General features: G+C 41.4%; 1 protein-coding gene across 4 annotated transcripts; it reads right to left on the bottom strand.

Moving 5' to 3' along the window:
* Window positions 1–34,043: 34,043 nt before the first annotated feature.
* Window positions 34,044–66,521, bottom strand: slc26a2 (solute carrier family 26 member 2). Of its 4 annotated transcripts, none has more exons than XM_063053498.1 (3): window positions 66,368–66,521; window positions 46,540–47,157; window positions 34,044–39,965 (listed from the first exon to the last, which is right to left on the bottom strand). In XM_063053498.1, the coding sequence occupies exons 2-3, from the start codon at window positions 47,143–47,145 to the stop codon at window positions 38,454–38,456; spliced, it is 2,118 nt and encodes a 705-aa protein (XP_062909568.1). In that variant the 5' UTR covers window positions 47,146–47,157; window positions 66,368–66,521; the 3' UTR covers window positions 34,044–38,453. The 4 variants fall into 4 exon arrangements, with proteins under 4 accessions (XP_062909568.1, XP_062909571.1, XP_062909572.1 ...); XM_063053501.1 differs by lacking the exon at window positions 66,368–66,521 and adding an exon at window positions 58,242–58,573; XM_063053502.1 differs by lacking the exon at window positions 66,368–66,521 and adding an exon at window positions 58,138–58,243.
* Window positions 66,522–72,089: the final 5,568 nt, after the last annotated feature.

Raw genomic sequence — 72,089 nt, 5'->3', positions numbered from 1 at the left:
TCAAAAATTGCTGTGTCCAACTGGGCTGGACAGAAAAGCTGCGTAGTGGTGGTTGCCTGAAGTGTTCAGCATTTGATTCTGTTGAAATACTGAAGAATTGAAATAATTTAATTGCTTCTATTGATGCAAAGCTGAATTGAAACTGCCAATATTTCGTCATATTTGCCGAAATAGAAGACAAAATAATTTCAGATAGAAGCACTGACCTTGAAGCTAAGAGAGCAATTAAACAAACATACCATGAGTAAACAACAGGAATTCTGCAGATGCTGGAAATTCAAGCAACACACATCAAAGTTGCAGGTGAACGCAGCAGGCCAGGCAGCATCTCTAGGAAGAGGTACAGTCGACGTTTCAGGCCGAGACCCTTCGTCATACCGTGTGTAAGGTCATTTCCCCAGGGGAAATGAAAATATTTAGAAAGTCAAAGAACAAGCAGCGACAGCTGATAAAGGTGATGAGTTACGGAACTATGTACGAGGGGTGATTGATAAGTTTGTGGCCTAGGGTAGAAAGAGTCAATTTTAGAAAACCTAGCACATTTATTTTTCAACATAGTCCCCTCCTACATTTACACACTTTAGTCCAGCGGTCGTGGAGCATTCACATCTTGGACCTCCAGAAAGTGTCCACAGCAGGGGTGACTGATAAGTTCGTGGCCGAAGCTAGAAGGAGATGAGTTATTAACTTCAAACTTTCTGCATAATCACTGAAAGAGTTGAATTGCATTTGCATGTAACGAGAGCTGTATAACTCATCTCCTTCTACCTTAGGCCACAAACTTATCAATTACCCCTCATATGCACTGAAGATAGTGTGTCTAACGTATGTGGAACACGTTCTGTTGCCAGCAGATCAACATCCCGTGTGTCATTACGAAATAGAATGGAGGCTGATATAGTTTACTTACATGCAAGACCACAGATACTGAGAGATAAACACGCCTTAGAGGAACAGACAAACCAACTTCAAAGAAGCCAGGAAGAATAGACGGAACAACTTCGAAGAGACCAGAGACAACAGGAGGAACAGCTTCAGAGAAACTAGGAACAGCTTTGCAGAAAGAAAAAGCACACTTTGGAAGAACAGGTAGAGTAGCTTAACAGGTAGAGAAAGATGCAGGAGCTTAAGCTGCAGGAAGAAAATGCAGCTGAGCTGGCCAGAGTTAAAGTGCCAAGGGCTGTAGGGGCTGTGAGTGCAAAACTGCTGCTGCAGAGCAGTTCCGTGGTGAGAGTTCTATGTTTCCATGAAGCAGGGAAAATCCAACATAGTCTCAAAGTGGATACATTTGAGAATCAAAAGTCTACAAGTCATGAGTTTGAACTCCAAGGGGTAGTTCATTCTCGGCCTGCACCAAGGAGACATTCAGAACCTGGGTGATATACAATAACACAGGATGCTTCTGAGAACATTGATTTACAGTATGATCACACTCATGTTTTAGATGGTAACAGTCTAAATGCCACGCTGGAGGCCATAGGGACACGAATGGAAATAATAAGCATGGTGACGCAATAACAACCTATTGTATCGCTGCCTAAAATACAGATTTGAATTTTCAGTGGTGATCCCTTGCAGTATCATTCATTTCTGAGGGCTTTCAAGAATAGCATTGAAAATAAGACTGATAATTATGATGACCATCTCTATTTTCTTGACAGTACACTGCAGGTTACCCTAGACAGCATGTCAAAAGTTGCTAGTGGACTAGACTGGAACAGGGAGATCTAAAGGCACAAGATTTACTATAGGAAAGTTTTGGCTATAAGTATGCTGCGGGCTACATGGAAAACCATAGGACCATAGAACCATAGAAACTACAGCACAGAAACAGGCCTTTTGGCCCTTCTTGGCTGTGCCGAACCATTTTCTGCCTAGTCCCACTGACCTGCACACGGACCATATCCCTCCATACACCTCCCATCCATGTATCTGTCCAATTTATTCTTAAATGTTAAAGAAGAACCCGCATTTACCACCTCGTCTAGCAGCTCATTCCATACTCCCACCACTCTCTGTGTGAAGAAGCCCCCGCTAATGTTCCCTTTAAACTTTTCCCCCCTCACCCTTAACCCATGTCCTCTGGTTTCTTTCTCTCCTTGCCTCAGTGGAAAAAGCCTGCTTGCATTCACTCTATCTATACCCATCATAATTTTATATACCTCTATCAAATCTCCCCTCATTCTTCTACGCTCCAGGGAATAAAGTCCTAACCTATTCAACCTTTCTCTGTCACTGAGATTCTCATGTCCCGGCAACATCCTTGTAAACCTTCTCTGTACTCCTTCAAACTTATTTATATCCTTCCTGTAATTTGGTGACCAAAACTGAACACAATACTCCAGATTCGACCTCACCAATGCCTTATACAACCTAACCATAACATTCCAGCTCTTATACTCAATACTTCGAGTAATAAAGGCCAATGTACCTGTGACGCCACTTTTAGGGAATTTTGTATCTGTATTCCTAGATCCCTCTGTTCCACTGTACTCCTCAGTGCCGTAACATTAACCCTGTATGTTCTACCCTGGTTTGTCCTTCCAACGTGCAATACCTCACACTTGTCTGCATTAAACTCCATCTGCCATTTTTTAGCCCATTTTTCCAGCTGGTCCAAGTCCCTCTTCAGGCTCTGAAAACCTTCCTCGCTGTCTACTACACCTCCAATCTTTGTATCATCAGCAAATTTGCTGATCCAATTTACGACATTATCATCCAGATCATTGATATAGATGACAAATAACAATGGACCCAGCACTGATCCCTGTGGCACACCACTAGTCACAGGCCTCCACTCTGAGAAGCAATTCTCTACTACCACTCTTGGGCTTCTTCCATTGAGCCAATGTCTGATCCAATTTACCACCTCTCCATGTATACCTAGCGACTGAATTTTCCTAACTAACCTCCCATGTGGGACCTTGTCAAAGGCCTTACTGAAGTCCATGTAGACAATATCCACTGCCTTCCCTTCATCCACTTTCCTGGTAACCTCCTCGAAAAACTCCAATAGATTGGTCAAACATGACCTGCCACGCACAAAGCCATGTTGACTCTCTCTAATAAGTCTCTGTCTATCCAAATGCTTGTAGATTCTGTCTCTTAGTACTCCCTCCAATAACTTACCCACTACTGACGTTAAACTTACTGGCCTATAATTTCCCGGATTACTTTTCGATCCTTTTTTAAACAACGGAACAACATGAGCCACTCTCCAATCCTCCAGCACCTCACCTGTAGACAGCGACATTTTAAATATATCTGCCAGGGCCCCTGCAATTTCAACACTAGTCTCCTTCAAGGTCTGAGGGAACACCCTGTCAGGTCCCGGGGATTTATCCACTTTAATTTTCCTCAAGACAGCAAGGACCTCCTCCTTTTCGATCTGTACAGTTTCCATGATCTCACTATTTGTTTCCCCTTATTCCACAGACTTCATGCCAGTTTCCTTAGTAAATACAGACGCAAAAAACTTATTTAAGATCTCCCCCATTTCCTTTGGTTCCACACATAGGCGACCACTCTGATCTTCAAGAGGACCAATTTTATCCCTTACAATCCTTTTGCTCTTAATATACCTGTAAAAGCTCTTTGGATTATCCTTCACTTTGACTGCCAATGCAACCTCATGTCTTCTTTTAGCACTCCTGATTTCTTTCTTAAGTATTTTCTTGCACTTCTTATACTCCTCAAGCACCTTATTTACTCCCTGCTTCCTATACATGTCATACAACTCCCTCTTCTTCTTTATCAGAGTTGCAATATCCCTAGAGAACCAAGGTTCCTTATTCCTATTCACTTTGCCTTTAATCCTGACAGGAACATACAAATTCTGCACTCTCAAAATTTCTCCTTTGAAGGCTTCCCACCTACCAATCACATCCTTGCCAGAGAACAACCTGTCCCAATCCACGCTTTTTAGATCCTTTCTCATTTCTTCAAATTTGGCCTTCTTCCAGTTAAGAACCTCAACCCTAGGACCAGATCTATCCTTGTCCATGGTCAAGTTGAAACTAATGGTGTTATGATCACTGGAACCAAAGTGCTCCCCTACACAGACTTCCATCACTTGTCCTAACTCATTTCCTAACAGGAGATCCAATATTGCATCCCCTCTAGTTGGTCCCTCTATATATTGATTTAGAAAACTTTCCTGAACACATTTTACAAACTCTAAACCATCTAGACCCCTAACAGTATGGGAGTCCCAATCAATATATGGAAAATTAAAATCCCCTACCACCACAACTTTATGTTTCCTGCAGTTGCTTGCTATTTCCCTGCAGATTTGCTCTTCCAATTCTCGTTGACTATTGGGTGGTCTGTAATACAATCCCACTAATGTGGCCATACCTTTCCTGTTTCTCAGCTCCACCCATAAGGACTCAGTAGACAAGCCCTCTAATCTGTCCTGCCTGAGCACTGCTGTAATATTTTCCCTAACAAGCAATGCTACTCCCCCACCTTTCATTCCTCTGCCTCGATCACATCTGAAACATCGGAACCCTGGACTATTAAGCTGCCAGTCCTGCCCCTCCTGTTGCCAAGTTTCACTAATCGCTATAACGTCATAATTCCACGTGTCAATCCACGCCCTCAACTCATCCGCCTTCCCCGCAATACTCCTAGCATTGAAATATATACACCTCAGAAGATTTTTACCACCATTCACAACCTTTCTATTAGCGGATTTGCTTGAACTTCTAACATTTATTTTCACCCCAGCCACACTGTCAGCTCTGGCACTCTGGTTCCCATCCCCCTGCAAATCTAGTTTAAAGCCTCCACAATAGCACTAACAAACTTCCCTGAAAGGATATTGGTCCCCCTGTAGTTCAAGTGTAACCCGTCTCTCTTGTACAGGTCCCACCTGTCCCAGAAGAGGTCCCAATTATCCTGAAATCTGAAACCCTGCCCCCTACACCAGTTCCTCAGCCACTTGTTCATCCTCCAGAGAATCCTATTCCTACCCTCACTGGCACGTAGCACAGGTAGCAATCCTGAGATTACCACCCTCGAGGTCCTGCTTTTTCAACTTCCTACCAAGCTCTCTATACTCACTCTCCAGGACCTCCTCACTCTTCCTTGCTATGTCAATGGTACCGATGTGCACCACGACATCTGGCTGATCACCCTCCCACTTCAGAATGTCATGCAATCGATCAGAGACATCCTTGACCCTGGCACCCGGGAGGCAACAAACCATCCTGGATTCTCTGTCACGACCACAGAACCTCCTATCTGCACCTCTAACTATCGAGTCCCCTATCACTACCGCTCTCCTCTTTTCTCCCCCTCCCTTCTGCACTGCAGAGCCAGACTCAGTGCCAGAGATCCGGCTACTGCAGCTTGTCCCAGGTAAGTCATCCCTCCCAACAGTATCTAATGCGGTATACTTGTTGTTGAGGGGAATGGCCACAGGGGAACCCTGCTCTGCCTGCCCTTTCCTCTTCCCTCGCCTGACAGTGACCCAATTTCCTGTCCTCTGCTCCTTCAGCGTAACTACCTCCCTGTAGCTACTATCTATAATCTCCGCATTCTCCCGAATGATCCGGAGGTCATCAAGCTCCTGCTCCAGTTCCCTAACGCGGTTTGTCAGGAGCTGCAGCTGGCTGCACTTCTTGCAGGTGTTGTTGTCAGGGACACCGGAGGGCTCCCTGACTTCCCACATCCTGCAAGAGGAGCATTCCAACATCCTACCTGGCATTCTCTCTACTCTAAACTATCTGAAAAAAAAACTTACTGAAAAGGCTCTTTTTTGTCCACATATTAAATTGGAAGGTGCAAAAGCTCTGCAGGACGATGGTCTTTTTCTTAAAGTTTGTTGCGATGCCATGGAAGACATGCAGGTCATGCATGATTTGAATATGCCTGCTAATATGAAGATTGTTGTAAATAAATTGCCTGATGAGTTTAAAAAGAATGGAGATCGGCAGTGCACGAGCTGCAAGAAAACCACAACTGTAAGGTTACTTTCACTGATGTTGTTGACTTTATTGAAAAGCAAATCAATATAGTTACACACCCAGTATTTGTGAAGGTGTAAAAAGCTACATCGCCGGCAATACATAAGGGTGTGGACAAAACTGAATCACAAATTTATTCTCAAGCTAAAGGAAGCAGCTTTGCCATTACTTGGCTAATGTGGAAAGTGAAACTAAGCTCAGAGCTGAATAAAAAAATAGGTGCAGATTCAGAACAAGCCATGAATGAACCAAACACAGCAGTGAGTACCACCCTGGTATCTAATGGTTTTTACGGGGGCTGGTGGTCATGATTGTGAACTTCTTATAAATCCAGTTCAGGTGAAGACTATGAAGCATAACAAGACAGTGGTTACGCTTTCCTAGATCAAGGAAATGAGAGCCTCATGAACAAACTCAAGCCAACAGGAAAAGTAATACGCATTCTCTTACACACAATGGGTCAAGAGGAGGTCATGGGTAGCAATGTCATTTCAGGATTGGAAGTGGCTGGCTTGGATAGTGAAAACTATTGTGAATGCCTAACATCTGTACACTGAATAGTATGCTTTTTCACAAAGGGAAAATTCCTCGTCAGAGAGATCTTTGGGATCTCACACTTGAAGTGTGTTTATTTGTCCAAAATTGATGCAGAATTTGAGCTGTTGATAGGGGTTAATGTGCCTAGGGCATTTGAGCTGCTGCAAGTGATTTTCAGTGTTAGTGATGGACCCTATCCAATCAGAATATTGCTGGGTTGGACTGATAATGGACTGTTGCAAGGGTAAGAGACTAGGCTTGGCCAAAGCGAACAGTTAATGGGACTTCACTTTTGCCTATGGATGAGCTTTGGCAGCAGCAATTCAAGATAGATTTTCCTGAATGCAGTTAAGAGTGATAACCTGGTTTGACGGAAGAAGATCACAATCCAGGATACACAGCTTACGAAAAAAGGACATTTGTGTAAATGTTGAGATTTCATGTCTCCTGTATCTTGGTAGCATGTAACTAATGTAGGAACCATGCATCTGTTCTCTATTTGGATTTGTATTTTTTGTATCATGGTAACTAGTTACATTAGGAGGAGTGTTGTAAAAGCAAAGGGGATATAAGTTACGTATTTATGCTGATTTTGTAGCAGTTTATAGCTTGGAACTGTAGAGGTCATATCTTTGCTGACCACTGAGATAACACTCAATAATACTTCATAAGACCATAGGACATAGGAGCAGAACTAGGCCATGTGGCCCATCAAGTCTGCTCCATCATTCAATCATGGCTATTCCTTTTTATTTCTCCTCCTCAACCCCATGTCCATGTCCATGTCCAATTAAGAACCTATCAATCTCTGCCTTAAACACACCCAACGGTTTCCACAGTTGCATGTGGCAACAAATTCCACAAACTCACCACCCTCTGGCTAAAGAAGTTTCTCTGCATCTCCGTTTTGAATGGATGCCCCTCTATCCTGAGGCTGTGCCCTCTTGTCCTAGACTCTCCCACCATGGGAAAATGGCCTTTCAACATTCAAAAGGTTTCAATGAGATCCCTCCTCATCCTTCTAAATTCCAGCAAGTACAGACCCAGAGCCATCAAATGTATGGTAACTCTTTCATTCCTGGAATCATCCTTGTGACCCTCCTCTAGACTCTCTGCAATGCTAGCACATCTCTTCTAGGATGAGGAGCCCAAAACTATATATAATACTCAAGGTGAGGCCTCACCAGTGCGTTATAAAGCCTCAGCATCACATCCCCGCTCCTGTATTCTAGACCTCTTGAAATGAATGCTAACATTGCATTTGCCTTCCTCACCACCAACTCAACCTACAAGTTAACCTTTAGGGTGTTCTGCACAAGAACTCCCAAGTCCCTTTGCATCTCTGAGTTTTGGATTTTCTCCCCGTTTAGAAAATAGTCCGTACATTTATTTCTGCTACCAAAATGCATGACCATGCATTTTCCAACATTTGCCACTTTCTTACCCATTCTCCTAATCTGTCTAAGTTGTTCTGCATCCTATCTGTTTCCTCAACACTACCTGCCCCTCCACCAATCTTCGTATCATTTGCAAACTTGGCAACAAAGCCATCTATTCCATTATCTAAATCATTTCTATACAGCATAAAAAGAAGTGGTCCCAACACCAACCCCTGCAGAACACCACTAGTCACAGGCAGCCAACCAGACAAGGATCCTTTCATTCCCATTTGTTGCCTTCTTCCAATCAGCCAATGCTCTAACCATATTAGTAACTTTCCGGTAATACCATGGGCTCTTAACTTGGTAAGCAGCTTCATGTGTGGCCCCTTGTCAAAGGCCTTCTGAAAGTCCAAATATACAACATCCACTGCATCCACTTTATCTAGCCTACTTGTAATCTCCTCAAAGAATTCCAACAGGTTTGTCAGACAGGATTTTCCTTTAAGGAAATGATGCTGACTTTGTCCTATCTTGCCCTGTGTCACCAAGTACTCTATCACCTCATCCTTAACAATTGACTCTAACCATCTTCCCAACCACTGAGTTCAAGCTAACTGGTCTATAACTTCCTTTCTGCTGCCTTCTTCCTTTCTTAAAAATTAGAGTGACATTTCCAATTTTCCATTTCTCTGGCACAATGCCAGAGTCCAATGATCTTTGAAAGATTATTTCTAATGCCACCACAATCTCTAAAGCTACCTCTTTCAGAACCCTAGGGTGCAGTTCATCTGGTCCAGCTGACTTATGTATTTTTAGGTCTTTCAGCTTTTTGAGCACCTTCTCCCTTGTAATAGTAACTGCACCCACTTCTCTTCCTTTGCACACTACAACATCTGGCACACTGCTAGTGACTTCCACAGTGAAGACTAATGCAAAATACTCATTTAGTTCATCTACCATCTTCCTGTCCCCCATTATTATTTCTCCTGCCTCATTTTCTATCAGTTCTATATCCGCTCTCATTTCTCTTTTATTTTTTACCTACCTGAAAAAGTTTTTACTATCCACTTTGATATGATTTGCCAGCTTGCTTTCATATTTCATGCTTTCCTTTCTATTATTCTTTTAGTTGCTCTCTGTAGGTTTTTAAAAATTTCCCAATCCTCTAATTTCCCATTAATTTTTCCTTTGTTGCATGCCCTCTCTTTTGTTTTTACATTAGTTTTGGCTTCCCTTGTCAGTCACAATTGTACTATTTTCCCATTTGAGTATTTCTTCATTTTTGGAACACATATCCTGCAGCTTCCTCATTTTTCCCAGAAATGCACGCCGTTGCTGCTCTACTGACGTCCCTGCTAGCAGCTCCTTCCAATTTACCTTGGCCAACTCCTCTCTTATACCACTGTAATTTCCCTTACTCTATTGAAACACTGATACATCAAACTTTACTTTCTCCCTATCACATTTTAAGTTGAACACAATCATATTGTGATCACTGGTTCCTAAGGATTCTTTTATCTTAAGCTCCCTAATCACCTCCGGTTCATTACATCCAGTATTACACCCAATCCAGTATAGCTGATCCCCTAGTAGGCTCAATGACAAACTGCTCTAAGAAGCCATCTCTTAAGCATTCAACAAACTTACTCTCTTAAGATACATTACGAACCTGATTTTCCCAATCGGTCTGCATGCTCAAATCTCCCATGACTATCATAATATTGCCCTTTTGATATGCCTTTTCTATTTCCTATTTTCTATTGTAGAGCAGCAATAGGCGGGAGGAGAAGATGGTGGCACGCCGCGTGTGCGCAGCTCTCCGGTGAAAAATGATATTGTATCTGTTAAATAGGGGCCGTGGACAATTCTGATTTGATGGAGAACGGACGTGAAAGCACAGAAGAACATCTGGAGAAATTTCTGAAATGCCCGTTTGCTGCTGTCGTTACTGTGTGGTTGTGAATCTTTCGGAGGGTAGGCCTCAAAATCCCCGGCCTTGCCTGCTTTTGGCGACCGGGAAGAAGGTCGAATCGTTCGGACAGAGATGGTGCTCAGTACTCGGTGTCGGAGAGCTGATCAGAGCTCGAAGTTTTCGGATGACTCAGAGTCGGATTGTGGTCGGCATGGCAGGGAGAGTTTTTCTTCCTTCTCCCGTCTGCGTGAGATGTGGGACATTTGAGAAACTTTGAACTTTACTGTGCTCACAGACTTCCTCATCAAGTTATGGTATTGTTACACTGTTTGTAGCTATATGTTATAATTACATGGTTTTGTCAGTTTTTTCATTCTTGGTTTGTCCTGTGTTTTGTGATATCACACCGGAGGAAATAATGTATCATTTATTAATGCATGCATTACTAAATGACAATAAAAGAGGACTACGTGTCTTCATAATCATAATCTATGGTCCACCTCCCAGGCACTATTGGGAGGCTTGTATATAACTGCCATATAAGGTCCTTTTACCCTTGCAGTCTCTTTAGTCAACCCACAAGGATTCAACATCTTCCAATCCTATGTCTCATCTTTCTACGGATTTGATGCCATCCTTTACCAGTAGAGCCATGCCTCCTCCTCTGTCTACCTTCCTATCCCTCTGATACAACGTGTAACCTTGGACATTCAGCTCCCAACTACAGCCACGATTCAGTGATGGCTGCAATATCATACCTGACAATCTGTAATATTGCAACAAGATCATCCACCTTATTTCTTATACTCCACACATTGAGATACAACACCTTAAGTACTGTATTTGCTACCCTTTTTGAGTTTGCATTCCTAATGTACTGATACTCACCCTGTTGGCTGTGACTATGTCCCATCACCTGGCTCCCCTTCCTGACAATCTGACTGCACGCTATCTTTACTTTTTTACCATCCGTCCTTTCCTGAGTCCCATCTCTCCAGTTCCCACCCCCCTGCCAAATTAGTTTAAACCCTCCCCAACAGCTCTAACAAACCTGCCTGTGAGAATATTAGTCCCCCTCGGGTTCAGGTGCAACCCTTCACTTTAGAACAGATCATACCTCCCCCAGAAGAGATCCCAGTGATTCAAGAATCTGAAGCCCTGTCCCCTGCACCAGCTTCTCTGCCATGCATTTAACTAATTGTATGTTTACTAATTGTAATAAAGGGTCAAAATAGGGAATTTGACTTTTTGGAGAAATCATTGGAGCTGCAGGCATTCCACGCTTGTATAACAACTCCTTTTGACGCTACAGGCTGGCAGCAATTGTTTGGTTTTGATTTTGGATAATTTTGCCACTACAGACATTATAATGTGGAGCATCTGAAATACAGATTTATATCAGCACCAAGCAACCAACAGCAGTCGATGTGTCTGTTATAAAGTGACAAAATTCTTTGAAGACTCGAATGCTTCATTCAGTAATCAACTCACGCCATTGCTTATTTGTCAGAATTATTTGCAAAGTTTAATGAAATCAATCTTCAATTGCAAAGAAATGATGTGAAACGTATCAAAGTCAAATCAGTTGTCTCCACATTTCTGTCTGTTAACCCTATTTAAGTGCAACATTGACCATGACAAACTTCTCCAATTTCCAAGCCTCTCTCAGCTGGAAGAGAAGGAAGGAACACCAGATGATGATATTCAAGTATATTGTGCCCACCTGGGTGAGCTGCATAAATACATGTCATAAAGATTGCAAGATCTTCTCTCAATCCAATTCCAGATTGGGTAACAAATCAATTCCTGAACACATGTAATGAGGAACTAGCAAGAAGGATAGAGGAAGAACTGATTTCACTATAAAATGACTTTGAGCTGAAGCCGAGGTTCAAAAAAAACATATCAAGACTTTTGGTTGCAGAAAGAAATCTCTAACCACAATCCTGCACTGTAGAAAAAGGTCAAAATGTCCTTTATTACCTTTCCAATATCATATTTAGTGAAGCGTGGTTTCTGTGCAGTCGCTCAACATCTTTCAAACCAATGAAACAGGCTGCAAATTACTGAACATGGGGACCTGGGACACTTGCTGAATTTCATTTAACCTGATGTTGAGAAGCTAATATCACTGCACCAAGCCCATCCATCTCATTGAAAGGAGAAAAAGCAATAAAGTAGTGAATAGTTGGATGACTAATGTACGTTCTAAAATTGTTGAGGAAAATTGTCTTTTACTGTAATTAAATAAAGAAATTATTTATTTGTAGCCTTAAATTGAATTGAATAATATGTGCAATTATTTGTCACTGCTTTGAATTTTCACTTCCCATTTTCTCTTACTGTGCATTGTAAATTTTTTTTTATAGTTTTCATGTATAATGGCCGGAAAGGGGGAAGAGTGTTGGGTCTGGTCTGGAAACCAAGTAGGCTGTAACCCATAAAAGTTGGTGAACCACTGCTCTAGACTGCAACATCTACAGTCTTTTCTGTCTCTGTTTCTTTGTAGAAAGTAGTTGGGTTAAGTGTTTTTCATTCAGTACTTCAATGGGAAGCACTTCTTGAACAGCACTAGGATCATTGACAGAGCAAACACAGAAATCTTTCTAGAAGAACTCCAGGTTTCATCAATTAATCCATTAGCATACCTTTAAACTTTGCCTCAGGGCTTAGTATCAGCTAATACACAATGTAGACCACATCCTAAGAAATTATTTGCATTAACTATGGTCCCGTGTGAAGCCATCAGTGAACTTCATAGAATCAGTTTCAAAAGACCAGGTGCACTGACTCACATCAGCATTGCCTCGATCACTGGGATGTGCGGCAGATGGAATAGAGGGAAGATTCTGTTGAGAGTTTGTTTTGCAATGCAAATCCCTGTTAGTTCATCAGGAATCAATCAAGCACTTATGTGTCCGTAGGTCAGGGACCAACTGCTGGCTGTCATTGGATGATATGCCTTACTTACAGTTTACTTTCTTTTGCACATCCGCTGTCTCTGCTAATGTACAGAATTTGTAAAATTCTATTGTATTTCTTTTTTCCTACTAATCCCAGCAAGAAAGTGAATCTGAAGTGTATAATAACATATACTGTATGTAAGGTAACTGGAGAATGCACCCTAACAGGTGTATGTAACAAGTAATCTCTGGTTTGTATCAGTGGCTTCCAGGAAAGACTGGCACGGGCTCACAAGGCTAGCAACCTGGTGGGCAGCAGTCGCAAGAGGGCACCACTCAGGCTACGACTGAACACGAAGAGCAATACCCCCAGAGTCTCCCGAGAGTGGAGGAGGATAAGAGACTCAACAGGATGGTCATACCGGCAACGGTTAGGACAGGAAACACGACTATGAGGAAACTAAAGGAAACAACACCAACCAGAGAGGAATTCATGGTAAGGTGTCATTGCAGGAAAGTCTGCAAAAACATCAGAGGGCTCAAGATACACCACAGCAAGTCTAGATGTGGATCAATGGTGACCCAAGTGCAGCGCACAGACTTCGTGTCTGGTGAGATGGAGGGAGAATTCCAGCCAGGAAGCACCCCACTGAGCTGAAGATCTCTCCGCACTTGAGCTGCCTCAGCACCGAACAACAGACCTAGTGAGTTCCTCTTCGGCTACCTCAATCCATTCATCAAGGAAAGACAGGATCAAATGGCCTAGATCGTCAGACAACGTCGCCTGGATGTAGTTCGATGATGAGCTAGACGGCATCCTGGAAACTGCATTAGCAGGTCCAGTACACAGAAAGATCGACTCACTCACAGCCATAGCGTACAATCTAGCTAAGGAATGATTTGGCCCAAAGGAGTGGAGAAACCAGCCCGAGTTACTGCGGCAACCAAATAGGAGGGAAATGGAGATTCGTCGCTTGAGAGGCAAATTAAAGACACTCAACAAGAGGTTTAAAACCAGCTCACCGGCCAAAAAAAAAGGTATCAAGGACTTAACCAGTATGCTGCGGGAAAAGCTGTGCAAACTCCGGAGGGCGGAACATCTGCGACAGCAAAGAAGGAAGAAAGAGAAAAGGTGAGTGCAGCTTGTGAGAGATCCATTCAGCTTCACCAGGACTCTTCTCGGACAACAAAAATCTAGTATACTATCCAGCTCGAAGCCAGAGGTAGAGGAGTTCCTGCGGGAGGCACACAGCGACCCATGGAGGGGTCAGGGACTAGGAACCAATCGGGCTGGGCGTAGACTGGAAAAACCATCAATTGAGCTGAATGTGAAGGAGCCTACATGGCAGGAAATCCAGGACATCATCCGGAAAGCTAAAGCATCAGCTGTCCCAGGCCCAAGCGGCATACCTTATAAGGTGTATGAGAAATGCCCAAAACTTCTTCAGAGGCTATGGAAGGTCACGAGAAAGATCTGGGCCAAAGGTACTATTCCATCAAGTTGGAAATTGGCAGAGGGATGCTTTATTCCAAAGGAATAGGTTTCTTCCATAATTGCCCAGTTTAGGACAATTTCTCTCCTGGAAGGTGGAATGTAAGATTTTCTTTTCTGTGCTCGCAAGAAGTCTGACTTCTTACATGACGCAGAATCGCTATATCAACGCATCCATCCAGAAAGGCGGTATTCCAGGCTTTTCGGGTTGTCTGGAACACACCTCAATGATTAGCCATTTGAGCCTTGAGGCCAAGCTGAAAAAAGGCGACCTAACAGTTGTCTGGTTAGACCTCGCGAATGCCTACAGGTCTATTCCACATGAGATCATCCTAGAAGGACTCAACCACTACTACATCCCAGTGGCTATTCGAGACATGATCACCAGCTACCTAGGAGGATTCAAGCTCAGATTTACATCAGCCCATTTCACAACCAGTTGGCAGGACCTCCAGAAGGGGATTCCAACAGGGTGCACCATCTCCCCCATCCTATATATTATGGGAATGAACTTCCTATTATCAGCAGAAGGAGATGTAACCAGCGGCCCGACGCTGGAGTCGGGCATTGTTCAGCTGGCTCTACGAGGGTTCATGGACGACATCACTATAACAACTATGTCACATGTCCAAGCAAGATGGGTATTGGAAACTCTGGGTAATGTAGCCACTTGGGCGAGGATGTTCTTCAAGGCTAAGAAGTCCAGGTGTATGGTGACCAGAAAGGTCAAAATTACTAGCAAGTTTAGCCTCCAAGTTCAGGGTGAGGTCATCCCTTCCATTGAAGATAACCCGATAAAATGCTTGGGGCAGTGGTTTAATGTGTCACTGACAGATGGGGCCAATGTCACCAACACTGTGAAGCAGACAGACGAATGGCTGAAGAAGATCTACAAATCCGGACTTCCTGGTAAATTCAAGACCTGGCTGTACCAATACAGCATTCTGCCCAGGCTTCTCTGGCTCTTCACACTTTACGAGTTCCCCATGACTGCCGTACAGGGCATCGAGAGGAAAACCAACAAGCACCTGCGGAGATGGTTGGGAGTTCCCCCAAACTTCTTTTCAGTGGGCCTCTACATACGTTCTGGGCAAATGCAGCTTCCCCTGTCATCTGTTGTGGAGGAATTCAAGGTGGCAAAATGCAGAGCCTTATTAAGCTTGAGAGATTCCAGTGACGTCTTCATAAAGCGAGCAGGCATTACAACCAGATCTGGGCGCAAGCGGGCAGCCAACACAGCTGTGGAGCAGGCAGTGTGTTCTCCGAAGCTGCAAGATATCATCGGCAACCCTTGCGTCGGGCGGCAAGACCTCAGCTCAGTTCACTTCCAGCAGCGGGGAAATGCAAGCATAAAGAACAGGCGAGATATGGTACAGGCAGAAGTACAGATCCGTAAGGAAGAGAAGCGGATGTCAAAGGTATTGGAACAAGGGTCCCAGGGTGCCTGGACAAAATGGGATCTGCCTAAGCGCAAGATCTCATGGGGAGAGTTATGGAGACTGGAGCCCTTCTGTATTTCCTTCCTCCTTTCCTCTTCCTTCACCATTACATCTCTATACATGCGGGATGAGAGAGGACCCGAACTGTAAGCTCTGTGGTCAAAAGGGGACACTGGCTCATATACTGTCCGGATGTAAAACAGTTCTAACTCAAGGACGGTATAGGTGGCACCATGAAAAGGTGCTTCTGTCCCTTTCTGACACGGGAGAGATGCAAGAAGAGCACAGCTGGCACAGATGTGAGGAAGGCCATCACCTTCATCAAAGAGGGAGCCAGGCCTTTTGTAACCAAACAACCAAAGCCCAATCTGCTGCTAACGGCCAGGTCCTGGGAGATAAGGGTTGATTTGGGAAGGAGGTTGCAGTTTCCGGATGTGGTGCACACATCCCTACGCCCAGACATTGTACTGTTGTCAACTGAAGACAAGAAAATAATTCTGGTTGAGCTGACTGTGCTGTGGGAGGAGGGATAGGAAGAGGCCCACGAGAGAAAGGCCTTGAAGTACCAGCTGTGCAGGAGTGTAAAGACAAGGGATGGAAGGCATGGTTGTTCCCTGTGGAGATCGGCTGCAGAGGTTTCCCAGCCAAATCAGCATGGCGGTTATTGTCAGATCTGGGCCTGGACGAAAGGAGCAAAAAGCAAGCAGCTCATAGGATGGGGGAAGAGGCAGAATGAGCCTCTTGTTGGATTTGGAGTAGGCGAAAGGAGGGGAGCTGGAAGCCAGGAGCAGATGGGCAGTGATTTGGCCACCACTACCGGCCCACCAACTGGAGAGTATCGTGGTTAAGGGTCGAAACACTCTGTGAAGGTTGGGAACCACCTGATGACATCTGCTCCTGGCTGAAGGCTATGGTTACCTTATAAAATAACTGGAGAATGCACCCAAACAGGTGTATGTAACAAGTACAAGTGCATTGATAATAAATTTACTTTGAACTTATTTTACTCCTACAAAATCCAGACTGAGAAAGAATTTGCTTGGCTGCAGTCAGGGATTGGCCACTGGGTGGGGCTATGGACCATAGATAGTGACTGCAGATGTATTACCACTCATTGAAAATGTTGTTCAGAAGTCTTCACAGGCAAATCACACATGGCTGCAACTTCACCAAAAACATGCGTTAGATCATGTGTTCAATCTTTGCTTGATTTGATGAGATTCTCTCAACATTGATTTCTGTAGAAATTGCAGGTTGAGTAGATTGAATAGAGAAAAATAGTTTCGAAATATATAATATATATAAAACATTTCAAGAGCATCTAATTTGATTTTAAAAAGATTTTAAATTGTAAGTGCAAGTAAATTTAATAAAGTTACTCTTAAAGCTGATGCCTTTGCAGTCCACATATTGATGAGTTTAATAGTACTACTGTGTCTCTCAGGTTTAATTTCAACCTTTGTTACAAATCAAGCTTCCAATCATCTATATCGCAAGACCCTGTTAGACATTGGTAATGTAGAATACTGTTAAGTCCAGTTCACTGGTTTATTGGCGAAACTGCCAGAGGGGGACCCGTGTGGCTTTTGTTGTCATGTGGACTAGGTCGCATGCTGCAATGTCACCTGTTGCATCTGCCTAGGAGAGGTGACGCTGGGGGCTGGCCCCTCCCATCAGCGCCACACGCCAGTATTTGCTTGGTAGAAGGCAAGATAGATTGTGTTCATCTGTGGACTTGCTCTTGCTAACAACATCCATGGATTCAGGGACTTGGGCTATATTGTATAATTTTGTGTGATTGTATGTTTATGCTCTCCTATATATGCCATATTGCCTTGTGCTGTGTATGATTGTTAGTACTGTGTTTTGCACCTTGGCCCCTGAGGAACACTGTTTCATCTGGCTGTATTCATGAGTATTCACGTATGGTTAAATGATAATTAAACTTGAACTTGATAAGGAGTGCATTCTGACAAGGGCCCAATTTTTTTTTTAGGTAACCTTCATTTCTATTCTAAAGCTGTGGAAGGCTATGTTTGAGAAACAAAAATATTAACCAAGGAGGGTGTGTTAATTGTGAAAGGAGTAGGATGGCAGAGTGGCATAGTAAGCAGAGCCAGTACCTCACAGTGCTGCAGATTCTGGTTCAATCCTGACCTCAAATACTGTCTGCATCAAGTTTACATACTCTCCATGCGGAGGTGCGGATCCCTTGAGAGTCCTTTGCTTTCCTCCCACATCCTAAAGATGGTTGGCTGGCACTGTAAATTGAGCTATACAATTTGGGGTAAGTTGGGAGAATGTCAGGAAAATGAAAAGTTTTAATTAATGTTAATTAATTAACATTGATAGTGAGGCGGTTGATAGTGGGGTCTTAAAGCCCTTTGCTGCTCTCTACCTCTCTAAGACGCTAAGTAAGACACACAAAGGCATGAAGATTTTAAGGATTTTCTTTTGGGAAGCAGTTCTAGCCAGCTGGACATGCATTAGCAGAGGTGGACGGGTCCTTGTTCAGATCTCAATGTGTAATATCGTATAAAATTGAATATGAGAGTTGTTTGGTGAGTCTTAAAAATCAGGTAGCAATTATGGAAGTTTAAGTTGTAGAGCAGTGTGATGGTGATAGTGCCACCTTTCCCCACCCTCTGGGGCTTTCATTTTGTTCTGAACCACACAAGGGAATTGAGCATTGGTCAATCCCAGTTATCTGGTCTGCTGAAGTAAAGATCAAGCATGAGGCTCCTCTCTCACAACAGGGCTTGGTCAGTGACTTTATCAACATAGGAGACTTGGGAGGATTTCTTTGCTGAGTATTTCGGAATCTACTCTGTAAATTTAGGTGATACCTTAAAACAGCATTTGGTCAATACTGACAAATAAATGAGTGGAAATTGCCATTGAAGTTGTGTGTCAACCAGACCCTTATTATGGGACTATTGCTACTTCCTGATGACACTTTAATCTTTCTCAAGTGCGGAGGAATTTAGCAGGATGTTGCTTGGATTGCAGAGCATCTCATGAGGATAGGTTGAGGGGCTAGGGCATTTCTCTTTGGAGCAAAGGAGGATGAGAAGTGACCCGATAGAGGATCATAAAAGGATTACACTCAGTGGCTACTTTATTACACACAGGAGTGGAAGTCATTGTGGTCTTCTGCTGCCTAGCCTATCCACTTCAAGGGTCAATGTGCTATGCATTCACTGATGGCCTTCTACCAACCACTGTTGCAATGCGTGGTTATCTGAGTTACTGTTGCCTTCCTGTCAACTTGAACCAGTCTGGTCATTATCTTCTGACCTCTGCCATTAATAAAGTGTTTTTGCCCAGTGAACTACTGCCCTTTGTATGTTGTTTTTTTCCTTCGCTCCATTCTCCGTAAACTCTAGAGACTGTTGTAAGTAAAAATCCCAGGAGATCAGCACTTTTTAAGGTACTCAAACCAGTGTCTGGCACCAGCAATCATTCCATGGTCACAGTCATTTAGATCACATGTCTTTCCCATTTTGATGCCTGGTCTGAGCAACAACTGAACCTCTTGACTATGCCTGCATGCTTTGATACATTGAATTGCTGCCACATGATTGACTGATTAAATATTTGTATTAATGAGCAGGTGCACCTAATAAAGTGGCTTCTTCGTGTAGATCAAGTGGGCAGTCAACACCTTTAGCTCAGGGTGGAAATGGGTAATACAAGATGGCGTAAGATTGGAGGAACATATAGGAGAAATGTCAAAGTATTCTTTTCTTAAACACAGAGCGTGGCAAATGCATGGAACGTGTTGCCAGGGGTGATAGTAGAGGTAGATACGTTAGGGACGTTTAAGAGACTTTTGAAAAAGGCACATGACTGATAGAACTATGAGGGGCTATGTGAGTAGGGTTAGATTGATCTTAGAGTAGAATAAAAGGTTGCACAACATCATGAACTGAAGGGTCTGTGCTGTAAAGTTCTCTGTACAATCTTTTCCAACAAATTTCCCTCCAAGTAGAGATAATCCAAAATTAAGGTGATCTAAACAATACTAGAAGATGTAGATGATGCTTGCATTAGCACACTCTTGGAGATCAGGCTTCAAGATATTAGAAATATGTTCATAAAAGTACAAGGATAGGCCTTATACTTAACAGATGAAAGACAAAGGTTCCTGAACAACCTTGACCCTGATGTTCATCTTGGTCTCTGGTACTTATTGTTGTTGCATGGATGAAATCATCGGAGAGACAGAGTCACTGGGAGATACAAAGCAGCTTCTTTATTCGACACAACAAGGTACAGCAGGCATCATACGGATGGAGACGCCTTTGGTAGAAAGGTCTGCTACCCCAATGTGGGCTCGATATTTATTTGCTAAAAGCAAAGGACAATTCCTATTTACGAAGTTATACACAATGCATGGACAATGCTTTCTTTTGAAGATACATACAAAACATCACACTTTCTGACTTCCTTCTTTCCTCCTGATGCCCGCATGTCTGGGTTGGTGCTCACAGCCTTTAGAAATGCAAGTTAAATCCACAATACATTTATTTGGCATTTTACGTGCTAACATAGAAGACAATTCATATCTATGAAGTATAGATAATGCTGTCTTCAAAACTACCTGTAAACATCATCAAAGAGGTGGCTGGTATTCACAGCTTTTAGGAAATGCATTATTACAGCTTTTAGGAAATGCATTGTTACAAATGTACTCAATCCACAGTACTTTGTCAAACAGGAGACTGGTGGCCAGAGTCATTTAAGTGTAAATGAATTATCTACCCAAAAACTCACTCTAACACTTCAAAAATCTTGGGACACCCTTCTGAGTGAAGGCAATGAAGAAACCAATGAAGAAATGTATCACTTATTTCAATGCACCATTAGTCAATAGAGGAAATAGGCAACTGAAGATCAAGAGCTTGGAACTAACGCAAAATTCATGGCCTTCTGACCAGCAGTGATTGCTACCCTTTCCTATGCTTCTGAGATCTAGAATATTTTACAACATTTCAATCCACTGGAAAATTCTCCAAAAAGTTCTCCAAATTCTCTGAGCTGTAATATGAACCAATGTCAGTATCCCCTCTAAAGCCAGCATCACAGTACTAAGTCCCCAGATACCTTCAGACAACTACATTGTAGATGCCTTTTTATTCATATGCCCAGTATCAAATTTCTAAAACAGATGCTCTGTTCTAAGTACTGTCACAGGAGATAAAAAATATTCAAGGATGTGCTCTGAAATGTCTTGAAGAAATTACTGGGAATACCTGTCCCTTACAAATAAAAGTAGCTAGGAGCATGCAGAATGTATTGAGAACCCTGAGACCAATCATTGGGAGGCCAAATATAAGTGGTAGAAGTACATACCCACACACCCCTCAGTCCACCACTATCAGCTATCTCTTGTCCCATTTGAAGAAGAGTCTGCAGTTCTCAAATTGGCTTCCAAGGATGTGTCAATTCCCAGGTATCCCAAGAGGCAAGAGCCTGCAAAGTCCACTGGTTCTCAAATTTGTACACCGCTTTCCCAAACTTTGTTCACAGAAGAAATACTTCGATCACTGTCACAGGTGGCATTTTATAGAACATACAACAGAACAGCACAGGAACAGGCTATTGGTCCCCAGTGTTGTGCCAAACCAACTAAAAAGCAAATCAGAAACATCAAAGAGTTAATTCCTCCTACCTACACCATGTCCATATCCCTCCATCTTCCTCAGATCCATGTGCCTATCTAAATATCTCTTAAAAGCCTCTGATGCATTTGTCTCTACCACTCTACCAGGTAGCACATTCCGGGTATCCACCACTCTCCGAGTAAAAATCTTACTCCTCACATCCCCTTTGAACCTACCCTAATTCACCTTCAATGCATGCCCTCTGGTGTTAGACATTTCTACCCTGGGAAACAGCTAGTCCTCAACTATTCTATCTATGCTTCTCATAATCTTAGAAACCTCTATCAGATCTCCGTTCAACCTCCGCTGCTCCAGAGAAAACAATCCAGATGGACGATGGAGTCCAACCCAGATAAATGTGAGGTGGCTCATTTTGGTAGGTCAAATACGATGGCAGAATATTGTATTAATGGTAAGACTTGGCAGAGGGAATTTGGGGTCCGAGTCCATAGGACACTCAAAGCTGCTGCTCATGTTGTCTCTGTGTTTAAGAAAGCATATGGTGCATTGGCCTTCATCAACCATTGGATTGAGTTCAAGAACCGAGAGGTAATGTTACAGCTATATAGGACCCTTGTCAGACCCCACTCGGAGTACTGTGCTCAGTTCTGATCACCACACTACAGGAAGGATGTGGAAACTATAGAGACGGTGCAGAGGATACTTACAAGGTTGTTGCCTGGATTGGAGGGGGAGAATGCCTTATGAGAACAGGTTGAATGAACTTGGCCTTTTCTCCTTGGAGCGACGGAGGATGAGTGGTGACCTGATAGAGGTATATGAGATAATGAGAGGCATTGATCGTGTAGATAGTCAGAGGCTTTTTCCCAGAGCTGAAATGGCTAGCACAAGAGGGCACAGTATTAAGCTGCTTGGAAGTAGGTACAGAGGAAGTGTCAGGGGCAAGTTGTTTGTTTTTTTTCTCTCAGAGAGTGGTGAGCGTGTGGAATGGTAAGCGTGTGGAATGGTCTGCCGGCAACAGTGCTGGAGGCAGATACGGTAGGGTCTTTTAAGAGGCTCCTGGATAGGTACATGGAGCTTAGAAAAATAGAGTGCTATGGGTAACCCTAGGTAATTTCTAAATTAAGTATATGTTTAGCACAGCATTGTGAGCTAAAGGGCCTATATTGTGCTGTAGGTTTTCGATGTTTCTAATCCAATTTTGTCCAGCCTCTCGATAGCACATTCCCTCTAAACCAGGCAATATCCTGTTAAACCCTTCTGCACCCTCTCCAAAGCCTCAACATTTTTCCAATAGTGGGGCAACCAGAAATGTATGCAATTCACCAGATGTGGCCTAACCATTATTTTATGAAGTTGCAACATAACTTCTTGACTTTTGAACCCAGTGCCTTGACTAATAAAAGCAGCATTCCAAAAGCCTTCTTAGCCACTTTATCAACCTGTGTAGCCACTTTCAAGGAGCTATGAACTTGGATCTCAAGATCTTTCTGTTTAGCAGCATTTTGAGTGTAACCTTTAACAGTGTACTGTCTCCTTGCATTTGCCCTACTGAGGTGCAACACCTCACACTTATCTGGGTTAATCTCCATCTGCCATTTCTCAGCCCATATCCGCAACAGATGTATAAAATGCTGTATTCTTTGTTAGTCTTCTACACTATCCACAACTCCGCCAATCTTGGTAACATCTGCAAACTTACTAACCCAACCATCTACATTTTTCGTTCAGGTTATTTATATACATCACAAACAGCAGAAGTCTCAGCACAAAAACACTACTAGTTACAGACCTCCAGCATGAATAAGACCCTTCAACTCCTACCCTCTGTATTCTACACACAAGTCAGTTCTGAATCTAAACAGCCAATTTGCTGCGGACCCCATGCATCTTAATCTTCTGGATTAGCCTCTCATGAGGGACTTTGTCAAATGCCTTAGTAAAATTGTTGTAGACAACATCCACTGCCCTACTCTCATTAATCTCTCTCATCACCTTGTCAAAACACTCAAATTAAGTTGATAAGACATGACCTGCCCAGCACAAAGCTATGTTGGCTCTGCCTAATTAGGTCATGGGTTTCCAAATGGTCATATATCCTATCCCTAAGAAAGATTTCCAGCAATTTCCCCACAAGTGATGTAAGACTCACCAGTCTATAGTTCCCAGTATTTTTCCTTGTTCTCTTCTTTGATAGAGGTATGGAGGTACAGTATTAGCCACTCACCAGTCCTCTGGGACCTCACCTGTGACTAGAGAGGACAAGAAGATACCCAACAATTTTATCACTTGCCCCGTTCAATAACCTGGGGTAAATCCCATCAACTCCTGGGGACTTATCCACCTTAATACTCCTTAGGAGGCCCAAAACTTCCTCCTCCTCCTTGACCTCTAAACACAGTAATGTATTTATTCACTCAGCAATGACCTCTTGCTCCTCCATATCCTTTTCCTTGGTAAATACTGAAGCAAAGTACTCATTAGGAACCTCATTCATATATCCAAATGTTGTTCTCCCCTTTATTCTTGAGTGGTCCCACCCATTCCCTTGTTATCCTCTTGCTCTTGATGTATGCATAGAATTCTTTGGGATTCACTTTAATCCTACTTGCCAAGGACTTTTCATCGCCCCTCCTGGCTTTCCTAATTCTCTTTAGTTCTTTTCTGGGTACTTTGTCTCCTCATGCACTTCGTTTGATCCTAACTTCCAAAGCTTTGCATACTTTTCATTTTTCTTCTTGACCTAGTTCATCAACTCTCTGGATATGCAAGGTTCTCTTACCTTTCCATCCCTGTCCTTCCTACTAACAGGAACATACCTTTCCTGTACTCTGTGCAATTGATCTTTCAATACCCGTCACATGTCTAACATGGACTTGCCAGAAGAAAGCTGTTCCAAATGGCCCACTCCTGGATCTACTTCCTCTTCCTCTCAGAGTCCCTCACAATCAGATCCACCGATGTCACACCGGTGTTCTTCTCTGACCACTGCCCTCTGCGAGCCGCCTTTCACTGACAGGAGGACCGGAAGGCAGGCAGGGGGACATGGAAGCTGAATGTAAAGCTGCTGACCCTAGAGAACACCGAGGAACTAGAGAGGGAATACACAGGTTGGATAACCTTGAAAGCCTTCTTTGATTCCCCTGCTCACTGGTGGGAAGACACCAAGGAGAACATCAAGAGGTTCTTCATTCGCAAGGGGATCCAGAAAGCAAGCCAGGATCAGAGGGAACTGCATACGCTCCAGAGAGAGTTGCAGCAACTTCCCCTTCTGCTGTCAAAGGGGGTGGATGTCATGGAGGAATTGTGAGAGGTGAAGGGCCGGCAAGCCCAGCACCTCACCACCGAATCCTCCAAGATCATCTGCCGATCAAGGGTCCAAACCGTGGAGCAGGACGAGACGTGCTCACGCTTCTTCTTCCAGAAGGTGCACAGGGGGAGCTCTGTCATCCACAACCTTAAGGAAGAGGACGGCTCAGTCGCGTCCTTGCAGACTGACATACTGAGGATCTGCAAGTCCTTCTATGCTGGTCTGTACGGCGAAAAGGCCACAGAATCCACAGCCTCCCACAACTTCCTGTTGTCTATCACGCAGGTCTTATACGACGGCAAGCGGGAGAGTCTGGATCAGCCACTGACCCTGGACGAGCTGACAGGCTCCATCCGTTCCTTTGAGTCGAGTAAGACTCCTAGAAGCAATGGCTTAGCGGCTGAGTTGTACTCGGCTCTGTGGAACTGGATGGGCCCTGACCTGCTATAAGTGTACAACGCTATGCTTCTGGCCGGCTGCATGTCAGAGTCCATGAGGAAGAGCATCATCACCTTCATCTACAAGCGGAAGGGGGAAAGGGAGGACATTAGGAATTGGAGGCCCGTCTCTATCCTGAATATGGACTACAAGATCCTGGCCAAGGCTGTCGCTAACAGGGTCAAGTCTGCTCTAGGACAGGTGATCCACCCGGACCAAACCTGTGCTGTACCAGGCAGGAAGATCTCAGACAGCCTCGCGCTGCTGAGGGACACCATCGCCTACATGCAGGACAGTGGGGTGAACGCCTGCCTGGTCAGCTTGGACCAGGAGAAAGCCTTCGACAGGATATTGCACATGTACATGGCAGACGTACTCTCCAAAATGGGAACTGGGGAGGGAATCCGGAATTGGATCAGACTGCTCTACACAGATATCCGTAGTGCAGTCCAGGTCAACGGGTGGGAAACAGACAGCTTCCCCATCAGGTCTGGAGTCAGACAGGGCTGTGCCCTTCCCTCGTCTTGTTTGTGTGCTGCATTGAACCCTTTGCCGAAGCCATCAGGAGGGATGAGGGCATAAGAGGGGTGACACTGCCAGGCAGCGGAGGGACCCAAGTGAAAACCTCCCTGTACATGGACGATGTCACCATCTTCTGCTCTGATCCGAGGTCAGTTCGCAGCTTGATTAGCATCTGTGAACAGTTCGAGCTAGCGTCGGGGGCCAGGGTCAACCGCACGAAGAGCGAAGCCATGCTCTTCAGCAACTGGCCGGACCGATCCAGCGTCCCCTTCACCATCAGGTCTGACCACGTGAAGGTGTTGGGGATCTGGTTCAGAGGGGCTGAGGCGTGCAACAAGAACTGGCAGGAGCAGACTGCCGAGGTGAAACAGAAACTGGGTCTGTGGGGAGGGTGCTCCCTATCAATAACAGGCAAGAACCTGGTCATCAGGTGTGAGATGCTCTCAGGGCTGCCGTACTTGGCGCAGGTGTGGCCCATCCCCCACTCCTACAGCTCAGAAATCACCCGAGCTGTCTTCAGATTCGTCTGGGGATCCAAGATGGAGCGGGTCAGACGGACCGTCATGCACAAGTCCCTGGACAATGGGGGCAAGAACATCCCCAATGTCGCCCTCACCTTGATGGCCAGCTTCGTGTGTGGCTGCATCAGGTTGTGTGTAGAACCCAGGTATGTGGGCACCAAATACCACTATGTGTCCAGGTTCTACCTGTCACCCTGGCTACGAAGGATGGGTCTGGCCCCACTCCCATGCAACGCTCCAGTCAGCTGGTCGTTGCCGTCATACCTGTCCTTCGTAGAAAAGTTCTTCCAGGAGAACGCCTTTGACCACAGGGCCATCAGGCAGTGGTCGGCACGTAATGTCCTGCAGACACTGCAGGAGAAGGACGAGATGGACACAGTGGGGTGGTTCCTTGAGCAGACTGTCCAGTTCATCTGGCAAAATGCCTCATCGCCAGACCTCACCAACAGGCACCAGGACCTCGCCTGGCTGGCGGTGAGAGGGGCCCTCCCACTCAGAACCCTCCTGTACACCCGGAACATCGTCTCCACACCCCACTGCCCACGGGAGGACTGCAGTGAGGAAGAGTCTGTGACCCACCTCTTTGCACACTGTCAGTTCGCAGAGAGGGTGTGGAGGAGGATGGACAGGCTAGTGTGACGTTTCATCCCCAGCAGCTGCATAACAGAGGACTCCCTGATCTATGGGCTGTTCCCGGGGACACACATGGCGACCAACATCCGGTGCTGCTGGCAGATCATCAACTTGGTGAAAGACGCTCTTTGGTCGGCCCGAAACTTGATGATCTACCAGCACATGGAGATGTCCGTGGGAGAATGCTGCTGACTGGCGCATTCTCGGCTGCAGGAGTACGTGCTGAGGGACGCACTGAAACTTGGTGCAGCCACCGCAAGGGCTCGGTGGGGAAGGACCACAGTTTAGGGTTCTTCTCTCACGGGAGTAGGAGGGGTCGGGTGGCAGGGAGTATACCCCTCAACAATGGTGTGGTAAGCTGAACCAACGGAGTGCCACATGGGTGGCCAAAAATATGGATATATAGAGACCATAAGGGATTGAGAGTCATTGAATGGTTTAGTGTATATAATGTTATTTCTGAATAAAGTATATTTTGAAATAAAAAAAATTGAAACTCTCCTACAAGGACCATACCTACCCTTATCTATAGCTATTCTGAAAGTTAAGGATTTGAGATCACTATTCCCTAACTGCTCACCCACTGAAAAGTCAGTCACCTGGCCAGGCTCATTATCCAACACAAGGTCCAGTACAGCCCTTCCTTTCATTGGACAGTCTGATATTGATTTAAGAAGCCCTCCTGGATACACTTAACAAATTTTCTCCCATCTAAACCCCTTGCACTAAGAAGGTCTCATTTTATATTAGGCAAGTTGAAATCTCCCTTGAAAAAGACCCTATTATTTTTTACACATTTCCTTAATCTGATTACTTATCTGTTCCTCAGTGTTCCAATGGCTATTGGGGTGGTCTGTAAACAATCCCATCCATGTGATTGCATTTTTCCTATTCCAGAGTTCGACCCAAATGGAATCAGTGTCTGAATCCTCCTGAGTGGAGCTGTGATATTGTCCCTCATTAGTTGTGCAACTACCCCCACCCCCACTTTTACCTCCTTTTCTAAAGCTTCAAAAACCTGGTATATTAATCACCCATTCCCTCCCCTCTCTCAACCAAGTTTCAGTAATGGCCACAACATCCTAGTTCCATGTACTGATCAATGCTCTAAGTTTATTACCATTACCCATAATACTCCTAGCATTAAAATACACACTTCAAACTATCCAACCCATAATACCTATTATTTCCATTTTGCCTTTCAATATCTTCCCTGACATCTACCTTCTGGTCTGATCCTTCCCTTACTGACCTGGTGCTCTGGCTCCCAGCCCCCTGCAACCCCCTCTAATTCAGGTGCAACCCGTCCCTCTCATACAGGGCACCCCTTCCCCATAAAAGGATCTAATGATCCAAGAACTTGAAACCCAGTCCCCTGCACCATCTCCTCAGCCACTCATTCATCAATGCTATCACCCTATTACTAACTGCACTAACCCATGGCACTGGGAGTAATCCAAAGATCACTACCTTGGAGGTCCTTCTCTTCAGCCTCTTTCCTAACTCTATATACATACTGTGTAGGACTTCTTCCCCTTTTCTGTCTATGTTATTGGTCCCAATAAGCACCACAACCTCTGGCAACTCACTCTCCCCCTTGAGAATATCCTGCACCAGCTGCAGTACATCCTGGACCCTACCATTCAGAAGGCAACACAAGATGAGTCAGACTAAGAAGGTAGTGGGAGGGGAGGAAGAAACACAAGGTGATAGGTGAAAATAGGAGGGGAAGAGGGTTGAAGAACTGGGGGTGTCTATTTTGCGGCCACAGATTCTCCTTTTTGTCCCCCTATCGAGTCTCCAACAACTACCCCACTGCCTGAATTTACCCTTCCCTGCTGAACCTCAGAGCCAGTTACAATGTCAACTGACTGGCTGCTGCTGCCATATCCCAATGGGTCATTCCCCCCTGCAGTATCCAAAGAGGTATGTGTCGCTGAGAGGAATGGCCATAGGGGAACCCTGAAATGGCTTTTTAATCCCCTTACCTCTCCTGGTGGTCACCATCTACTGTACTAACCCTGTAGTTTGGGAGTGATTACCTCTTCAAGAGTCTCATCTCTAATATCTTCAGCCTCTTGAATGATCCTGAGTACATCCAACTCCAGCTCCAAGTATTTGACCTGGTCAGTCAGGTGCTGAAGTTGAGTGTACTTCCTGCAGATGTAGTCATCATGGAAACCATCAGATATCCTGAATTCCCACATCCGATGTGATTGTAACAAAGGTAATCCACCCCTTGTTATCCTTCTGAATGTGTCTTTAATACAGTTCACCATAACACCCTCTTCAAATGCCTCTTTTCTTTGTCCAGCTAAGTTGGTCAGTATCTATTCAGTAAAAGCCAGTCTATAGCTTTTCCCCTCCCCTACAAGGACCAATTTAATACTGCAATAACAGTCATGTTCTTAATAGTGATCAAATTTGTAACTAAAAGCAGAAAGTGGGCAAGACATTTCTGAATTCATTCCACCTTTGAACATTGCCATAGAAGATTTACTGGCAGATTTCAAACTTCACGTAAACACTTAATAACAAGCTGAGATTGTATTGTGGTGAATGCTAAAGTTCAAAACACTATCTGTCCGAGATCCAATAGGGTCTTTTAAGCCAAAATGTGAAGCAACTAGAACTTTGTACCTGGACAACTGGTGGCTGGCAAAAATGTCATTGGATGTCAGTGAATGAAAATGCATTACTTTTAATTGAATGTTCCATAAAATTTGAGAAACAAAACTCCAAGGTGATAAGGTAATCAGAATTGAACTGCTGAAAAATTACTTTAAAATAATGCAAATTAAATTAAAAGTTTGCAAATATCATTTAATTAGCTTTATAAGCTAACAACAGAACTATTCTGTACATTGAACATCAATTTTACAAAGTAAAAATTTTAAATCTTGTTTCTGAAATATGAAAAGTCAAGGCTCATATGAAATAATAAGATTTAATAAAGAATGATACAACATTTCAGATTTGACACAATGCCTTAATTATACAAATCCTGCCCTCCAAGGTCAGTAAAAAAAACAGTTGCATTCAGAAAAAATTGAAACCTGTGGATGTCTGGATTTACATTTTGGCAGCTTTTCATTCATTGTTTTATCAGATATTCTATTAAATGACAAATGGTAAGCAAAGCAATTCATAAGTGGTGGAGGTATCTATAACTAGGTCAGTTTCATAATAAGGATTCACCATATCAAATGGAGATGAAGAAGGGTGTCTTATCTCAGAGGGGTGTAAATCTTTGAAATTCTTTACCCTATAGAGTTGTGTAGATGGAGTCACTGAATATAGTATATTCAAAGCAGTAAACAGCAGCCATTTAAAATACAAAAGAATAAAGGGGTATGGAGGGTGAAAGCGAGAGATAAAGCTTGGAGGTGGGGAGAGACTGGTGGCCAGCCCATTCCTGCTCCGTATGTTCTTTTATCTTCAGATGAATGAACACATTCAGTTGTACAACAAGGCCTAAGTAGTTTAAAATGTTTGTCCCATTGTCAGCTAAAGATTGCTGCATCACTGTGCCATCAACTAATTTACTAAAATTAAAGAAACAATACCTTTGTAGAACTCTGAAACTGCTATAACAGGTTTGGTGCATTACTTAACAACATAAGCTATACAAAAGGTAATGAAACCAAAGTGTTAGGGGAAAGAATCTTATATCAATAGAGGAGGCCATTTGGCCCACTGAGTCCATGATAACTGCAATGGAAGCAATCCATTAGTCCCATTACTCCCTCTCCCCTTTATCCTGCAACATACTTACCCATCTACTCACCTTTGATTTCTCTTTTGGCATTGATGACACAAAAGGGATAATATACAGTGACCAATTAACCTACCAGCCATCTTCTGGGTGTGGGAGAAAACTACATGGCCAGGAAGAAACTCACAGTTACAGAGAGGATGAGCAGACTACACGAAGAGAGCTCAAGGTCAGGATTAAACCAGAGTTTCTGAAGTTACAAATCAATAGCATAAATTAGTTGATGGCATGATGCAGCAATCTTTAGCTGACAGTGGGACAAACGTTTTAGATCAAATACACTTGACATAATGAAACAGCAAGAGGGAGAATAAAACTATATCACACATTCCATAGGCTAACGACCTGATCTAACCAAAATCAAAACAAAAATTACTGACACTGAAAATTCTTATAAAGGATACATCAAAGGTGATAAATAATACTTCATAAAACCAATGCAAACATGAACTATTACTAACTTTAGTTATTTAATTCAATTTTAGATTTGAAGAGATTCCATGGATTATCAAATTAAAATTAACCATATGAAGTTCAACATCAGTAGAAATATTTGTGACTCAGGTCCAGGAGAGATTTAATAGGTCACAACACAACACTGATAGCTGGGGAATTTCATAGTTAAAAGTATTTAGGTTAAGACTGCATTAGCCATTATCTTATTGAACAGCACAGAAGGTTCTATGGTAACAGTATGAACATGGTGTTCACATAGAATATAGTGTTTCTGTGCTCACAGGTGGCAGATGGTCTGCATCCTAGAGTGCTTAAGGAAGTAGCCCAAGAAATAGTGGATGCATTAGTGATAATTTTTTAAAACTCGTTAGATTCTGGACTAGTTCCTGAGGATTGGAGGGTGGCTAATGCAACTCCACTTTTTAAAAAAGGAGGGAGAGAGAAACCGGGGAATTATAGACCGGTTAGCCTAACGTCGGTGGTGGGGAAACTGCTGGAGTCAGTTATCAAGGATGTGATAACAGCACATTTGGAAAGCGGTGAAATGATCGGACAAAGTCAGCATGGATTTGTGAAAGGAAAATCATGTCTGACGAATCTCATAGAATTTTTTGAAGATGTAACTAGTAGAGTGGATGGGGAGAACCAGTGGATGTGGTATATTTGGATTTTCAAAAGGCTTTTGACAAGGTCCCACACAGGAGATTAGTGTGCAAACTTAAAGCACACGGTATTGGGGGTAAGGTATTGGTGTGGGTGGAGAATTGGTTAGCAGACAGGAAGCAAAGAGTGGGAATAAACGGGACCTTTTCAGAATGGCAGGCGGTGACTAGTGGGGTACCGCAAGGCTCAGTGCTGGGACCCCAGTTGTTTACAATATATATTAATGACTTGGATGAGGGAATTAAATGCAGCATCTCCAAGTTTGCGGATGACACGAAGCTGGGTGGCAGTGTTAGCTGTGAGGAGGATGCAAAGAGGATGCAGGGTGACTTGGATAGGTTGGGTGAGTGGGCAAATTCATGGCAGATGCAATTTAATGTGGATAAATGTGAAGTTATCCACTTTGGTGGCAAAAATAGGAAAACAGATTATTATCTGAATGGTGGCCGATTAGGAAAAGGGGAGGTGCAACGAGACCTGGGTGTCATTATACACCAGTCATTGAAAGTGGGCATGCAGGTACAGCAGGCGGTGAAAAAGGCGAATGGTATGCTGGCATTTATAGCGAGAGGATTCGAGTACAGGAGCAGGGAGGTACTACTGCAGTTGGTGAGACCACACCTGGAGTATTGTGTGCAGTTTTGGTCCCCTAATCTGAGGAAAGACATCCTTGCCTTAGAGGGAGTACAAAGAAGGTTCACCAGATTGATTCCTGGGATGGCAGGACTTTCATATGAAGAAAGACTGGATGAACTGGGCTTGTACTCGTTGGAATTTAGAAGATTGAGGGGGGGATCTGATTGAAACGTATAAGATCCTAAAGGGATTGGACAGTGTAGATGCAGGAAGATTGTTCCCGATGTTGGGGAAGTCCAGAACGAGGGGCCACAGTTTGAGGATAGAGGGGAAGCCTTTTAGGACCGAGATTAGGAAAAACTTCTTCACACAGAGTGGTGAATCTGTGGAATTCTCTGCCACAGGAAACAGTTGAGGCCAGTTCATTGGCTATATTTAAGAGGGATTTAGATATGGCCCTTGTGGCTACGGGGGTCAGTGGGTATGGAGGGAAGGCTGGGGCGGGGTTCTGAGTTGGAGGATCAGCCATGATCATAATAAATGGCGGTGCAGGCTCGAAGGGCCGAATGGCCTACTCCTGCACCTATTTTCTATGTTTCATCACTGGTACCAAGGTCAACGATATCATAAGGCCGCAGAACATTTTTAAGGGAGGGTGAGTAGACAGTCCTTATCAGTATGAACAGCAGATCTAGAGAAAAGGTTCTGTCCTGCAGGCTAAGTAAATAGACAAATAAACAGCACCTTAAAGAGGTAACTATCTCTGGATAACATCAAGCACCATTTATCGGATAGGATATGCAAATGAGTGGTGAGAGATGATGAGGAGGATGGGGGTGGGAAGAGGGTTTCTACATCAATAGTGTTGGGACCATTATCTTCTCAGGTAGATTTGCTAGTGGGTTTTTTTAAAAAGTGGGACAGGAATATCGATTACATATTCTTGATTACAGGTTCTCAGGTGAAATAAGGAGATGAGAGATCTGGTTTAAAAAAAGATTAGTGCCACAATTACAGCTGTGAGAAAGAGTGATAACGTTAGCCTTCATTGAATAGTCCTGCAAAGGTCAAAAAGAGCCATGTTGCCACTGAAAAAGCACTAAACTGCACCAAACACAGTGTGAGGATATAGAAGTGCAAATTTGTGGGATAACTTCAGTTACTGTAATACAAATGGAATATTATCATCAAAAGATGTTGACAATGCAGAGCTCCTGAAGTGTACTTCATAGCACTTTCATAGCTAGACTGAAGCAAGCACAAGAGCAAGGGCTAATAATAGATGTAGTCCCTTTTCAATTCATGCCTGTACATTGTCTTGGTTTTGTTTAAATTGCCAAGGAATTGAACACTGCTCAAGTATCAGTAAATGTCTCTACTTCTGGCCTTATAATGGCAGGAAGGCCAGTAATGAAGGAGGGGAAGTAGCTTTTCTTACTCTTAAGACAATGCCTGAGGGTCTCCTGTAGGTATATCCTGGGGATGTGATTTTAACAACTATCCTGTTTTTCTTTTAAGAGAAATTAATTTTGGTTTTACCAGGAGTTCCTTAACTCTACATTTGGTCAAAGTTGCTTTGCTGTCAAGGGCAGTTACACTCGCTGTACCTCTGGCATTAAACTCTTTCAGCCATATTTGTATGGAGAATGAGCTCTCAGGACCCAAATGGGACACTGGTGAGTAAGCTAATGGCGACAAGGGGAATTCTGCAGATGCTGGAAATTCAAGCAACACACTTTATCAAAGTTACTGGTGAACGCAGCAGGCCAGGCAGCATCTCTATGAAGAGGTACAGTCGACGTTTCAGGCCGAGACCCTTCATCAGACCCTGACGAAGGGTCTCGGCCTGAAACGTCGACTATACCTCTTCCTAGAGATGCTGCCTGGCCTGCTGCGTTCACCAGCAACTTTGATAAAGTTAATGGTGAGTTGCCCTGTTCAGCAGCTCTGTTGACACCTTCCATTACTTTGTCAATGACTGAAAGCAGATTGATTGGGCAAACACAAAGGGCTTTCAGTAAGGAAAATGACCTTTTTGGGAATCATAAAGTTAATCTGTATAGGGAGCATGTGATATAGTTACAAATTTTAACAAACCCTGTATTAGAGTAAGCCCACTAGTTGGACACAAGCTTGCGCACTATATACAATTGTGTCAACATTATAGGAAAAATGTGACTGCACAGAGAGGGTGCACAAATGATTTATTCTACTCGGAAAGGTTCTCAGGCCAATCCCATTTTCTCTGGAATGTCAGACTAGGGAAAGCTGTTAAAGTGTATAAAATTATGAAGTGACCAAATAGAGTTTACCCTGCAGGCAGTTTAGAAACTTTGAGCTATAAATTTAATGCAATTGGTAGAAGCATTAATAAGTAAGACGATAAAAAACTTAACTTCACTCAGATAGTGATAAGGGTCAGGAAACTGCTGCCTAAATATAGGTGGTAAAGGCAGTATAATTCACCATATTTGAAAAGTCATTGGATGTGTACATGAAGCATCATGAACTACAGAGGGCTACAGATATAGCACTGAAAAGGATTAAGAGGGGTACCACACTCCCACCACCCACATATTGCTGCTGTTATGATAGGCCAAATGGCCTCTTCTGAAATATATAATTTGCTAACTTACAAAAAGGTGCAGCAGAATTTTATAAGTTTGAAACTGTAAGTTTTCATAAAGTACACCGGAGCTGTAACATGGAAAGTTGAAACCAGAATTTGTATCCTGGAGCTGAATGGTAAATTTGTTAAAATGGTTATAAACCTTTTTGTAATTGCACCAACCTGTTTGCCAATATAAAAATATCATGTTGCATAATTAAAATTTCATCATCACAATATATCGTCTTATGGTCTTACATAATTTCAATTGTTTAGATCTTCCCTTCAAAAGAAATAGTTACAATAGACCGATTAAGGCTGAAGAAGTAGTAACGTTTTCTGCTTTGCTTTAATTTGTGAAGTTTTCTTCTATAGTTAATACGTATGGATAGGCATTCTGAAAGTACCAACAAATACTTTCAATTTGTCAGTACTTTAAAATTTGGCATTTACTCTTAATTGCTTACATAAATTTTCATGTTTCTCTTTGTGCATTTACACATAAACAGAACAATTCCAAAGACACTTCCATTAAGTAATAATATTTTCAACTGTTGAAAATTTTATCAAAGTATATTTCATTACTGTACTCTTTAAATTCTCTTGGATAATGATCTTATTTTCATAATTGGCAGTACAACATAATTTTCAGCGGCTTCACAGTGGAGAGAGTGGAAAACATCAAGTTCCTTGGGGTGCAGATCTCGGACAATCTCACCTGGTCCAGGAACACCACTGGGATTGTGAAATGGGCCCAGCAGAGATTGCACTTTCTGAGGGAGCTTATACAAGCATCACTCCCCACTAACATCTTAACTACATTCTACAGAGGCGTGGTTGAGAGTGTGCTGACCTTTTGCATCACAACCTGGTACTCCAGCTGCAGTGCTGTCGACAAAAAAGCCTTGCAGAGGGTGGTTAGGGGAGCAGAGAAGGTTATTGGGATCTCCCTACCTTCTGTCCAAGACCTCTTTCAGAGTCGATGCCTCCAGAAGACATGGTACATCATTAAAGACCCCTCACACCCTCTTGATTAACTGTTTGTTCTTCTGCCATCAGGCAAATGTTACAGGAGCATCAAAACTAAAACCACAAGGCTACTAAACAGCTTCCTCCCACAGGCAGTCAGACTGCTAAATAGCTGCTCCACCTGATTCTGCTTTGGACACTTTTAACTTGCACTGGACACTTATAACTTGATTTTAACTGACATGTGGCTGTTGTGTTTTACTATTTATTGTTATATTTATTATTTAGTGTTGCGTTTGTTATGTTATGATTGCACTGCTCCTGGGAAATGCTGTCTCATTCTGCCCTGCAGAGCTGATGTATGGTTAGAATGACAATAAAGTTTTTTGAATCTTGAATCTTCTACTGTGTCCATGTACGTACATTCCAACAATTTGTGCACCTCCTTACAAAGTTTCTAGGAGTGTATGCCATCATGTTGAATCCACATAGATGAATTATCAGAACAATGAATCTAAATAAGTACTTTTGTTGTCATGCCTACTTTCAAGTCAAATATACTGCAATATTCATATTACTTTCCAATAAAACTTAAAATACACTTGTCAGTAGCTTCATATTCCTTCAGTATAAAACTACAATGCAAGCTGCATAGTGCAAAACCTTCTGCAGTTGAGAACTAAACTACAATTTACCATTGTTAGGTAGGTCTGTATATATTTTCTTTAAAATCAACAGAATACATTTTTAAAACACAAACCCAACGGACATGATAGGAAAACTAATGAAACAAAAATGTATTGGTTAGCTAGATTTGATTTATCCTGCTTTTTGTGAGACGTCTTACCTGGGCAAATATCCATATGGTCAGGATTCAAGATTCAAAAAACTTTATTGTCATTCTAACTGTACATCAGCTCTGCAGGGCAGAATGAGACAGTGTTTCTCAGGAGCAGACTGCCGGTTTTGCCACTGTACCAGGACACCTTAGTTAGAGGTATAGCTAATTCTGAAGCTGGATTGTTGTCATCTTAATAAAATCAACAAAGGAAATTACAGGAAATCCAAAAGTAAGAATGTAGTGATTAATCAGCAATTTTCTACACTATTGGTTGGTAATTTATAAGTCAGTCATTAGACCAATGTATCTAGATATTAGAAACTAAAATAATTGGACTGAGTAAACAGATATTTTTGATTTAAACTTGAGGGAAATATTGGTTTGTATTAAGGGAAAACACTTTCTAATGATAGATATAAATGAAGTTGTGCCACCATATTTAAATTTAAGTTTCCCTTGGAGAAAAAAAATACAACTTAATACTTTTGGCAAATACCACTACTATTGCAATAACCTGCCAGCATATCTTAGTGCAACTACTAGTAAATTGAAATGCCCTTGTGTGCAAGCGCGCGCGCACGCGCGCACACACACACGCACACACACACACACACACACAATCAAATTTACGAGCAAAACTTTGCCATCTATTTCCTGACTACTTCCTTGCTGGACTCTTCATTTAAAGCAATAGTGTATAGGACCATGGGGAATAATAAGCTCAGTTACTTAATTAAAACTACAGTTGCTTTATCAGTAGTTTGACAGCTTTGGTTGATTTTTAATTTGTAAATAACAATTGTTTTTTATAAACAAAAAAATAATTTTGAAGTCTGTAAAATGTCATTAGCTTCAGAGCTGTGTTGCCTATGAAAATACATCAGAAGCATTTCATGGATAGGACTACTTTACTAAATCATCATGCTGTCAGAGTAATTCAGGATCACATTAAGCAAGTTTGGGAGAGGGATGATTTACAAATAATATCTGGACCTTTTTGGGAATTAAGCAAGTTAGGTGGTCTAGTAGTTTATTTTTGTTATTTTCTGCATAACTCAGAAATAAACTTAGTTTTAAGTGGTTTGTCAGTCAGCTAAGCCAAGGTCCTTTCTATATGTTCAAAGGCATTTTCTAGCACATTTTTTGGGGTATCTTTTTTGTAAAATCCCCATCCCAAAGGTTTTACTTGAGCAAGACCCAGCTGCCAGAGAAAGTCTAAACATGAGAACAGCAATTGGCACTTAGTTACAAGTTGATAATTGTGGAAAAGCAAAAAGTAGGCTCAAGCTTACCATGCAGATTACCAGCAACGTAAGTGGCTCATTACTGGCAAATTTTGGTTAATTTTAGATTTACAATCCAGAATTTACTGATTTAATAAAACCCAAATATTATTAATCCAATTTTTCTATTCACAAATAAAAGACAGCATTTTAACAGGCAAAATACTAAATTAAGTTCTCTAGTTGTACCTGGTCAAAAAGACAGTTCAGTAAAATCTACTGAAGCATTTTTGATGAAACATCTTTTATAAAATCTACTCGAAACAATATCCTACAAAGAAAATATTTCTAAAAATACTAAACTTTTGATATTAAGTGTTTAAAAGTCACGAGTATCATTCATCAGCCGACAATAACACCCAAATTATGGTTAATTTGAACACAATCCCAGTAACATTGCTGATATATCTTCACAATTTTTAATTCCACTTTTAAAAAAGATATCCATGATTAAGAAAGTACAAATACTCATATAAAAACATTCTATGAATTTACAAAAACTTATCTGATAAAATACAGAATAGTTTCAGATTGTTTCTCAAGCCATTAATATTGTGCTGTTTTCTTATATTTTAATCAAAGGAACATAAGTAAATATTAACATAAAGTGTTTACCTCATGGTCACCATTTTTCTGGTGTACATTTGAAGCAAACTTGACAGCATCATGAATGCTGTAAAAAAACAACCCATTGATGTAACCTTTATCAAAACACTCCACATTGCAAAGACTATCAATGACAGAAGCATTACAGTTTGAGAGAAGAACCAAGATTCCAATCTCCTTGTAATCTTTAAAAACCTCCTTTATTGTAGCTATCCCTGCAGTATCCAAGAATTGAATAACTGAGCAATCAATGATAATAGTATGGATATCAAACTCCTGGTAGGACAGTCGCAGTGTAACCTCAGACCTAGCTGTCGGTTGTTGTTCCAATTCCTGATTGGTTTTCTTTACAGCTTTTTTCCTGGCTAATATTACCAACGTAGGATTAATTCCTGTCTGTTTATATAGGGACCTCTTGAAAAATTCCTTGTTTGCATAGTATAGTGGAGCTTCAAATCTAAAAATCTTGATACCTGGTAAATTTTGCAGATTCTTATACTTCCTCAAGTCTTCATATATTTCTGTCCCCTTCAAATTTCCAAGTACAATGGCTCTTGGCACCTGGGTTCGTGCAATTACACAAATCACAGAGAAACAAACCCCAAACAACAGACCCAACTCTGTGCTGATAAGGGCTGTCGCTAGCATTGTAACAAACCACACGATGGTATCTACCTTGCTCACCTTCCACATTTTAGGCAAGTCAATAAATTTTCTTAAAGCACCCCTTAGATTTACAATGATTATGACAGCCAAAACACATTTCTGAAGGGAGTAGAAAAGTGGAGCAATCACAAGTAGCACAAGGAGAAGTACCAGTGCAGTGATTACACTTGATAATTGTGTCTTGCAACCTGTGGACTCTTTAACAAGAGATTTTGCCAGGGCTGCACTTGACGTAAAGCAATGAAAGAAGGCAGGGATCACATTACAGGCACCAATAGCAAACATTTCTTGATTTGCTTTCACAGTGTATCCATGTTTCTTGGCAAACATTTCTGACAGAGTAACAGTGATTGCAAAGCCAATGATAGCAATTGGAATGGCATCGATAGCAACTCGAGGTACAAGACTCCAGTCTGGAGGGCTGGGAACCATGAATCCAGTGGGTATGTGTCCAGCAACAGTAGAATTAAACTTTGCATTCAATTGGCCATAATGCGAGATCAAGGTAGCAACAACTACTACCAGAAGTTCACCTGGAATTGGTGCTTTTAACTTTGATTTATAGCATTCGTTTATCTCCTTCATCGGCACCAAAACCAGAAGACACAATATGCTGGTTACAAGATCACAAATATTAGTCTCATGGATATTTTTAAAAATGGATACCCAAGTTTTCACAAGGCCACCAGGAGCATTGGCACGAGGAATACGGATCCCAAGGAGGTACTTAATTTGTGAGGTGATTATGGTGAATGAGGCTCCGGTGGCAAATCCACTAAGCAAGGAATCAGACAGATACACTGATATGAATCCGACTTGCAAGATGCCCATGGCCACCTGGAAATAGTTTAAAAAAAAACACAAAAGTCAGAGGTAGGGAAAAGTGTGGTCTCTTTCTTCTGCATGATTAATGTTTAAATCCTTTTAATGTGCAACATTGCATCTTCCAATTCTAATCTGAAATCTATCAATTTTTTACATTCAATATTTGGTCAAGTGCCAAAAGCAATACTTGCTTTTCAGATAAAGGGCAACAAAAATCAAAAAATGCAAATGAAGTGAAGAGAGAAAATACTGCTTAGCATGCAGTAAACATCCATATTTTTCAGAAAAGGACCTTTCACCAGTAATTAATGAAATCTGCTGCTTTTCCTGTTGTGACAAATGGATATTGCTTAGTGCTTAGTTTTTCCAAGAACATGAAAATCATTAGGTCATCTTCTAAACCTGCATCCGACCTGTATCTAAACCTGTAAACACCCATTATTTCCCATGCAGCATTCAATTCCATCCAGCATACTGATTCTTTTAATAACATAAAAGCAAAGCTTTTGGGTGATGGAAAAGTAAAAGAAGAATGCAGAAAATCAGCCAGCTCTTGTTGAGGAAGTAACAGATTTAATGTTTCAAGGCCAATGGCCTTTTAACTAAAAACAACTGGAAAGTGATGCACAATTTCAAGATGCAGTGAAAGTAGGGAGAGGGGGAGTAAACAAAAGTCTAAGGTAGGGGTGAAGACAGTTAAATTAAAAAAAAACAAAGTGGCAGATATCAATGCCAAAAAATTATCTGAAGTTACCAAACTGAAGAGAATGCTGGAAATCCAGAGTGAAAATGTAAATATGCTCATTATCTGATGGAGGATCCCAACTCAAAATGACAGTTTAAACGCAAACAACAGGAATTCTGCAGATGCTGGAAATTCAAGCAACACCCATCAAAGTTGCTGGTGAACGCAGCAGGCCAGGCAGCATCTGTAGGAAGAGGCGCAGTCGACGTTTCAGGCCGAGACCCTTCGTCAGGACTAACTGAAGGAAGAGTGAGTAAGGGATTTGAAAGTTGGAGGGGGAGGGGGAGATCCAAAATGATAGGAGAAGACAGGAGGGGGAGGGATAGAGCCAAGAGCTGGACAGGTGATATTATAATTTTAATTCCACATCCCATTCCCATTCTGACATGTCTATCCACGGCCTCCTCTACTGTAAAGATGAAGCCACACTCAGGTTGGAGGAACAACACCTTATATTCCGTCTGGGTAGCCTCCAACCTGATGGCATGAACATTGACTTCTCTAACTTCCGCTAGGCCCCACCTCCCCCTCGTACCCCACCTCCCCCTCGTACCCCATCTGTTATTCATTTTTATGCACACATTCTTTCTCTCACTCTCCTTTTTCTCCCTCTGTCCCTCTGAATATACCTCTTGCCCATCCTCTGGGTCCCCCCCCCGCCCCCGTCTTTCTTCCCGGACCTCCTGTCCCATGATCCTCTCGTATCCCCTTTTGCCTATCACCTGTCCAGCTCTTGGCTCTATCCCTCCCCCTCCTGTCTTCTCCTATCATTTTGGATCTCCCCCTCCCCCTCCAACTTTCAAATCCCTTATTCACTCTTCCTTCAGTTAGTCCTGACGAAGGGTCTCGGCCTGAAATGTCGACTGCACCTCTTCTTACAGATGCTGTCTGGCCTGCTGCGTTCACCAGCAACTTTGATGTGTGTTGCTCAAAATGACAGTAGCTCCTTTCCCCACCCAACTGATTTCATCACCTACTGTCTCTTCAGTCATCGTTATATGATTTTGTCCAGTAGGCTCATGTGTTGGAAGCAGAATTGCTGTCCCTTAATCTTAAATAGCCTTTGATGTAGTGGGTGAGGCCAAGTTCAACGAAGTTGGAATGGGAAAGGCTAAGCATTAACACGACAGGCCTCAAGAAGTTTTGAGGTACATATACAGATTGAGTGGAAGTGTGCTCCAAAGCAGCACCCCAAATAGTCTATCTGGTACAGAGGAATCCAAACAGTGGATGAGATACTAGTAAATCAGTTTTGGAGTGAAAGAGTTAAAGATCTTGGATGATGAAAAGAGGAACTAATGATTGTTGTTGCATGGGAAGCTGCCATAAATCAAATGATTATTCCTGAGGATAAAAGCTTGAACCATGTCCTGGAAGGTACTATCCCTTCACAATGCAGAAGGGAAAAGAGTTATGGAAAGTGGCAACATATTGAAGATGTGAATATTATTGAGGTCCAGCAAATGCAAAATATTTGAGGAAGAGGACTTTTCAAATCACTGCTCTATGCATTCATGCTATGCAGCTCCTTAACAAGACCGAATCAATAGAAAAATGGCCTTGGCAGTCTGTCAACAGCCAAATCGAAATTAAAGTCCAGTACATGCTGTTTGCAATTTATATTCCCTGTGATCGATAAACTATTGATCATATCTTTCAAATAATATTGTTCAAAATGTTATCAATTAACCGCTTCAAAATAACCTCTGGAAATTCCTTCAGGTACTTCAGGTGACAGTTGAGATGTGGTGTACAGGAAAATGCTAGCATTTATATTCCAATGTTCTTCTTGGAGTCCTACTGATTCATTAGACCCAGTTGTTTTAGATAAGAGTACCATCAATTCTCTTGTGTAAATGAGGTCTCCGTTACATAGTAGTAGATATGGATCCTCCAAAGTATATCCCACACTTAGATTACATACTTTGTCTGCAACCAAGCTCAAGGTAATCAGCCTCACTACTCTTCAATCTTCCCCCACTACTAGATTGGCCTAGACCATAACCCTTTTCCACCCACAGGAACTCATAACGCACTAATTTTCTCCCCATTGCCTGCATCCCTAATCACTGAAAGTCTCGAATAGAAACACTAACCTCCTAACAAATCTCAGTTTATTGTTTGCCTACCCATCCTGGTCTAAATTGGGCCTCCACTAATCCCTTCCCACCAACAGCCTTTATCTCCATCTCAGTCACCCCGCTCATCCCAGGTAAAGTCTATGAGCATCTGTTTTCTCTACACCACCTACCATCCTGATTTCAGTCGAGGATGACATTGGCAGTGAAGTTCAAAACACATTAGGATACAACTGAATTTATGGCAAAATAGATGGTTTCCTGTAATTGATGGATCTAGCACCAACTAAGAGAGGCACAAGTTTGGATTCAAAATATTTAGGAGAGAGACCTTTCTATAAAATATTTTTAAAATGTTCTCTAATTGGTGTATATTACCAAAAGTTAGCAAATATCACATTTTAGTAAAATTGAGAGGCCAATTTTTATATAATGATTTTCATTGATAAGCAAATGTTACTGGATGAGATCTTCATTCTCCCTCTTTGACTGCTAAAGAACCTCATTTCCTTTACCTGGATCAGGCAAATTTTAGTTTTCATTTTCATAGTGATATCAGACTTAAAATAAATGTTTCCATTGTCAGATTCCAGAATTCTCAATCAGGAGTTGTCAATCTAGGGGTATGACAAACTGCCATGTAGGTGGTTGCTGGTCATTGAGGACCTGGTGTGCTGAAGGGCCTGTTTCCATGCTGTATGTCTCTATATATCATTGTGTGGAATCTGAGATTGTGGTACCAAGGCCCATGGTCATTTTTCACTGCCATGCTCCATTTAACCCCATTCTCCCCTACCCAGCTAAAAACCATATTAAAGCACTACTGCCATATCTTGCCCATTTTATACTTAACATACACAAAAACCTTTTAATAAAAAATGAAAGAGGATTAAAAAATTGTTGATTTAAAATTTCAAAGAATAATTTCACAGACTGATCTATACGATATTGAATGCCATGCAATGGAATTTGGCATTGAGCCAGGTAAAGCAATGAACCGTTTGTAATTGCCCTCATGACATAACTGTGCTCAGTGTTGTAAAACGGTTTATCTGCTGACTCACATTAGGTAACTTCCTAGAAAATAGGGCATAAATGTATATCATAACCTCTAGCTTTAACCTCTTGTAGCATCTTCATCAGAACATTAAAATTAAATGGGCTGAGTATTTTACTCTTAGACTTTTTTCTGAATACAGATCTTTTAAAATTAGCAAATACAATCCAAAATCATTAAACAAGTGCAAAAAGTACACCAGCATAAAGCAATGCAAGCAAATGCCTAATTGCTTAAAAATAATTAAGGTATGGGTGACAGAGAGGATGTGCATCTTCTGAGCCATCTCTTGCATAAAATGGCTTGGTATTTGGTCTCATTAAAGTAATGCACCACCTCAGGTAGTCTTAATTATTCATGAAAGATGAATTAACTACACAAAGGTTCCACGTAATTTCTTATTTGTTTGGGATTCAGGGACTGGAGAGAAAAAAAAAGTAAGTTAAATGTGTAGGATTGTTTCTTATTAACTTGAACAGACAAAGGGGAGCCAGAATAGATCTGCTATGCACAGTCAAACAGATCATCCTGGGGCACAATTAGTCGGATCGTTCTGCCTCAAGGCTCCACGTGAAGACCAGTTGCGGATCATACTCTTGCTGAGATTCTCAGCATTATATTGCAAAACTGCACCTTTGATCTTGTGGCAGGAGAGATTCACACAAGTTTCAAGACTCATTGACTTTAATGGTGTTTATTGGGTCACTGGTTAGGAGGCAAAGGTAAGATTACTTACTTTTAAACTACTTTGCTTTACAAGCATTAGTGGACATTTTTAAGTCATATAAAAGGGAAAATTTCTTTACTGCCTTAACTCTTACTCCAATTTTAATAGTTTACCCTTGTAACTTTATTAAACTGACAAATCTTGTGTAAGGATTTATTTATGCAAACGGAATCCGTACCAACATCCAGATTCCACTGCAGTGCAATGTTCTAGGTCCACAAGAAACTATTTTCCTTTTCCTACCTTTTATGGGTATTGTTGTGGGGAAATAATAAGTGGTGATCCCAGACACGATGCAAGGCCGACAAGCCAGCCTACAGTTGCATACCTAAAGGGCTCTGCACCTCCATATTCTCCAAGATCTACTTGAATCCTCAGTTGAAACATTCTAATACAAGTGTCAGAATTTCACCCAACTTAAGGTCCAGAGAAATGTTAACCTAAGGCACCAACAAATAATGTATGCAAAGTGTTTTCCATACTTCTGCTGCTATTATGATTTCTCATATATAAAATAATATGATTTGTCTAATCAATATGTAGCATAAAACATCCTGTAACTACTGTATTAACCCTGTTAAGTGTATCTCTAATTTTTCATTTAATCTGCCACTACACTTTGTGAGGCTGTAGTCAATATCCATGAAGGTTTCATGCCCTTTGCTCTATTTAATTGAAATAATTCTAACCCAAACTAGTTCAATTCCCAATTTTCTGAGCTATGATCTTTGTTCCTGTTCTGCCTTTATCATTAAGACTATGAGGCTTTTCCTTTATCTTTTCAAAAGACTAATTATCCTAGAATATTTAAATCCCTACTTTGGTCTCCTTGCAACCACATGTCTGCAATGTTTATAAGCTTGTACTCTTTTGCTGACACACTCAGTGACCACTTTATTAAGTACACCTGCTCGTTAATGCAAATATCTAATCAGTCAATTATATGACAGCAACTCAGTGCATCAAAGCATGCAGACATGATGAAGAGGTCCAGTTGTTCAGACCAAACATCGGAATGGGGAAGAAATGTGACTTAGACCGTGGAATGATTGTTGGTGCCAGATGGGCTGGTTTGAGCAACTCAGAAACTGGTGATCTGGGATTTTCACACAAAACATTCTCTGGAGCAGGGGTTCCGATCTTTTTTTATGCAATGGAGTCTTACCATTAACCGAGGGGTCTGTGGACCCCAGGTTGGGAACCTTTGCTCTAGAGTTTACAGGTAATGATGCAGAAAAAAAAATCCAGTGAGTGGCAGTTCTGTGGGCAAAAGTGCCTTGTTAATGAGAGCAGACAAAAAAGAACGGCCAAACTGGTTCAATCTGACAGGGAGGTGGCAGTAACTCAAATAACCATGTGTTACAAGAGTGATGTGCAAAGGAGCATCTCTGAATGGACAAAACATCAAACCTTGAAGTGGATGGGCTACAGCAGCAGAAGATCACACCAGATTCCACTCCTGTACCTAACAAAGTCACCACTTGAGTGTATTTGTGTCATTAATTCACCTAACTGATGGCAAAATTCAGATAAAATTATTTTCATTGTGTCTTTTCACATATATTCCCTGTTCATATCACCAGTTGGAAGTTAATTCATATTTTGTGTTCTGTTCCTTCCTGACCATCACTGGCCATCATTATCCGTTTTGCTACTGCCTGATATTATCTTGTCCTGCCCAGATGTTTGGAAGTTTTCTTATGATGAGCGCCCTCTCTATCCACTATTTATTTGTAAGCCTTACCTATACTCCTGTAGTAAGGAATTAATTAACATATTTGGGGCAATAAACAAATTGCTAGAGGAATGCAGCAGGTCAGGCAGCATTTGTGGGAGAAAGGAAAACGCAATGTTGTTTTGGGACAAAATATACATTTTTGTCTAACTTCCTGGTTGTGTCAGAGCAACTTCAAGTTCAGAACTGTATTTTCGTATCATTTATTTAATGTTCATAAAAGGTAACCTAATTATCAGCTTACCTGGTACACGCCAGCCATGAAGGTCAAAGTTGAGCCAATACGAATGGCAAAACAACTTCTGTCACATATATTCACTGAATGGTTGAATAGATCGGTGCTATTAGAGTCACTGAAGAGGTCATAACCAGCAATCTGCAGCTCCCGTTCCACTACCTGGCCAATCATTAAGCACAGCACACCAAAAATACCAACTGAGATGTGCCTTGATGTTCCCATCAGAAAGTAAATGATGCAGGCAAAGAACGAGGTATAAAGCCCATATACTGGTTCCTGCCCAGCAAGCAATGAATAGGCTATTGACTGAGGAACCAGCAGGATACCTACAATCAGCCCAGACATGATATCGCCCAGAATCCATTTCTTCCATTTATATTTTGGAAGCCATCTTACTACAGGAAATAAGTCAAAAAAGAAGTCTTTTGTTTTTGCTGGGGTGCAAGAGAAATACTTCTTCAGCCTTTTTGCTGCAAACTTCTTCACATCTAATGGTTCCTTTTCTTGCTCTTCTAAAACAATGGGAGAATATTTATTGTTCTTCATGTCACATGAAGTCAAATTATTGAACACGACCATACATTCACCATTATTAGAGTCTGCTGAAGTCATCTTGCAAGATGCCTAAATAAAAGAAAAAGATGTTTAGATCTTGACATACTGCATGACAGTTTCTCAAAATGTTTAAAAATTCTGAACAATCAAAATGGTATGATAAGCAATACTGTAACTTAACATCTTGAAGACTTGAATTAACTCCATCCTGAAGGTTCTTCCTTAGATCTTTTTCAAGGCAGCATTTTTCTATGGTAATAATTTTTTTACCTTTGTTTATTCCCAAAGCCAAAAGAAAACATTTCAAACAGATGCTCAATTGTGATACAGAGCACGCTTACATCTTGTGAAAGAATCTTTTCCTGTTCTTTATTTGAAAAATATACTTCAAAAGGTATCAAAAACAGTAACTTGGATATTTTTTAAAGTAATTTGAATTAATAATTTCAGAATAGTCGGCAAAGATATACTTTTCCTCATGAAGATTTTGAGAATATTAAATCATTTATCATAAAAGTAAAACAGTTAAGCTACATAAATGATTGAATATAAATAGTTTAGTGTTTTCTAATAAGAGTAACATTCACTCGAACATTACAAATTATTCCATATACAATAGAGTATAATATAGAACAGTGTTACATCATTTAACATTACTGGGGTTATCAAAAATATACATCTCTTTACCTTTAACAAAGGTGCATTCGGTGCAAAGTATATAACCATTTATCTAAAATTTATGACAATTCCTCAGTCATTACCACTGTTCAGTGCTATCCTTGACTTTACAACACCTTCCTATTACAGCCCTATCTCGGTGCCTGAAATAATCATTAAACTCATGAAGTCTTGCTGAATAATTAAAAATCTAGCATATGGCTTTAACCAATAAGTAAATATAAATCTCTCTACTTACTTAGTTCCGAATCTGTCTCACATTGTAAGAGGAAAAAAAAAATGATTTCCTGCTTGACAGTTACACTGTGCAAAACATTTATCTAATCTAGAAATAAGAATGCAGTCCTACTTTCCTGTCACTGACTGGTTCAAGGGTCTTTAAATATTGCAGCACTCCATTCCGGGAAATGAATTAGTGTCTTTTGCAATAATGTACCATTTCAAACAAAAACAAATGAAAGTTGCAGTCAAGGTACTATGACGACAAGCACTAGAGATTCAAACCATGCTATAGTGCATCAAGTAAAAAATTCTTAGGTTGGGTTTGGATTGGCAGTGGTCTAGGTCAGATCTGTGGCAATTGCTATCATTTTAGATCTTCAAGTGTATAAGGGTATTCATAAGAATTATAAAAATGAATCTGAACATAGATCAGTGCAACAGAATCGTCTTCAGCCCACGACATTGGACTGTCCTTTTAATTTAATCCATAATAAATCCAACTCTTTTCTCCTACAGAGCCCATATATCTCCATTTTTTCTTTCATCCATGTGCCTATCTCTTTTAAATGTCTCTCATGAAAGCAGCCTCTACCACCTCCCTCAGCAGTACATTCAAGGCATTGTCTGTATAAAAGGCCAATCTCTGACATCGCCTCTGAATTTTCCTCCACTCATAATAAAAGGATGTCTTGTAGTATAAGCCTTTGCTGCTTTGGGAAGAAGATGCTGGCTGTTCACTCTATCTATGTGTCTTATAGTCTTATACACCTCTATTCAACTCAACACTCATCTTCCTTGATTCCAAAGAGCAAAGCCTTGGCCCGTTCAACCTTCTCTCGTAAGACATGTCCTCTCATCCAGCTTTCCGGTAAATCTCCTCTGCAGCCACTAAAGCTTTCACATTCATCCTATATAGATGTGACCAGAACTGAGTACAATACTCTAAGTGTGGTTTACCAAAGTTTTATAGAACTGCAACATTATCTTGTGGCTGTTGAACTCAATACCCTGATGAATGAAGGCCAACACACCATATGCCTTTTAAACCACCCTATCAACTTGCATTAATGACCCAGAAGAAGAAACAGCATGCAAGATTTCCTAATTTGCCAGTAATACAAAAGTAGGTGGAAGTATTGTGATAAGGAGGTGTTGCAAGCTTAGAGATCCATAAAGATGGATAAGCCTCTGGAGCCTGACCAAGTACATGTCCTGGTTCCATCTTGTCCGGGATGCTAGTGGCTTGCTTTTATTATTTGCATGATGTGTGTGTTTTCTTTTCCTCTTTCTTTGTAGTGTTTTTCGGTCTTTTTTTTAAAAACTGATTTACTCGAGTTCCTTGCTTTGTGGCTGCCTGTAAGCAGACAAATTTCAAGGTGTATAGTTTATACAATCTTTGATAATAAATGTGTTTTGAATCTTTAAGTCGTTATGGGAATCAAGAAAAAAAAATGTCGGGGCACTAGCAGGGATTTATGCATCTTTGATAGCCACAGGTGAGGTTCCAGAAAACTGGAAGATGATTAATACTGTCTCCTTATACAAGGGCTGCAAGATCAAATTCAGGGACTATCGATCAGTGAATTTAAGATCAGCAGTGGGAAGTTTACTGGGAGAATTCAGAGACATTATCCACCTGTATCTGGAAAGCCAAGGACTTATTGTGGATAGTCAGCCTGGCTTTTTACATTGAATGTCACGTCTCACAAATATGATTGAGATTTTGATGGTGACAAAGAAGATTGATGAGGGAAACAGTAGATACTGTTTACACAAACTTCAGCAGAACTTCTCACCTGCATGATTGGCTGGTATAGAAGGTTAGATCACACAAAACTGGCTTGGAAAAAGTCGTCAGAGGGTGGTATTGGGGGTTTGTTTTTCCAGACAAGAACCTCGTGATCAGTAGTGGTATAGAGATGTGGATGAGAACATAGGTAGCAGGATTAGTAAATTGAAAATGTCACCAAAATGAATGCATTGGAAAGTGAAAAAGATTCTCTCATGGTACAACAGAATTCAGATCAACTGGGAAAAAGGGTAAAAGAATGACTGGGTAAAGAGTAAAGGAAAGGATGGAATGAAACTCAGACAAGTGCAAAGTGATGTATTTTGAGAATGTAAATCAGGGCAGGACATACGTTTCAATGGCAAGGCTCAAAGGAATGTATATAGTTCCCTAAAAGCAGCAACACAGGTAGATGGGGTAAAGAAGGCAGATGACACACTTATCTTTATTGCTTGGGGCATCGAATACACAGGTTGGGATTTTGGGTTACAACTGTACCGGATGTTGGTTAGTCAGCACCTGGGAGTATTGTTCACAGGGCTGATTGTCGTATTATAAGAAGTAATGACACTGCCAGGGCTGGAAAGCTTGAATTATTATTGAGAGACTGGGTAGGCTGAGACTGCTTTCCTAGACTGGAGGCTGAGGGGTGACCATGATCTTATACATCTCCATAAAGTCACCCTCAATCATCAACATTACAAGGATCAAAGTACTAAACTGTTTATTCTCTCCCTATAACTTGGGTCCTTGAGTCCTAGCAACATCCTTATAAATCGTCTTTCTACTCTTTTCAGGTACAAAGTAAGTATATAAACATTTATCCAAAATTTATGACAATTCCTCAGTCATTACCACTGCTCAGTGCTATCCTTGACTTTACAACATCTTCTTATTACAGCCCTATCTCGGTGCCTGAAATAATCATTAAACTCATGAAGTCTTGCTGAATAATTAAAAATCTAGCATGTGGCTTTAACCAATAAGTAAATATAAATCTCTCTACTTACTTAGTTCCGAATCTGTCTCACATTATAAGAGAAAAAAAAACAATGATTTCCTGCTTGATAGTTACACTGTGCAAAACATTTATCTAATCTAGAAATAAGAATGCAGTCCTACTTTCCTGTCACTGACTGGTTCAAGGGTCTTTAAATATTGCAGCACTCCATTCCGGGAAATGAATTACTGTGTCTTTTGCAATACTGTACCATTTCAAAGAAAAACAAATGAAAGTTGCAGTCAAGGTACTATGACGACAAGCACTTGAGATTCAAACCATGCTTTCGTACATCAAGTAGAAAGTTTTTAGGTTGGGTTTGGATTGGCAGTGGTCTAGGTCAGACTAGGTCAGATCTTTGCCAATTGCTATCATTTCAGAACTTCAAATGTATAAGGGTATTCATAAGAACTATAAAAATGAATTTGATCATAAATCAGTGCAACACAATAGTCTTCAGCCCATGACATTGGACTGTCCTTTTAATTTTATCCATAATAAATCCCAACTCTTTTCTCCTACAGAGCCCATATATCTCCATTTTTTCTTTCATCCATGTGCCTATCTCTCTTAAATGTCTCTCATGAAAGCAGCCTCTACCACCTCCCTCAGCAGTACATTCAAGGCATTGTCTGTATAAAAGGCCAATCTCTGACATCGCCTCTGAATTTTCCTCCACTCATAATAAAAGGATGTCTTGTAGTATAAGCCTTTGCTGCTTTGGGAAGAAGATGCTGGCTGTTCACTCTATCTATGTGTCTTATAGTCTTATACACCTCTATTCAACTCAACACTCATCTTCCTTGATTCCAAAGAGCAAAGCCTTGGCCCGTTCAACCTTCTCTCGTAAGACATGTCCTCTCATCCAGCTTTCCGGTAAATCTCCTCTGCAGCCACTAAAGCTTTCACATTCATCCTATATAGATGTGACCAGAACTGAGTACAATACTCTAAGTGTGGTTTACCAAAGTTTTATAGAACTGCAACATTATCTTGTGGCTGTTGAACTCAATACCCTAATGAATGAAGGCCAACACACCATATGCCTTCTAAACCACCCTATCAACTTGCACTAATGACCCGGAAGAAGAAACAGCATGCAAGATTTCCTAATTTGCCAGTAATACAAAAGTAGGTAGAAGGGCATGTTGTGATAAGGGGGTGTTGCAAGCTTAGAGATCCATAAAGATGGATAAGTCTCTGGAGCCTGACCAAGTACACGTCCTGGTTCCATCTGGTCCAGGAGGCTGTTGGCTAGCTTTTATTGTTTGCATGATGTGTGTGTTTTCTTTTCCTCTTTCTTTTTCTGCAGTGTTTTTTGGTCTTTTTTTTAAAACTGATTTACTCAAGTTTCTTGCTTTGTGGCTGCCTGTAAGCAGACAAATTTCAAGGTGTATAGTTTATACAATCTTTGATAATAAATGTGTTTTGAATCTTTAAGTCGTTATGGGAATCAAGAAAAAAAAATGTCGGGGCACTAGCAGGGATTTATGCATCTTTGATAGCCACAGGTGAGGTTCCAGAAAACTGGAAGATGATTAATACTGTCTCCTTATACAAGGGCTGCAAGATCAAATTCAGGGACTATCGATCAGTGAATTTAAGATCAGCAGTGGGAAGTTTACTGGGAGAATTCAGAGACATTATCCACCTGTATCTGGAAAGCCAAGGACTTATTGTGGATAGTCAGCCTGGCTTTTTACATTGAATGTCACGTCTCACAAATATGATTGAGATTTTGATGGTGACAAAGAAGATTGATGAGGGAAACAGTAGATACTGTTTACACAAACTTCAGCAGAACTTCTCACCTGCATGATTGGCTGGTATAGAAGGTTAGATCACACAAAACTGGCTTGGAAAAAGTCGTCAGAGGGTGGTATTGGGGGTTTGTTTTTCCAGACAAGAACCTCGTGATCAGTAGTGGTATAGAGATGTGGATGAGAACATAGGTAGCAGGATTAGTAAATTGAAAATGTCACCAAAATGAATGCATTGGAAAGTGAAAAAGATTCTCTCATGGTACAACAGAATTCAGATCAACTGGGAAAAAGGGTAAAAGAATGACTGGGTAAAGAGTAAAGGAAAGGATGGAATGAAACTCAGACAAGTGCAAAGTGATGTATTTTGAGAATGTAAATCAGGGCAGGACATACGTTTCAATGGCAAGGCTCAAAGGAATGTATATAGTTCCCTAAAAGCAGCAACACAGGTAGATGGGGTAAAGAAGGCAGATGACACACTTATCTTTATTGCTTGGGGCATTGAATACACAGGTTGGGAATTTGGGTTACAACTGTCCCGGATGTTGGTTAGTCAGCACCTGGGAGTATTGTTCACAGTGCTGATTGTCATATTATAAGAAGTAATGACACTGCCAGGGCTGGAAAGCTTGAGTTACTATCGAGAGACTGGGTAGGCTGAGACTGCTTTCATAGACTGGAGGCTGAGGGGTGACCGTGATTTTATACATCTTCATAAAGTCACCCTCAATCATCAACATTACAAGGATCAAAGTACTAAGCTGTTTATTCTCTCCCTATAACTTTGGTCCTTGAGTCCTAGCAACATCCTTATAAATCGACTCGCCACTATTTTCAGGTACAAAGTACACACACAAAATGTTGGAGGAACTCAGCAGGTCAGGCAGCATCTCTGGAAATGAATAAACAGTTGACGTTTTGGGCCAAGGCCCCTCCACAGGACAAGGTAAGGGGAAGACACCAGAACAAAAACGTAAGAGGAAGGGAAGAAGGACAGCTAGAAAGTAACAGGTTGAGCCAGGCTGATAGAAAGATAAAAGGCTGGTGAGGAAGGAATCTGATAGCAGAGTGGGAAGGAGGAGGGGACTCAGGAGGGAGGTGAAAGTGAAAAAAAGAGGATAGAGGCCAGAATGGCAAAAAGAGGGAAGGGGAAGGAATAGGAATTTTTTTTTTTATGCACACCAGAAGGAGAAATTGATATTCATGCCATCATGTTGGAAGCTATCCAGATGGAATCCAAGGTATTACTCCTCTACCCTGAGGATGGGCTCATCTTGGCACAAAACATCGTAACCTATATGAGCCTGCTCTGTCATTTCATCATGGCTGATCCATTTCCTTCTCCTGCCCCTTCTGCCCTGACTAATCAAGAACCTGTCAACCTCTGCCTCAAATATACCCAATGACATGGCTTCCACACCCCCCTGTAGCAACAAATTCCACAGATTCACCACTCTCTGGCTAAAGAAATTCCTTCTAATCTCCATTCTAAGCAGACGATTCTCTATTCTGAGACTGTGCTCTCTAGTCTTAAACTCCCCCACCATAGGAAACATCCCCTCCACATCCACTCTATTCAGGCCTTACAGCATTCGATAGGTTTCAATGAGATTTCCCCTCAGTCTTCTGAATTCTAGTGAGCACAGGCCCACAGCCATCAAATGATCCTCATGTGGTAACCTTTTCTTTCCAAGAACCATTCTCGTGAGCCCTTCAGAACCCTACCCAATGTCAGCACATCCTTTCTTAGATAAGAGGTCCAAAACTGCTCGCAATCCTCCAAGTGAGGCCTTACCAGTGCCTTATAAAGCCTCAACATTACATCCTTGCTTTGATATTCTAATCCTCTCAAAATGAATGCCAACATTGATTTCGTCATCCTCACCACTGACTCAACCTATAGATTAACCTTTAGGGAATCTTGCATGAGGACTCCCAAGTTCCTTTTGAATTTTCTCTCCATTTAGAAAAAAGTCTACGCCTTTGTTTCTTCTACCAAAATGCATGACCATACACTTCCTGGCACTGTATTCCATCCGTCACTTCTTTATACATTCTCCAAATCCGTCTAAGTCCTTCTGCAGCCTTCGCTTCTTAAACACTACCTGCCCCTCCACCTACCTTCATATTATCCACAAACTTGGCCACAATACCATTAATTCCTTCATCCAAATTATTGCCGTATAATATTAAAAGAATGAGTCCTAATACAGATCCCTGTTGAATACCACTAGTCACCAACGGCCAACTACTCTCTGCTCTATCCATGCTAGTATCTTTCCTTCTGAAAGTCCAAGTACACAAAATATACCGGTTCTCCTTTGTCTGTCCTACTTGTTATTTCTTCAAAGAATTCCAACAGATTTGTCAGGCAAATTTTCCCTTAAAGAAACCATGCTGACTACGGGCTATTTTATCATGTGCCTCCAAGTACAATCAACTCCAACATCTTCCCAACCAATGAGGTCAGATTAACTGGCTTATAATTTCCTCCTGCCTCTTTCCCTGCTTGAAGAATGGAGTGCCATTTGCAATTTGCCAGTCATCTGTAACCATGCGGAATCTACTGATTTATTGAAAGATTATTACTAATGCCTCCACAAACTCTTTAGCAACCTCTTTCAGAACCCTGGGGTGTAGACCATGTGGTCCAGGTGACTTACTTACGTTCGGACCCTTCAGTTTCCTAAGCGCCTTCTCCGTAGTAATGGCAACTTCACTCATTTCTGCCCCCTGACAGTCTCAAACTTACGGCAAACTGCTAGTACCTTCCACAGTTAAAACTGATGCAAAATATTTATTCTGCCATTTCCTTGACCCCTACTTCTATCTCCCTAGCATAATTTTCCAGCAGTTCAATATCTACTCTCACCTCTCTTTGACTCGTTAGATACCTGAAGAAATTTTTGGTATCCTATCTAATATTATTGGCTAGATAACCTTTGTATTCCATCTTTTTCCTCTTTATGTCTTCTTTAGTTGCCTTCCACTAGTTTTTAAAAGCTTCCTAATTCTCTAACTTCCCACTAATTTTGTTCTATTATATGGCCTCTTTTTGGTTGTTTCATCCTGCCTTTAGAATACTTCTTCTTTGGGATGTATCCTACACCTTTTGAATTGCTCCCAGGAATAACCGCCATTGCTCTCTGTCATTATGTCTGCTAGTGTCCCTTTTCAATCACCTTTGGTTAGCTCCTCTCTCATGCCTCTGTAAATCCTTTTACTCCACTGTAATACTGATACATCTGACTTTAGCTTCTCCCTCTCCAATTGTAGGGTGAATTCTATCATATTAGCATCACTGTACTCCTAAGGGTTCCTTTATCTTTAGCTTTCTAATCAATTCCGGGTCACTGCACAACACCCAGTCCTGAATAACTAATCCCCTAGTGGGCTTAACCACGAGCTGCTCTAAAAAGCCATCTTGCAGGCATTCTACAAATTCCTGCTCTTCGGATCCAATGCCAACCTAGTTTTCCCAATGTACCTGTCTATTGAGGTTCCCCATGAGTAACAATGTCCTTTTGACATGCCTTTTCTATATCCTGTTGTAATTTACAATTCACATCTTGTTTATTGTTCAGAGGCCTGTATATACAGCAACTCCCATCAGGATCTTTTAACTTTTGTAGTTTGCTTGCTCTGTGCACAAGGATTCTACACCTTCTGATTCTACACCACCTCTTTCTAAGGAGTTGATTTCATTTTTTACCAACAGAGCCATCCTACCACCTCTGCATGCCTGTCTTTTCTTTTGATACAATGTGTAACCTTGGGTGTTAAACTCATAGCTATAATCTTCCCTCAGCCATGACACAGTGATGCCCACAACATCAAACCTGTCAATCTCAATTTGTGGTACGTTCATCTACTGTAAGAGGAGGACATGGACCGGCATGTTGGAATGGGAAAGGAAATTAAAATGTTAGGCCACTGGGTAGTTCCATTTTTGGCCGATGGAGTGGAGTGCTTAATGAAGCAATCCCCCAATTTATGACAGGTCTCACTAATGTAGAAGAGGCCGCATTGGGAGCTCTGAACTGAATAGATGATCCCAGCAGATCTGCAGGTGAAGTGCTGCCTCACTTGGAAGGACTGCTTGGGACCCTGAATGAGGGAGGAGGTGAATCAGCAGGTGTAGCACTGTGGCTGCTTGCAGGGATAAGTGCCGGGAGGGAGAGGAGTGGGGAAGGATGTATAGACAAGGGAATCACAGAGGGACTGATCCCTGCAGAAAGCAGAGATAGAGATAGGCGAAGTAAAGACATGTTTGGTGGTAGGATCCCTTTGGAGACGTTGGAATTTGCTGATGATGGTGCATTAGATGGGGAGGCTTATGGGGTGGTAGTTTAAGACAAGGGGAACTCAAGGCAGCGGTTGTATTACAGGTGACCAAAAATGTAGATAAAACTTCTAGTGTGGTCTCACCAACGTTTTGTGCAACTGCAACATAATGTCCCAAATCTATCCTCAATGCCTTGACTAATGAAGGTCAATGTGTCAAAGGCCCACTTTACCACCCTGTGTATTGTGACGCTTTCAGTGAAGTACTAATATTCTATGTCCCCCGTTCTACGATGGGACCTAGGATTATTAGTGCATAGGACTGAAGGGCCTAATGGCCACTGTCTTGTGTTCTTACATTCTTGTGAAATCCCCAAAAGAGACAAAGGACATAAAGCAATGGAACTATTGGCACCTGCCCACATTACCAAGTGTTTCTGGCAGCCAATAAAATTTCAATACAATCCAATAATACTTTGTAATATTTTGACCAAGAACATTTAACACTGTTCGCTGAATTTTGGACCTATACCAACATACTACATGGTCACTGGATCTTGATTGCTGTACAATGATTACTCTTTTAAAGTAGTTGTGATTATCCTAATACTTCCATGCAAATTTCATGGTTTAGGTGCCAAGTTTACAGTCACTTAATACAGAGTAGTTACAGTTTTAATATCCAACTTCAATGTTTTTTTACATAATGAATCTGAGCCAATTAGTAAGCCAGATTTCCATGCAGATTTAACAATGTATCAAACAGGCAGTAGCATTATGGAACACAGGTGATAAAAGTAATACGGGAATTACTATTCATCACAAAACATATTATACCAAATATCATAATGGGATACTTTCAGTAACAATAAGGTACACATACAGCATATAGTAGACAAGAATTTCTGCCAGTAGTCAGTAGTTTGAGCTTGCCAATGATCTGAAGTATAAATTTATTTTCTGCCCATTCCATCTTGCTGAAAAATGCTACCCTGATTCTTCAGCAAAGGATCAAACCCTGCAGATGTAATATTGTCACACCACGGGTAGTGAGAGGATCTAGATACCTCACTCATGCGACAGCTGTAAAATAAAACCTCACCATCAGCTGCTTACGTCATACCCACTAGTTTGCCCAATTGTCAAACCAGCCAAAAACATCAAACATTTCTAAATGTTATTCTAAATAACATACAAAATCTTTAAAAGATACTAACTAGAAAAAAAACAAAAAATAAAACCTTTAAAGAAAACACATCACATTTAAAGACTATATCATTAATTTCAGTTTAAATAACAAATCTTTACTCAACTCAGTCTCAAATGGCTTATTTGAGACTGTGATCCCATGTCATAGAAGCTATAGGCAGGTTATTCAACCTGTGGAGATGTATGTTTCAATAGGATTATGTCTCACCCTTCCAAACTGTGGAGACCATGGGCCTAGTGTATTCAGTCTTTTCTCATACAGCAAACCCTCAAGCCATGGCGTCCTCTACTGCCGCAATGAGGCCACACGCAGGTTGGAGGAGCAACACCTTATCTTCTGTCTGGGTAGCCCCCAACATGATGGCATGAACATCAATTTCCCGAACTTCCGGTAATTGCATCCCCACCTTCACCATTCCCCCATTCCTGTTTCCCTCTCTCCTTATCTGCCCATGAACTCCCTCTGGTGCTCCTCTCTCATCCCTTTTTTCCCCAAGGTCTTCTGTGTCCATCAGATTCTTCCTTCTCCAGCCCTTTATCTCTTCCATCTATCAACTTCCCAGCTCTTTATTTACCCCTCCCCCACTCCCGGTTTCACCTGCCACCTTGTACTTCTTCCTCCCCTCCCCCCAACATTCTTGCTCTGACTTCTCTTTTTTTTCCAGTCCTGATGAAGGGTCTTGGGGCGAAACGTTGACTGTTTATTCTTTTCCATAGATGCTGCCTGGCCTGCTGGGCTCCCCAGCATTTTGAGTGTGTTGCTTGGAGTTCCAGCATCCGCAGACTTTCTCGTGCTTGTGATCCCAGGAACTAATCCGGCACTCTGTCCATTACAAGATCTTTGCTTTTAAGACAAAGAGATCAAAATCATACACAATACTCCAGGTTTCTTCTTACCAAGATCCCAAATAATAGAAAAAAGACAGTTTTATTCCTGTACTCAAATCCACTCAGTGTTACTGTACTATTCACCCTCTTAACCAAAACATTAACAGTTTATTCCCTCCTAAAATGCTGCCTGACGGGCTGTGTTCCTCCAGCATTTTGTGTGTTGCTTTGGGTTTCCAGCATCTGTAGAATCTCCTGTGCTTGCAGCTTTCAGTGACTTGTGGAAGAACTGGATCTCTGAATATTAGTACTTCATAATCCGTTACTATTTTAAAATAAGCAGCTTTTCTGCTTTATGCAATGACGTGGAGGCCCTCATATTTTCACATTACATTCTACCACATCTTGTCCTTATATCTTATCTCCACTACCTTTGGATTTTCTCTGTAACGATCTTGGCATTTAGCCAATATACTACCAGTGCTGCTACTACTCTTTATTTCTTGGCATTTTGACAGTCATAATGGCATTGAGTTAGATTGTTCTTGTGTAGCTTTTAAGCTACTGGCCAATTATCACCCATGCCTGAATGTTGTCCTGGTCTTGCCATTTTTGCTTTATAGGCATCGATCTTCACTCAGATTAAATATGTTTTTCTCTTGGGATGTGGAGTTTGTTGTCCAGGGCTGAATTTATCTTCCACTCCTACTTTGAGTTGTTTGTTGAGCCACTTCAGAAAGTAAAACACATTAAGAAATAATCACATTGAACCACCGACCTTCCAGTTTCCAATATTACGTTGCTAACATGTTCTTATGAAAGTATAGTATACATGTTCTTCTGAAAATACAGGATACCTGAAAGGATTGGAAAACTAAGTGATTGTAAAGGATGCTTTTCACATTACTACAGGTAATGCAGGAGGCTCACAACTCCAGCAAACTAGGTTCAATTCTAACCTCTAGTAACCTTTACGATACCCCTGAACACTAAGATAAAATAAAAGGGTATTGAAACAGGAACCATATGGAATATGCACTCGTGAATGTCCCATGGGTACATTACTGTTTCCTTCCACATTCCAAAGACTATGACTAGTTAGGTTAATTTTTCTGTAAACTACACTAATTCTTCAAATTTTAATTACCCTAATTAAGAAGGTATGAAAGGGCATGTGTGAGAGAGTGTGGGTTGCAGAGAAATGAGTGAGGAAATGGGATGCTATGGGAGATGACATATGAGGGGTGATTGATAAGTTTGTGGCCTAAGGTAGGAGTCACTTTCAGAAAACCTAGCACATTTATTTTTCAACATAGTCCCCTCCTAAATTTACACACTTAGTCCAGTGGTTGTGGAACATACAGATCCCTTCTTTATAGAAGTCGGCGTCTTGGACCTCCAGAAAGTGGTCCACAGCTGGGGTGATTGATATGTTTGTGGCCTAAGGCAGAAGGAGATGAGTTATTAACTTCAAACTTTCTGAATAATCACTCAAAGAGTTGAACTGCACGTCCATGTAACGAACACTGTATAACAGCGGTGGCTGCATCACACTGTGGGGATGCTTCATTGCTGGAAGGCTTGTGAAGGTAGAGGGTAAAATAAATGCAGCAAAATACAGGGAAATTCTGGAGGAAAACCTGATGCAGTCTGCAAAAGAATTGTGACTTGGCAAAAAATTAGTTTTCCAGTAAGACAATGACCCCAAACATAAAACCAAAGTTACACAGGAATGGCTTAAAAACAATAAAGTTAATGTCCTGAAGAGGCCAAGTCAGAGTCCACACCTCAATCCAATTAAGAATTTGAGGCTGGAATTGAAAACTGCTGTTCACTCATGATCCCCGTGCAATCTGACAGAGCTTGAGCAGTTTTGTACAGAAGAATGAGGCAAAATTGCAGTGTTTGGATGTGCAAAACTGATATAGACCTATCCACACAGACTCAAGGCTGCAATTGCTGCCAAAGGTGTATTTACTAAATACTGACTTGAAGGAGGTGAGTGTAAGGGGGTTTCGTCTTTTATCTTACTGCGTAGGCTAATTAAAATGGCTTCTTTGTTATGTTATACTTGGGAATGCTTCTTTGTTATGTTAAATGCTGAGAAAGTTCTTGCGCTAGCAGCTTGTTTTGGGTTAGGGTGTGATAAGAATATGTTACGAACCAATTGGGATAGTTGTTATGTTTTTGGTGTATTTGAAGATATTGTATGCGCGGGGTTTTGGGGGAGAAAGCAGGAGAGAGAGAGACAGAGGATGGACCAGGTGCTGTGAGTCCGCTAATGGGGTTGGACCCCGAGCGGGGCATTCGGCGAGGAGAAGAGACGGAGATGGACTCATGTGGAGCGTCTGGTCAACCACTGTTGTTGGTCCCAGGCGGCCGGTTGAGGTGGTCCGAGGGGTCGCAGGGTGAAGAAGAAGGGTCCTGAGCGCCAACTGTTTGTGCACGAAGAGATTGAACTTTCATAAGTGTGGCGCCTTTGATTTTCCTTTTATATTTTATTCTCTATTAATTATATAGTTCCAGTAATATCTATAAACTGTATATAATTTAATCGGATCTTGTGTATTGTCTGTTATTTGGGCGGGGTGGCGTATATCACACAGCATCCACATAAACTAATTACCCAGTTTGCCGGGGCCGAGGGCTGTTTCCCTAGACGACAGCGAGCCGAGCAACCCTGAGGCATGAGTAACATGAGTAATTATGCAATCAATTATTTTATGTTTAATAATTGTAATAAATTTAGACCAATTCATAGAAATATTTTTATAACTTTGACACCAGTCTTTTTCTGTTGATCAGTGTCAAAACAGCCAAATTAAATGCTGTGTGATTTAATGCTGTAAAACAATGAAATATGAAAACTCCCGGGGGGGGGGGGAGTGAATACTTTTTAATAGGCATTGTATTCTTTTGCTAACTTTGAAAGGTCATAAACTCTGAAATGTTACTTCTACCTCCACCGATTTTGCCTGAACTGTCGAGAATTCTTGTATCTTGTTTTTCTTACATAAGCAAATTATACACTTTAAAAGTCCCTTCTAATTACAAAAGAGTGACATTGTGCAGGCTTGATTCAATATAACTTTCTCCTTTACCATCCTGCACAGTCTAAGTACACAAATTTTGTTTATCAATCTATATATGTGGTAGATATATTAACCATAGCTTGAAGAACTGTCTGTTATTTAGTAACATTATAGACATTTGCAATTGTAATGAGGGCTGAAATACAAATGTTAGCATCATTAAAATACAAAACCTCTGGAGTATGAACATGCATGGTTTAAGATTGAAGTGTGGAATTTGTTGTTGATAATCCACAGCCTTTCTACAGAGGTAGGTTGTTGAAGGCTTCAATAGAAATATTTTTTGAAAACATCAAATTAACAAGAACTTTAATTTATATCCTTAGAGAAATCCAAATGTAAACAGTAACAGGAGTAGGCCTCTGAGTCTCCTCTGCTATTCGAGCTCGGTGCCATCTTTTTGTATCCTTTTCTGCACTAATCCCATTCTTATCCATTCCTTTAACATACAGATATTTAACTGTTTTTCTTTTTCAACAAACTTTGCTTTTGGGAATGAAGGACAGGGAATTCCAAAAATCCATCACCATCTGATTGAAGAGATTTCTCTTCATCTCAGCGTGACCACTATTTCGACAACCGCAGCCAAGGAAAACATCTACGAATTCATTGCGTTTAACCTGTAAGAGTCCACCAAACTCCAAAGAATTCAACCTAATCTGCTCAAATTGATCCTCATATAGCAAACCTGCCTTCCTCGGTGAACCAATCTGATGAATCTTCACTGAGCTCTCTCTCTATGGCAAGGTGGGAGGTTAACATCATCAGAATACTAGGCAAGTACTTCAAACAAATTGGAGCATATAATGACTGGCTGAGGCCTCAACATGGAATCTCACAATACTCAGCATAATACAACTTGGCAAACTGCAAAAGAAAATGTTCAATCTCAAAATCCAAATGCACTGCATTCATTGGTTCCTCCAGATCTTGATCTAGATCATATTTAGAGAATTAATTCCAGCATTCTCCCTACTCCTTACGTTAGGCCAACAGATCAATGGTTCCACCCATTTCACTTCCTTCTTCCTAACTTTGTGTGGTCACATTAGCTACTTCCAATCGGCAATCACTATTCAAGAATCTACAGAATATCAAAAGACATTACCCACACAGCCACCATCTCTTTCTAAGCTCTTGCATATTAGAGGAATGCCCTTTAATCTCATCACTATGATAGTACTATCAATACTAATTCCTTTCAGTTCGTCTTTCTCACTAGACACTTGGCTCTCTGGAAAGGTTTTGTGTCTTCCATAAATTGAGTTTATTAGAAGAGGGCTTAAAATTAATGGTAAGGAAATCTAACTGCAATTGTACGGGGCCTTGGGAAGACTAGTCCTAGTACATGTCATGTACAATTTTGTTTATCTTGTCAAAGAAAGCACATGCTTACCAAAGGAGGGCAGTAACCACTCATTAGATGCAATCCACAGTCAGTATGTTTGCATACAAAAAGCATTGAGTACATTGATACTATATTCAATAGTTTGGCAGAATAAGGGGATGGATCTCATTGAAATTTACACAATTCTTTAAGGACCTGACAGATTAGATACAGTGAAATTATTTTCCCTGACTGTGAGAAATAGTAGGAAGGGCACCAATTCACGGTAAGCAGGAGGTTATTGGAGACTGCGAGACAGGGAAAGTTCTGGATCATGAGCGCAATGAACATTTGCAGTTCTCTATCCCAAGAGCTGCATAGGCTCAGTCGTGATGTTCATTCAAAAGTGAGATTGATAGATCCCAGCAATACACAGAAAATGCTGGAGGAACTCAGCAGGCCAAGCAGCATCTGACAGTCGAAGTTTTGGGCCAACTTAAATTTTGTGCATGTTGCTTGGATTTCCAGCATCTGCAGATTTTCTCATGTTGATAGATCACAAAACTTAAAGAGAATCAAAGTGCAAGACAATGAAGCTGAGATAGAACAGCCATGATCTTAATGAATGGTACACACATGAAGGTCCAAATTATCCAGTAATGCACCTATTTCTTATCTTCTTAAACACAAAATACTCCTTCTTCCCTCCATTATAACTTTTCCTGAGTCTGAATATCAGACTCACACTTTCCTTAGGTATTCTTTACCTTTTACCTATCTATAAAACATCTTATTACTATTATTATATTTATTGCCAATCTATTCTTGTAGTCCATCAGCTTTTTGTCTAAATCAATTCTTTGGCATTCATTTGGCAAGTTCTAAAATGCTCTAATTCTCAGGCTGACTGCTAATTTTGGCAATTTAAAACATCTTGCTTTGGTTTAATAGTTACTTCGATTTCTCCTGTCAACACTGCCCCAGCCACTTTTCCTGTCAGTTTTCTGTGTGGCTTCAGGGATCTTTCTGTTTAAAACTTGTATTGTTTTTAAAATGTTAACTATTGCAAGCAAATCACAACAGCCTTTAAGCAGTATATTAACCCGATATGTCAATGTGCAGAATACTACTCCAGCCTCAATAGTTGTTGGTATATAGTGTCTAATTGCCATGAGCAATGACCTTGATAGTTTTACTCAAAGTTAAATATATTCAGCTTCTATTGTGAATATCCCAATTTTACTTTGATCTCTACAACATTTTTAAAAACTTATTCAAAGAAGCTGTCATCTTTAAGAGTTCCAGGTTTCCAGTGTGGGATTACTTCACTTGGTTGGCTTCTAAAGCCATCACAAAGGCAAGCTCAGAAAGACTGCCGTAGCCTACTAGAACCTCCGGAGTGCTGTATCCAGACAGTATAGACTCAGTCACGGAATTAGTTCCAGTGAAAATCATATCAAGAAAGAGGACAGTCATACCACCTTGATGTTGCATCTTTCTTTGACATACATCAATCTGCTACCAGCAACATGATCCAGCCCATTATATAGAATAGCAACAAATTCTTTAATTCATAAAAACTTTACAAACACATAACTCTGATCTATTTTCCAACCTTATTCTTGCTCTCAGCCATCAGCAATCAAACTAAATGTCATTTTTACTTTAAATGCATAGTACAATAGTATAGATTTATTTCCTGTTACTTACAAGTATTCATACAAAACTAGGTTTTCTTCTGAGGGTATCTAATTGGAGGTAATTAAAATAACTTAAAGTGTGTAACTACTTGAGAGAAACTCTCCCAGTGGCAGAGCAATCTAAACTAGACGATGGACTATACCCTTGTACGGAAAAGCCTACAGTCAGCCCAATTCATCATGGGTAGAACCATCTCCTGCACTGAGCACAGCTACACAGAGCGCTTTATAGGAAAGCAGCATCCATCATCAAGGATGCCCACCATCTAGGCCATGCTCTCTTTTCACTGCTGCCTTCAGGACGACTGTACAGCTGCGTCAAAACCTGCACCACCAGGTTCAGGAACAGTTATTACCCCTCAGTTATCAGGCTCTTGAACCAGTGGGGACAACTTCACTCGCCATATCACTTACTCCCACAGCCTATGGACTCACTTTCAAGGACTCATCAAGTTCTCAACATTTATTGCCTGCTTGCTTGCTTGTTTATTTATTTATTATTTTCTCTTTCTTTATAAAATTGCAGTTTGTCTTTTGCACATTGGTTGCTGTCCGTCCTGATGGTTTATTGATTATATTGTATTTTTTGTATTTACTGTGATTTCCCACAAGAAAAATGAATCTCATGGCTGTATATGGTGACATATGTACTTTGTTAATAAATTTACTTTGAACTTTTAATAATGCTGATTGGCACTTTGGACCTGATGATCTCTTTCCGTGCTGTGGTAATGCTATGTTTCTCTGATAGCAGTTTATATTATTAAAAATACTTACGTAATCACGGAAAATAAAATATTTGCATTCAATCCATTAAAGATTATAAAGTTACTAATCCTTATGTCCATATACCATATAATGCATGTGGCAACAATACTACCCGAGATCAACAAATGTTTTTATACTATGTGTATACAGTTCTCTAGTTTACCCTGTTGCTTTCATTCGAGAATTCCCGTAACCTGCAAAACTGGTTTGAACTTATCACAAAGGATTCTGCCACCCACCGCTCAGCACCGCTGAAAGTCCATCTACCAAAAGTATCAACTGATCTGCTCTCACGTCATAATCTTAAATTAAACTTAAAAAAAAATGTTTGGGTTCCTGGAGCCAGCATTAATGTTCCACGTCCCTCCCCATCCCAGATATTTACCTACCATCTCCAAGAGTAATCTACTGTTAAATGTCATTTCACCAAGTCGGCTAAGAGAATACAGGAAAGCATCAGCAATCCAAATTATCCTCCTCTAGCAAAGGAACAATATCTGTAAGCACTATTAGTTGTGGCAATTAATCATTTTAAAGCCCTTTAGGTTACGAGAATAAAGACACAATTTAAAAACTTTAAGGTAATTAAAACGCTCTTCGCTGCAGAACGCTCACTCACCTGCTAAAGATTCCTGTAGGAAATGATTACAATGTAACTAACCACTGAAGCGCTGAAATGAAATATTGAGCTGAGTATTTCACGCCCTGCAGAACCACGGGTGTCATTGGCCACGTACCCCGGCAAAGCCAGACGCCGCGAAATGTCATCACAGCAAGCCTCCAAGCGTAGTTCAAAGAGCGACGGCTGTTCAAGTCCCCGCCCACTTTCGGCCAGGCGACGTCGCTACGGAGCACTGTGATTGGTCAGACCTCTGCCAGGTGCTGTGATTGGTCAGAACTTTGAAGAGCGCTGTGATTGGTCAGAACCCTGCCAAGCGCTGCTACTTCAATTACGACCCAGGCACAGCGGCGCTAAGGACGTGTGATCTGAATTAACGCTTGCGATTGGTTAGTGTTGCAACTCTTAATGCAAATACACTCTGCGGACCTGTGTGAGGATGCCCCTATTTAAGATTACTGGATGAGCTCAGTTTATTTATTAAAAGTTATTCATAATGGAACAGTATAGATAAAGGAAGAAAGAGTGCAATGAGATCTCTCATTCATGACTGTCGATGGTGTTTTGTTTTCAAAGTCAAACAGACAGTGCACATTAATGGTATAGAAAGAATGCAGAAGAACCAGAAAAGCTGTGGTTTAACGTTACAAGCAACACACACCAAAGTTGCTGGTGAACGCAGCAGCAACTTTGATGTGTGTCGCTTGAATTTCCAGCATCTGCAGAATTCCTCATGTTTGTGGTTTAACCCTGTTCAGCCCTGGCTGGGTCACCTGGAGGAGGGTGTATGATGTTGAAACACCCGATGATTCCAGGAACATCACTGTACGTGTGTCCAGAAGCATCAGTAGATGTATGTAGACAGCTAGATGCTGGAAGCCCAGAGCAACATGTGCCAAAATGCTAGAGGAACTCAGCAGGTCAGGCAGCATCAGTGAAAGGAAGTCGACGTTTCGTGCCGTTCTTCAGGAACTTTTATTATTGCCATTTTTAAAGATCTCTGACAATATATCGCAAGTAGGAATGCAATAACCTTATTGTTTTCTCACTCAGAGATTAGTCAAATTGCCTTAAAACACAAGCACCTTTTTAAATAACAGCCAAAACTTATTTCTGCAAATAGAACTAATGTTAAAATCCAGCCGGTTCTTAAAAATGAAATTGAGAATAAAACTGAGATGCTATTCTACAAAGGAAACTGTAGCTGGGTGTAGGTCAGTCATTAGGTTCTGTAGATGCACAGCTCTCAGTGCCTTAATCCCCTGAATTTGACTTGAGTGTATGTACTATTCCTCCAAGAGGATCACAGCCTTGCGGTTTGGAGGCCTGCGTGCCTCAATGACCCGCAGAGCTATGTTGGCTGGAGTCAGGGCTTTATGATTAGGCACTTGGTAGGGTCTCCCATGCCAAACAAGTCAAATGGTAAAGGTCAGACTCAGAGTGATCCACTAGTCCTCCAGGTTTCGGGGGTTCAGCTCAGGGCTAACAACCCTGACTGGCAAAACAAAACTGTTACAGAAACAATGATGAAGAATCCTTCTACATCTAAATGTGACAGTGTTCTTGAGTCTCTACCCGGGATTTGTATGATTGACAGTAATGAAAACCGAGAGAAAGCTACTGACCTGATAAAGGAACCCCTGAACACTGCTAGAGATGCCCTAAAGGCCAGTGGCGTAACAGGCAATAGGTAAATATATGTCTTTATATTTCCAGTAAGCTCCAGTGTAATTATACAATATACAGCAGCTGTTCAAGTAAACATGGCCTTAGACAGGACACCTGTACAGCAACAGTGCTACTGAGGATTTATTGAAAAGAGGGGAGCCATGGAGTCATAAGTAGCTAGCCATCTGGAGACAAGCTGGGGTCTGATCAGCCCCGGCTGGGTCACCTGGAGGAGGTTGTATGATGTTGAAAGACCTGAAACACCCGATGATTCCAGGAACATCACTGAAGATGTGTCCAGAAGCATCAATAGAGGTATGTACACAGTTAGAGCACAGTAGTAAGGCAAACCTAGATCCGCTTTATTTGTTGATGTCTCATTAACTATCCAAAGCAACTTCACAAAGAGACAGAGGTCAAGAAGTTTGATGTTACACCCTCCGAATAACTAATATGTTATTACACATAAAATGTTCAGTTCGTCATATGCAAGAAATTTAAAGCACTATTCAAACCATAACATAAATTACACACAAAGTGTACTCATCAGCTTATTTCACGTCTGCAGCTTGATTCATCACAAAATGTTTCAAACTGTTACTCGGCCAGATAACACTTACCTCATACTCAGGCCCAAATTGCCCTGTGATGCTCCTGGACGTTTTCCAGCGAAAGGGAATTCCTTCCAAGAACAGGTTCCTTCGGGCTCCTCAGTCAAGATGGACCAGTTGGGCCGAAAGGCCTTTGTACTTGGACTGACATCAGCACTGCTCCATTGCTGTGGCCACCTAAGATCAGCAGTCTTCTCTGCTTCCATGTAGAGTGGCAGAAGGGGCCTATACTGTCATCCTTCCATTGAGTGCACCCCTCAGCAGATACTCTGCGGCTTAGGCAGAACCTGTCTCCGCGAAGCGACAGTTGAGGCCTTCATTACAACTCCCTGATTAGTGTTGCATCTACTTGGTCAGCGTTCAACTGTATTTGCATATTGTATGATTGATTAGTGTCTCATTACTGATTTACCCCTAAACTGCCAGACAGTTGCTTACTTTGGTTTTATTTTTTAATGTATTCATGGAAACCATGCATTTTGAAGTATTGTCTCAGAGTAAGCAGTTGAGGCGAGCAGTTACTTCACCCAGTGAATAGCAGATCAGATGCTGGAGGACAGTGGACTCTTGATCATTCATTATATTCTAAACAAAGGTAAATAGATATTTAAATATTGAAGCAATCAAGGTCTAATAGAGAAATATCGGAGCCGAAATACAATATCAGCCATGATTTTGATGGATGCTAAAGGAGACATGAGAGCCATATGGTTTACTGCTGCTCCTAATTGTGTAGTTACTAAGTGCCAACATGGATCATGCATATTTGTCAATTACCTGAATTTTAGGGCAAAATAAATGCTCAGAAACCTAACCAATATTACAGCAACCAGTGTAAATCATTGGGGACTGTGATCAGTTGGAAGCACTACATTTATCTGATGGTGTGCAATGTAGGCTCATTAAATTCAACAATCATCCTTTCCAGTTTATATCAGAAGAAGCCATCAAACTGGATCTTTTATTCTGTTTTTCTCCCTCCAGGATGCTAACTAACCTGAGTATTTCAAATATTTTATTATTTTAGATTTTCCATATCCATATTGTTGTGTGTCTCACAAGTCCGGTATTTTTCCTTCCTCCTTTATTCTCTCTCATCAGCTTCTACTTACTTTTCCCCCAGAACAATCGTCCTTCATCATATTTTCTGACAACATCAATGTCTATGTCACCCAGCTTCTCTTGATCGCCACACTATCACAGATGTTCCCTTCATTTTCTCTGACCCCCCTTCTCTGCAACTTAAAACTTTATACTTTGTACTTTATTGTTGCCAAACAATTGATACTAGCATGTACAATCATCGCTTCCTGCTCCCTGGATTACAAATCGATAGTAAATATTAAAAATTTAAATTATAAATCATAAATAGAAAATAGAAAAGTGGAAAGTAAGGTAGTGCAAAAAAACCGAGAGGCAGGTCCGGATATTTGGAGGGTACGGCCCAGATTCGGGTCAGGATCCGTTCAGCAGTCTTATCACAGTTGGAAAGAAGCTGTTCCCCAATCTGGCTTATTTTCTAGAATTGTCTCATTCAGGTGAAAGAAAATTGGACGGCAACATTAACTTTATATCTCTTTTTACAGTTGCTGTGTGACCGGATGACTACTTCAGGCACTTTGTTTTTTTTTAAATCTAGGGGCTCTGCTTCTACCAGCCTTTCTGTCCTGAGTTTCAGACACCTACCATTTTATGGTAAAAGTTAGTTTCCACATCCTCCCTCTGATCGTTCCATCAATTATTTTAAGCCAATAAGCATGGATTATTGCCCCTTTGCTAGACAATATTTCCTAGCTATAAGTTCCAACTCAGTACCCCATAACAACACACACAAAATGCTCGAGGAACTTAGCAGGCCAGGCGGCATTTATGGAAAAGAATAGAGAGTCAATGTTTCAGACCAAGACCCTTCTTCAGGACTGAGAAGGAAGGGGCAAAATGCCAGAATAAGAAGGTTGGGGGAGAGGGAGGAAGCTAGCTGGAAGGTGATAAGTGAAGTCAGGTGGGTGATTACACCATAATTTTATTCACCACATTTACCTCTTCTGTTTCAAAGAAAATTAAATGAACTTGACTAACCTTTTCTATTAGCTACATTTTTTCAGCTTCCAGTCCGGCAATAAATTTTTTCTGCACCTCCTCCAATCTGACATGGTTTTTCATATAATCTGATGAACAAAACTGCACTCAGTTTTCATACAACAGTCCGACTGGTATCATATACAGTTTTAGAATTATCTGGTAAATGTAATATACTGTGTATCTCTTTATGTATACATGTCACTAACCAGGAAATGTAGATCTCAATATGTTTAAGTGAGTTCACAAACAGAGCAGACTAACTGAAATTCAGAATGACAAAGAATAGTTTAGAACAAACATGAAAAAATCTGCAGATGCTGGAAATTCAAAACAACACCCACAAAATGCTGCAAGAACTCAGCACAGACATCCCACCTCTCCCGGAAGCTCTGGGAGTCTCTCACATATCGATAGTGGCTCCCTGATGCCCAGAAATTATATACAATATCCCAGAAATAGCTTTTTTTGAGAGGAAGAGCGAGCATCCTGATTGGTCTCTCTTCGTGCTAAGAGTGGTCCCCAACCACTGAGAAAACAATATGACTTGGCGATATGAAACGAAATGAGTCAGCTGCACCTTTCCTCATTCCCTGTTACACACTGTTGAATTTTAACGCATGCAAGGTCATCAGTGACCCAAGACATGCAAAGGAATGGGTTCGTGACCCATTTGTGAATGGCCCTGGTGAATCATCCATGTCAGCGCGGAAAGGAGATCAACTTCTCTAGCTTGCAAATGACAGCGAGCTGAAAAGTATGTTTGACATAACGTCTCTGCCGTCATTCTGGATCAAAGTCAAGGCTGAATATCCTGAGATAGCCACAAAAGCTGTGAAAACGTTGCTTCCATTTCCAACATATTTCTGCGAAGCATAGTTTTCTGCAATGAGTGCAATGAAAATTGCGGAATAGACTGGACATAAGGAACCCCCTTCGAGTGTCGCTGTTTCCCATCACCCCTCGATAGGACGGTGTTGTTGCAGGAAAACAAGCCCAGGGCTCCCACTGATTCAGCGATATTGGTGTGTTGCAATGATTTTTTATATTCATACGAGGAAAATATGCGCTGTGTGTTTAATATCCAAACGTTACTTAAAATGTTATGATGCTATTGACTTATAAGTGACTTATAATTCAGTGGTCCCCAACCTCTGGGGCACGAAGGCGATTGCGTCATCTGTGATCTGGGCTGACATTTATGTGCCGGGCGGCACCTAATCAATTAGCTTGTTTATTTCGGCTTTCTTCTTAAAGATGTGCTGGGTGTGTTCTGGCTACTGCTGTACCGCTGCATTCTTCGCGGCCCGGAGGTTTGGGACCACTGTTATAATTGACTTATCACTACATTCATGCGAGGAAAA

This window comes from Mobula hypostoma, chromosome 7 (genome assembly GCF_963921235.1).
Source record: "Mobula hypostoma chromosome 7, sMobHyp1.1, whole genome shotgun sequence".
NCBI classification, from domain to species: domain Eukaryota; kingdom Metazoa; phylum Chordata; class Chondrichthyes; order Myliobatiformes; family Myliobatidae; genus Mobula; species Mobula hypostoma.
Note: the sequence above shows the minus strand (reverse complement) of the source record. Positions and strands in the feature narration are given on the sequence as shown.

Excerpts from the sequence above, each read along its gene's own strand:
- slc26a2 (XM_063053498.1), bottom strand. The coding sequence starts at position 47,145 with ATGACTTCAGCAGACTCTAATAATGGTGAATGTATGGTCGTGTTCAAT. Across the intron at positions 39,966-46,539 it reads TCATGGCTGGCGTGTACCAG|GTGGCCATGGGCATCTTGCA; the intron begins GTAAGCTGATAA and ends AACTATTTCCAG.